The sequence below is a fragment of the Fistularia commersonii genome, chromosome 11 (assembly GCF_037954325.1).
Source record: "Fistularia commersonii isolate RoL2024-O1a breed Wild chromosome 11, RoL_Fcom_v1.0, whole genome shotgun sequence".
Lineage (NCBI taxonomy): Eukaryota > Metazoa > Chordata > Actinopteri > Syngnathiformes > Fistulariidae > Fistularia > Fistularia commersonii.
The window spans coordinates 3,664,135-3,736,223 of NC_141294.1; the positions used below are offsets into that span (position 1 = coordinate 3,664,135).

General features: G+C 39.9%; 1 protein-coding gene across 2 annotated transcripts; it reads left to right on the forward strand.

Annotated features, from left to right (window-relative positions):
- Positions 1-23,252: 23,252 nt before the first annotated feature.
- LOC147229233 (catenin beta-1) lies at positions 23,253-37,506 on the forward strand. 2 transcript variants are annotated; one of them, XM_086154536.1, is made up of 17 exons: positions 23,253-23,393; positions 30,205-30,255; positions 30,594-30,821; positions 30,921-31,174; positions 31,249-31,487; positions 31,834-32,035; positions 32,366-32,510; positions 32,634-32,737; positions 32,976-33,110; positions 33,255-33,458; positions 33,866-34,024; positions 34,501-34,620; positions 34,942-35,092; positions 35,309-35,430; positions 35,536-35,596; positions 36,247-36,497; positions 36,711-37,506. In XM_086154536.1, the coding sequence occupies exons 2-16, from the start codon at positions 30,243-30,245 to the stop codon at positions 36,459-36,461; spliced, it is 2,352 nt and encodes a 783-aa protein (XP_086010662.1). In that variant the 5' UTR covers positions 23,253-23,393; positions 30,205-30,242; the 3' UTR covers positions 36,462-36,497; positions 36,711-37,506. The 2 variants fall into 2 exon arrangements, with proteins under 2 accessions (XP_086010662.1, XP_086010663.1); XM_086154537.1 differs by lacking the exon at positions 36,247-36,497 and having other exon boundaries at positions 36,711-36,891.
- The last annotated feature ends 34,583 nt before the right edge of the window (positions 37,507-72,089 follow it).

Sequence of the window (72,089 nt, forward strand, 5' to 3'; positions counted from 1 at the left end):
TTGACTATATTAGATGTCATTCACTGCAGTTACATTTTCGGTTTGTCTGTTCGTCAAAAACAGCATGATGAGCTTATGCCCAGGAATTTTGCTTTTTTTCTATGAGCTGTTAGTCAGTTTCAAGGTTTTACCATCCAGTAAAATATACTTTTTTGTGTGTGTGTGTGTGTGTGTTTTCCTTGGGATTTGATTTTATTCATGCCAGCTACTTAAGTTTCTCCTGTAGTGGAGCATTTAAAAAAAAAAAAAAGGTATAAAATAACCCCCCACAACATACATTTTGAATTGATTATAATGTGAAGGGAATTACGGGAGTATAGTTATAACCAAGATGTGGATATATGTTTTCATTTTGTTTTAAGGTGGCATGAAACATCCTGTTAAAATGTGATTCTCCATAATACACAGTTTATATATAGATATATACAGTATATCTATATATAAACAGTAGATATATAAAGTGGTTGTGTCACCATTTTTTTTCACCAAATCTCCATAATACACAACTTCTCAGGGGTTTCCAGCTTAACACACTTTACCTTCATGGGATGACACATTATTAGGACTCCTTTCTATTGGTGGTCACAGTGGAGGGGGGCAGGGATCTGAGTCTTTCCCTGCATGCATTGAGCAGAAGACAGGAAAACTCTCTAAGCAGGTCGCCTTAGCGGATTCAGACTGACAAACACTCACACTCAGGGGCAATTTAGATGCGCCGATCCCACCGACCTGAGTGTGATTGAGCAGTGGGGGGAGAAACCCATGTAGATAAGGGGGGGGTCCATCCAAAGTCCACACAGGAACTAACTAACTAAACTACCAGTTGGTTTTTGAGCTTCTCCGGCATCATTATGAGCCCCACCCCGATTCCCTGTCTCACCTTTCCAGAGTGCTGCATCGCAGGAATAATCTGTCTGTCTGCATGTGTGTATGTGTGTGTGTGTGTGTGTGTGTGTGTATCTGTTTGAGACTTCCACAGCGCACTGTGGTTCTCAGCTCTCTGCTGTGCTAATCATATTCCTTCTGGCAAGCTCCAGCCGGAGAGAGGGAGGGAAGATAGGAGACAGGAACGTGTCGGAGAAAAGAGCAGAGACAGAAGGGGGGGTGCATGCACACATGGGAAATACAGAGATAGCGATAGAAAGTGAGAATACTGAGTGCAGTAATTAGTAAGATTTTGCAGCAGTGTATAACTCTGATATGGTGTGGAAGGATACCTGAGTCTACCCCTCCCCCCGTGCACGGCCGCTCCCTCCTCCTCCTCCTCCTCCATCCTCTTCCTTCTACTTTTAAATAATGCAGCGAGAAATGCTTTTTACATTCTGATGAGGTGTCAGTAGACAGTTATGAGAACGCTGTCACTGTTACACCTGCGTAAGACACATCCAGACACTTCAGTCATCTCTCCAATGCAAAATTTTATCACCGCAAATAATTAGACGCCCTTATACACGTTACTGTTCATAGCATCATGACCCAACCCCTTAGAATAAGTGCTAAGGCCAAGAATTCGGAGACAAAACCCCATTGGAAAGCACGTTGAAGATGCTGAAGTATTTAGGATTACTGACGTATTGTATCGATTGTAACTCCAATGCTTTCTAAAAATGATAAAATTAGATGATGCTGGTGATGTAAATACATTTTGAGATAATTTAACCCGATCGAAATTAAGGTATTACTGCAAATGAGTAAACAATAGAAAGAGGTGGGCAGTAAAATCAGTTTACTAATCACTCGAACTATTCAAACTATTTATATATAACTCTGCTTTTCTATTAATTTACATTATAATCTTGTTTGGGTTTAGTTTATTGTTTAGTCGTTGTACTTTGCATCGATTCCAGTGAAAATGTGTTCTTATCCATTTGTGATTATACTTGAGATTTTATTAGGATAAAAAAAGAAATCAGACACTTTGGAAAGATAAAATTCTAACAAAACACCAAAACTAATGCTGCACTTTGTTTGTTTGATCATATTGTTTGTTGAACATATTAATTGTTCTACAAAATGTGAGACAAAGGCAGTTTCCCATTGCCAAGATGATGTTATCATATGTCCACAACAAAAGATACTAAACCTACTGTGAAATAAATGAAAATGGAAAATGTTCACAGGTGACGAGGAAATATGATTGATTGATAAATGTATCGATTAACCTATGTATTGCAAAGAGAGCAGCGTTTTTATCATGAGAAATAGTTCCTCGGCTATCACAGGCCGTGGTCTGAGCTTTCAGGATGATGAGTTATTCACCTCATGCAGGGCTTAGTTGGATTTACTGTCAGACTCTCAGGCAACAGTCAGAATGATATTCTGCTCAAGTATTATTATTATTTTTTATTTTTATTTTTTTTTGTGGGGGGGGCTATATGCCATAATTTTAATCAAATTAAAATTAGTAGACAATTACATTTTGTATGTTTTTAGGATTATTTTGAAGACAAATAGGAAGGACTCAAGAGCAGAAATTATGAAATCTATTCTTATGTTCAATCATCATTAGCGTAACATGTCCTTTGCCCTTAGGCTGCATGGAAGAGAAATATTATCGGCCAAAAAATTAATGGGATTTATTTGATTCGATTTCAATATGGCTGAAGGCTGCGATTTAAGGGGCTGCCAATTTTTTTGTGTATTTGGTGTCTATTTTGGTCATTTTAGGAATAAAACAGTTGATCATTTTTGTGAGTGAAGACAAGGGGGAATAATATCCATGTAAAGTCCATTAACACAATACAGACGCTGAACAACAGGGTTCTGGGAAACGCAGGCTTCCTGTAAGAGTCACCCTTGCGTCCACCTGTTTTTTACGACCGCGGCTTGAGATCAGCTGTTTCTCACTTGTTACCTGTTACACAAAAGCAGAGGGTTACGCGCTAAGCCTCCACTCAACCGTGTTTGACCACGCCTTTCACACGGTTTTATGTCCCCCCATGCTTGTAAAGCCTCTTTGGGCCTTTTCTCTTCCTGTTTCCACATTCAGGAAACTCACTTCTCTCCTGTTGTCTTCCCATCAACTCCAGATCTGCTGCTCCCTCGATGCACTCAATGTTAGATTTACATATATATATCTAATAGTAGCCATTCTAGATGCATTCATCTTGCCAGAAAGTTTTTTTTTTTTGTATCCATGCCTTGAATTCTCATTTGATGAAATGGTTGTCTGTAATGTAATTTGCACATTATACATTAAATATTGTATGAAATCTGTATATACTTATTATCACATTCCTCGCAGGAACGTCTGACTAGACCGTAACCTTGAAATAACACTGCCACATTGAACTTTAAAAAAGAGCAACATGAGCAGCATAGAATTACAGTACATCCACGCCACGTGCACAATAAAGAGCGATACTGGAATTTCTTCTGATTAGACATGGAAAAGCATTTTTACCTTAAAAATCAAAATACTCAAACATTTTTTAAAAAGGAATTTCTCGGCCCTGGGTTCGGTTTGAATAGCGGTGTGTATTAAATACATAAAACTTATAAAGTAGAAACCTAAGACGGCAACACAGGAAAGAATAATGTGGTTGAATATATTATTAATACGAAGGGGATATTTCCCATATGATTTAAAGGAGAATATCACCCACACAGCTTTGTACCCACTGTCGAGGCAAGGCTGTCTTAATACATAATTCATATTTCCATAGCGTCATGGTGATCATGTGCAATGAGTGTTTGTTATCACAGCAGGGGAGCTGGTTTGCGGTGGTGGCGCGCGTGCATGTGTGTGTGTGTGTGTGTTGCAGGTGGGCTGTAGGGAGGGTGTGTCAGAGGATGTGGGGAAGGTGTCAGGAGGGACAGAAAACACCCCGAGGAAAGGGGAAAGGAGCAAAAAAAAAAAAAAAAGTGACAGGTAAAAGGAGCAGCTCTGTCTTTGCCGCAGCTCTCCTCCATCTCCCAGCAACCAGTTTTCCGATTTTCCCAACAGTTATTTTTGCACAGCGAATATGTGGAGTCTTCAGTGCAGCTCGTAAATAGTTCGAGATTCTGACTCATACATTTTCAGCTTTTAAACCGCTATCGGCCCCCCAGGAATTTTGGTGAGAGAAATAAACAAACGGCCTCCTGTTGCTTTTTAATGACAGGTTAAATGTTGGAATGACAAACATCTGGTTTATTGAAGAAATCTTTTTTGTTAAGCATTTCTAACTTCAAAAAGGTAAAAGGGTATTACTTGATATCTGCACCGCTTTCGGAAAATTATATTCCAGAACATATTTGTCTTTCAACTTCAAATGATTATTTTTATCATTTATATTTATTTTATGTTTTTGAATATACACCAGCAGAGAAAGCAGATAATGAGAACTGGACAATTAAGCGACAAATATCAACATCACTTTTTGATTGTCATCTGCCAGAAAGTCAATGACCTCCTGTATTTTCCCAATTATACTTTGTCAGATGACATTTCAAATAAAGAAGTAGAATCATGGTGAAATAAAACACAGCTATAAATTGGCCCCTATATTGCTCCTCCTCCGAATGTTAGTCAAAACGGCACCTAAACTGAATTACATATTTAAATGTAACTAATTCTAAGACAAAAAAAAAAAAAAATGTTTTTTTTTTCCCTTTTTTTTCTTTTCAGTAAAGAAAGAGATTCTTGGGCCTTTTTCGGTTTCAGTGTTTTCTCAGATGACGGCTGTAGCTCTGAGTCGATGGAAACAGCTGTTTCATTCCCGATCCAAGACGAGTTGGAAAGGGATGCAGGAGGGGAGAAGCAACATCAACAATCCTTTCTCCAAAAAACTCAGTCAGTTTTCAAGTTTGAGGAGTGAGTTGGGTAAAAATGTTCCCTAATGCATTTCAACAAAAACAGCTGAAATGTTTCGCTAGAGCCAGTCATTAAAATATTAACATCATGAAGAGAAGATGTTTGTTTTTTTTCCTCCCTCCCCTTCCTGGACCTCCTTGAGCAGTACACACACACACACACACACACACACACACACACACAGACATGGCTCCAACACCTACTGCACGCACTCTCACTCCAACTTAATACCACTCTCACCAAGACAAGATGGACTAGAATTAATTAGCTCATTCTGGACACACATAACATGCACACAGACAATACCCTAGAGAAGACACACACTCCCCTTTTATGTTTGTGTGTTTTTATGTGCTTATACTCTGAGGAGTGTGAAGTTGCTCATACTTTGTATTCCCTTGGTGTCTTCTTAGACAGATATTAGGGAGAGAGAGAGAAAGAGAGAGAGAGAGAGAGAGAGAGGGGCCGTGTGTGCGTGTGTGTGTGTGTGTGTGTGTGTGTGTGTGTGTGTGTGTGTGTGTGTGTGCATGTGTGTGCACAAGCGCATGACTAAAGACCAGAATTCAGAATGGTATTGATTAAACACAGCAGGGGGCTAGTGAGTGAGCACTGCAGATAGCTCACTCACCTGCCACTCAGTAGACACACACACACACACACACACACACACACACATACACACACATCAAAATGTCCTGGCTTCATTAGAAAAAGCCTGTCTGACTTTCGATACGATGAATAAAATAAATCAAGGCCTTTAAATTTCTGCTTTGAGGTGTAAAACAGCGCATTTGTATCTAAAAATGTCTAAAAACACATTTTACAAACCATTTGCGCTTTGCACAGACATTTTTGACTATAACTCCAATGTTAGGTTGGCGTAAAAAAATGGGTGTATATTTCATCCATTAACTCCCAAATGGCAAACTGACCTCTAGTGGTAAATTGTAGGACTCAATCAGGACATAAATAAAGGTTATTAGAAAGTTGTTCAGGGATGTTTTGCTTTTATAATGCACTTTATTCTATATATTGTGTTCTAATCACCACATCGGTAGGGCCGAGATGCTTTATTAAATGTGTGGCGATCAAATGAAGCAATTGAGCGTAGATAATTGCAAGTGGCATTGGCCGACACACACACTGAAACGGTCAGGAGCCATTTTTAACTGTTGCTCTTGAAAATACCTTAATTGTTTATATGTTTTTTGATATAGTCTTTTGCAGTACATCGATGCCATGAGAATAAAATAGGTCATTATGACATTAACTCGTGAAATCTTGTATAACGTTCAGAACTTTGACGACGTTTTACAGCATCAGGCTCACCAGCCAAAAAAAGGGGTTTTATTAAAAAAAATATTAAGAATATATTAAAAAAAGCCTTTTCATGAATCAATTCTGGACCTCTGTAATTGGTCATTTTAATCTCTGGACATTCAATATTGGCGGACGTATTACAAAGTCAGCTTCCCGTGTCAGCACACTTTTTCAATTTGTGCAGACATGAGAAGCAGAGCGAACGCCAGGAGCCGCGCGTGGACGGATCCTGTCAGTGGGGAGCTTGAATTAATCATGAATCTTTTTCGGACACGTATGCAGGACATGCAACCTCATCACGAGTTGAGGAAATTCGTTTTTTTTTTTTTTTTTTTTTTTTTACAACATGCCGTCCCATCCTGCTTGAAATCATCAAGCATTTCATCCTGAAAGGTGTTAACCAGCGGTGTGAAGGTGTCAGCAACTTGACATCACTTCATATTTCCGAATCTCGTGTTTGTACACGATGGTCTGGAACATGGAGGCTGCTACGGTCAAGTCATCATGAAAAATCTTCCCCTAAGCATTTATAATGAATTGACGTTATGAGCTTGAAAGCCCACCCGCATCTTTCCTACTGCCAAAGGAAACCAAATAATGTGTCAGAATCACACAGTCCATTGACTGATAAACATGGCTTGCATCAACCGTTTCATACAAACACTGAAATAGCAAAGAAATAGAAAAAGCAAAGAAAAGTCACATGAGTTTGTCTCCGCTCCTCCATGATTTATCTTCTTTCCGTGAGGGGGTTGATTTCTTGTTTGCTTTATTAAATGTTTGGACTCGTGCCTTCACCCTCTTGACATTCTCCCGCCTCCTTTGTCTTTGCGAAGCTTGTTTACTCCGATCAGCACAGGTGGATGGGGTCAGGGGTCAAACGTGGGAGGAGCAAAGGTGACGAAGACCGGAGGGGGAAATATGTCCCGTAAGGTTTTACGGAGCCGAGCCGTCACCCACCATCTCTGTCGCCAGTCACAGAAAAGAGAAAGTTTCAGTGGCATATTCTGAATTCATTTTCACGCCGCGCCATTTACGTCTCCAGCCGTTTGCAGGGTTTACCCTGTAAACTAATCTTGTTTTTATCAAGTATGGCTATCAGTCCGTGGCCTTGGTTCACTTTTTGGAGGAAATGCACTTTGATCGTTATTTTATGGCTTTATCACCCTTATTAAAAACGTCTGGAGGTTTTAGATACGAATACACTTGTTTTTACACACAGCCATTGGGCTTCACACACAAAAATCGCTAAATCCCGTTTCATGATATTGGTTCTATGCGAGCCCATAAACCTCACAACTCCCGTTCTGCGGTTTTAACGGAAAGAGTGCAAACGGAGGAACATATTTGTGTCCGTGTTCAGTGCATCCCTTTACGTCTGAGGATGTCTTTTTCTTTTCCTTCATTCCACCTCCCTCTCTCCCCTGTTCTCTCACCCTCTCTTTCCACACTACTGGGTTTTAATCACTGCTGTAATTGGCAACTCCCTGCTGTGTGTGCATGTGTCTACACACACACACACAAGCACACACACACACTGCCAGGGGGATTTGCAGCAGCAAGGCAGTGTGTGTGTCTGTGTGTGTGTGTGTGTGTGTGTGTGTGTGTGTGTGTGTGTGTTTGTTGTGGGGGCAGAAGAGAGATATGGGGAGATAAGAATAATGAAAGAAGGAGAGTTTCAGAAGTGCAGGCCAACTCACTAACTCAACAATCTGTCTGCTGTGAGGCACAGTGAGGAAGTGGTGCTGTGCAGCCAAATTGTAATTATCTGAAAGAAAAAAAAGACATGGCTAAAGATTTATTACAGAGCACAACATTGTTTTGGAGTTGCTTGAGAATGTGATGTTGCCTTAAGTTGCTCAAATAAATTACGAGTATTTTGCATGCAAACAGTCTTTGCTTTTGTATATAAACTGACATCTATAAGGAGTACCAAAGTAACTAAATTAACCAGTGGTTGGAAAATGGATAATTATCCCTTGATGGCCCATGAACAGTAAGACTGGGCATTACCATCATTCATACTGATGATATGAATATCATTTATTTCATATACAAGGAGCATTAGTTGAGAGGCGGAAAAATGGCGTATGCTATCCGTTTTACAATTGGTGTTTTGTTGTTGTTTTTATTTTTGCTTGTCTTAAATGAAATGTTTATGTATTTATGTTTCATAGTTGGAGACACGTATTCTTTCTTGACTAATAGGATCTGCTACTGCTACAGTGGAGGCTGCACACACACACACACACACACACACACACACACAACACCTGAGCTTTTGGAAGGTCTCACAGCTTAAGTTCCTGGAATATTGATTGTATTTTAAGAGGGAAAAAAATAGATGGTAATGATATTTAGCCAGTTCAGAAATGTCCTCCAGCAAGGGTGTTATTTACGGTTGCTTTAGAAGGGCAAACTATGACTCACCATTAATCCTGAATTCTCCCTGCAGCCAAAAATGTGTTTTTCTTCTAGTTTCTACCACTGGATGGTTGCGCTTTGCTGTGTAGAATGAGAGAAACTTCGATACTAGAGGGCAGCATCCGCATTCATCAAACAAAGTATAGATTTTTCTCTGTAATTACTGAAATTTTGATTTTTATTTGGCGGGCCTTTTGGCATTCGTTGTGGCATCGCAAATATTTTGAATATACTTGAAAACTCAAGTTCCCAAACAAGCACTATTAGTAGATACAATTTAATGTGGTAGTTAAAAAGTATGCACACGAGTACCTATTATGATATTTAGATACATCGCCATATACTTACACAGAACCTTGTTTTGCCTCTATTCCCAATGCCCCTTGTACCGCACTTCAAAATGCTGTTTTATATCATCGTTTTAAGGGGAAAAAAGAAAGATAGTATGATAAATGATGCCTTGGTGTTATTAGTGTTCCTACATCATGCGTTATGATAATTGTTAATTTAAAATCCAGGTGGCCTGCCCACCACAGTCATTGATGTCACACAAATCACTGCACAGAAGAGGGAAGAATCAGCCATGTGTGAACTAGCACAGACGTGCATTTGCTGTTGAACCCAACGCAGTGTATCCACAAGGAAAACTTCCACGTTGAGGTGATAATTCATATTTTATACTTGAGATCTGACAAACTTTGAGGCTGTAGTGTGCTGTGTTTATTCCTTCTTCACATAGTGATGGATCCCTGTGTGGTGAGAATCACTTAAATGAGCCTTTCACGGGAGAGGCATCCCTTGAGTGTGATGGGACTTATGCAATAATAAAGCAAGAAATAAAACAACATACATAAGATGAAAAATGACTGAGCAGGAGGAGTTACTGGATTTTTTTTTTTTTTTTTTTTTTTTTTACACTGAATTTATTGGAGCTTATTGGACCCGCAGTTAGCCACCAAATCCGGCACTGTGAAACCTTGGCGACAATGGCCATGCTAAACCAATGCTAAAGAATCCCGGCTTTATGGTTATCATGGCACATTGGCCGCAAAAAGGAAGTTTCATGCTTGTGTGTGTGCGTGTCTGTGTGTGTGTCTGTGTGTGTGTGTGTGTGTATGTGTGTGTGTGTGTGTGTGTGTGTGCGCGTGAGCTTGTGTGTCTTTTATGTGGGTCACCCCACCATGTCTAATGGCCCCTTGCTGCGTGCAGCGTCCTGCACTGAGCTGCTCCCTGCTGTCACACTCATACACACAACCAAACCCATACTCACAGCGGGGGAGACTTTGGGGTGTCCCTCACCCTAATACCCTCCACAATACAAGACCACTACATCTGTTGCTCCTGTTCCCAAAGTTTAAAGTTGATCAGCAAAGTACCAGCATGTCTGTCATTATCAGCGCCTTCCATCCAATTCCTCTTAAATTTTATCCAACCTAAATAGCGCACCGATTTTTTTTATTATTATTTTTTCAGATTAACAATCATGTGTCATTTTTTTCTTACCTTAAGTTCAACAGCAGGATTTTTAAGGGTTAGCCTTCTCTTATGGATTTGCCATCAGGCCTCCATCACACATTCAATGGTATATCCTACATTAAGCAGGTGAGCGTTTTGCTCTTTTGTTTTGACTATTTAACTATTGTGTAACAAAAAGGTTTTATTGTGTTGTTAGTATGTTGTGACTGGTTTGAAAAAGGTTATTGTTTTAGCACATTGCCTCGAAAATGTGTTATCTGTTACATGTGAAATTGCTAATTCTAAGCGAGTAGACAAAACACGAGTATTTTCTCTGTTTATGTCTTTCGTTGAGGTGGAACGGGCTTGTTTTATTACCATAAACTGTTTAGCTCTATAGATCGTGCTGAATCTCAATATTCAGAGATGGAAGTATACATAAATACAATTTTATATCCCATATTCTTTAGCGCCATGTACTCTGGACTCATTTTTTAAGGCACTTCTGAATGCATCTTTCTACATTTACTTGCATTGTATGTATGTATGTGTGTGTGTGTGTGTGTGTGTGTGTGTGTGTGTGTGTGTGTGTGTGTGTGCGTGTTTCTATCTGTGCACAACAGGAAAATACACATGCATGAGGACTATATATATGTAGGCAGTGGCGTAAGTGCGTTAGAAAAGGACTGTCATTACTATTCAAGCCCTGCAATTTTATTTAAAATGAGAGGAGAGAAGAGGAGATGAGAGGAGAGGTAAGAAGAGGAGAGCAAAAGAGGGGGATGGGTGAGAGTTGGGTTGGGAAGGGGGGAGGAAAGAAGACCGAAAACTGAGATGCTGAGAATTCAGATTGATACAGCAAGTAGCATACCTGCCCAACCCCGCCGCATTCTAGAATCACACATAAACACATCAGCCGAGTGCATTCTGCAAAATGCATATACAATCTGCAGTGTAAAAATACTGTTTGTCTACAAAGTTGCACTATATGAACTACCTGAAGTACCTGTGGACTCACAAAAGATACACGTAAAAATGTAGACTGCAGTTAATGGATACTTTGATCCATAAAACATATGCACATTTTCTCTCTCTCTCTCTCAAACACACACACACACACACACACACACACACACACACGCAAAATCTCAGCCAAAGAGAAGCCAGCTACGTCAGTATATTTTCACACTGCGGTAGTGTCTCTTTGTCTGCCTGTCGAGCACCCAGCTGTAAGATGGAGGGCGAGAAATATGCTTTAAGCGGACGGTTTCACAAGACAGAAGATGCAGCTTTGTCACATTTACATGAAAACATCATTGTCGAAATATTGATTTGTGCCAAAATCCTTTTACTTTCGCTCCTCGGCGTTTGTCTCGTTTTTGTGTCCCGCCGTGTGTTGTCTTACATGCAGACAAATTAGGAGGGTGTGTATGTGTCACAAACAGCTGTGTTTCTCTTCACATTTACACTACCCATGATTTGTGTGTGTGTTTATACTTGTCCACATCGCTGTGTCAATTTCCTCTCCGTCCTGTTTGTCGGTTTGTAAATCTTAATGCTGCCGGTGAAACTGCTAGTGAACAGGAAATGTTGTGCGAACATCCAAAAATTTCTAGATGGTCTGCTTTTTTTATTTTTCCAGTCACACTAGAAGCGTGCGCTACTTCGTCTTCATCCGTAAACAGAAAAGAATGTCACAAATTCACGTACTTTCTCCAAAAACCAACACAAAAAAAAAAAAAAGATATCAGCTAGTTTAAAGATCTTTCCATCACTTTTGAAGGGTTTTTTCGTGACGGGTACGCTCATCCTAAATTGCAGTGATACGCAGAGCCCATGGGAACGAGCCGAAATCTCGGGCACACGAGTCGAGTCGGGGAAAGACACCAAGACGCAGAAAATGATCCAGATGTATAGGAGGCCTCTCTCAGACAACGTTTACCATTGTGTGATAAACACAAACACAGATGCATCCAGTCTTTGATTCCAGGTTGCTTTTCAGTGCTCTCAGTGGGAGCCATCCTGAAGAAACAACCCTCACACACATATACACACACCATGGACCTCACTGATAGGATTAGAGACTGGCACTATAGTCTCTCTCTCTCTCTCACTTGCCTGCCAAGCATTAATTATTCACAGAGATAGTTGCTGATTGCCTGTAACAGTAGCTACCACAGGTTCATTATCTCTCCACCTCTTTCCTTCTCCTCGGCGCTCTCCTTCTCGCCACACTTCTATTTGTTAAATGTCGGTCGGAAGATACATCTCAGCAAAACGAAAAGTGATCTCGAGCGGTCGTTCGTGTAATATTTTTTCCATGAATACCCTCTATCTATCTATCTATCTATCTATCTATCTATCTATCTATCTATCTATCTATCTATCTATCTATCTATCTATCTATCTATCTATCTATCTATCTATCTATCTATCTATCTATCTATCTATCTATCTATCTATCTACTCAAAAAGGAAGGATGTCATGAGAGAAAATTCTCTTATTTTACTTCATGCCCGATGCCCTGTGTTTCTTTCTTTAGATCCATCACACGTCATGTTACGGGTTGTTTTAATTTGAACGTGATATATTTTGATGGAATAAAACGCGCCGTTGTTCACGACCCGCGTGTTTCGCACAATAGTGATGACACTGAATGTGAATGTGCGGCGCAGACTGTCAGTGCAGGAGCAGCAGGCTTCAAAAGGTAGCCGTCGGCCATCCCTCCTCTGTCACAGTGGAGCTGTCTTTTGAAAACATCCACGAGTAAATGGCGAGATGAAAACGCAGCCCAAAATATATTCGCGGCTCAGTCGAAATAATGTTCAAGATGTTTGGCAAAAGTATTTTCGCGTGATAGAAAATCCCTTTGGTGTTTTGAAACCAGCAATTGTTGGTTTGCATTTCATTTCTCGTACGGATGCGAGAGGAGTGTTAGTTTTTCTCTCTGTCTGTGACACAATGTTCCTATTCTGGAGGGTGTTTGCGTTTAGTGTTGACACATGTTAGTGCTGGCTGATTAGTCAACACATAAAGGAACATGCAGCCCCTCCATCACAATTCAGCCATTTTGTGTCTTGGTCTGTGACACCGTTGGATTGAATGTATGGATGCGCCCGCGTGTGTGTGTGTGTGTGTGTGTGTGTGTGAGGCTTTTGTTAAGGTAATGCAGAGGAGAGAGAAAGCGCGAGCGAGAAGACACCATGAAAAATTGACAGAGACCGAATCCAAGACACTGTGACCCTTTTCTTCTCCCCTTTAATCTTTGCATATTGAAATCTAACAACTTCTCTAAATTTACCTTTGGAGCCATCTTTGTGGTAATGGGAATATGCGCAAAATAAAGGACTTTTTAATAAGACATTTTCTGGAACGTTCGGTGCAAGGTAGCGAGCTCCCATAGCAGCCGGCCTGTGTGTCTATTGTGTGTTAAGTGGATTAACAGAGTGGTCAGTGAGACAAACACCCAGAGTGGCAGCCATAGCCCTTGTGTACAAGCCTCTGCCTCCTCTGTCTCCTCAAATTTTCAGAGGAACCAGATTGATTTTTTTTCACTTTCTCACAATAGCGGAGAGGAGATTGTGCAAAAATCGTAGTGTAATCTTTCTTGATAAAAGAAAGAATGTGGGCACAGATGAATTTCTCCTATTTAGAGGAACGTTATATCTTAAATGTCCTTGCAGTAATGCTGCGCCTTTTGAGATGGAAATGTATGTCATATTCAAAGCTGGAATTGCAATTTTTTTTCCTTAATATATGGTTGCAATATGTGGCAATGCAAAGTGAAATTTCAAACTAGATATTCAGTATTTAGCAGACCTTAGTTTCTTGCTGCATTTAAATTTTGTCTTTAAAAATTGTATCGAGCTGCTGCACCTTGAAATCATTTTATCCAAGTCAAACCCTGTACAAATGCCAGAGAAATACAAAAATGTATTTCTTAAAATGCATAATATTTAACGTTTATTAAAGAGATAAACATTCAGATAGTAAAACATTTCATTAATGTATCCCTTTTGTTTTTAACAATCATCAAAAATAAGACAATACAAATTATTTTTTGAGATTGACCTAAACCTAGAAATATTCAAAATTCTGGCAGTCTGATCAGTTCACTTTTCCAAACCTGACTATTCAACTTTTTTATGCAAACAAAATTTTATTTTGTGTGTTCTTGTCTTGCATTTGAGCCTTTCTTGATTATTAAAAATTCTTCATAGTGATTGAAGAGAAAAAATGATCAAATATACCAACATTGTTAACAACGTGGAATCCCCCCAGACCTTCATGTGTCTTAACATATCAAATACATCCCCCTAAATGGATTTAGTTGGCAAGATACATTATTTTTTCTTAAAAAAAAAAAAAAAAAATCTGTACTTTTGGTGTCTCTCAAATCACATGGAGGATTTTGTTTATTTATCTCAATATTTATTCATTCACCTATTGATTTATCTATTTGCGTTTGCTTTTTATTTTTGCAACCCAAACACAAAATGTACTGGATAGAAAAATGTATACTTTATCACAATTATTTATCTCTTAAATAATTGCTCATTAAATTACCACTTTTCATTCATAGATTCGCATAATATATGAAATATAACTAACTGTCCTGCAAAATCAGTCAGACGGAAAACAAAATTATTGTAACGTGAATTGTCAATCACATTATCTCCATTTCTTGGTGAAAACAAATGATCATTTGCTGTGAGAACATCAAGTGTATTCAAATCGAAGGCTTCCACCGGTGAACATCAGTGTAGCTCATGCAAAAGATATTTCAAGTGCACGAGAGCCACGTGTTGATAACAGTTCTGATGAAAAATACATCGTTCGGCTTTTGATCAGACTATTATCGAACGCAAAATTAAAACACGGCAGAAATATCAAAGCTTCTCAGAGATTTATTATCACTGTGCATTTTTTAAAACCTCCTCACATAGTATATTCTCACATCTTTAAGATGCATTATCGCGCTCAGTAATTCTCATCTCTCCAGGCAACATGTCTATATGTATGAACTTAACCTTACCTATAATTGACCTAAATGATAAGATATCTATATACTGGGAATCAGTTCGATGATGAAGCGCTGCATCTTCAAGGCCTTAAATGCGTTTAAAGTCAAACAGGATACGTGGCTTTATTTCAGCGGGCTTGTTCTTATGGTTTCTTTTGAAAATTATTTTTCATTATTTTCACTTGAATTAGCCAAGGTTGTGGCAACGTTTGGAGGGCAGCTATTTCTAAGTGTGTGTCTTTATGTCATCTTTGCATATTTGCGTGGCGTTGTCTAAGCTGCTGCTCAGCTCTTCTGAGTCTACGTTGTAAGTATGTTCTTTTTGTGTCAGAGATAAACTGATTTGAAGATGTTTTTCCATCAAGTAGCTGTATTTATTTTATTAAGGGCTATAAATGTGTCCCATTCATGACCAACGTTTCACTGCTTTGCTGGCTATTGATATAGCTATAGATTGAATTATTTATTTACTTATTTTCAATTTATCGTGCTCATGAAATTGCAAGAAAGCAAACACATATATTTACTGAGCTCTTGTTACATGTCTGGTGGCATTTTATTATTATTTTTTTTTTTACCAGAGTCTTCCGGAATTGAAGGGAAACGGTTTTCTTTGTCCTGCACAGATAGGGCTGTGCAATGCCTGCAATGCATAAAAGCACACAGTCTACAATTGCAAAAAGACAACTGTGAGTGCGTGTTCAGAAAAATGGCCTTTTAACATTTAAAAGGAGCATCTTCTCCTCACCATTGAATCCATCAACTCCATTCACTTCTGTTAGCTTTGATTGAGGCCTCCAGTTGAAGGCTGCTATTCAAGTCCAGCCGTCTATGTAAACAGAAAAGTCTCGTCACCGTTGTGATGGTTGCACCCGTGTGTGTGCGTGTGCGTGTGTGTGTGTGTGTGTGTGTGTGTGGGTGTGCTTGCCGCAGTCTTTTAAACCGAGTATTAGCGTCCACAATACTCCCGCTCTGTTGTCTGTTTCCCCTCTTTCTTTTTCTGAGCGTTTCACGCATTCTCCCTATCGTGAAGTGACACACACACGGCCAGACCTACGGAGGATCAGTCATGCTCGAGGTCGTCTATGGGCCAACTTGACATTGTTGTCCATAAGCTGCTTTAGAGCAAGAGAAGAAATTTAAAGGACAATTCCAAATAGTTGGTACATGAAAAGGCGTTCTCAGTTCACATAGCTTGATGTCAGTGATCCAGATTTTCTATGGAAGGGGGAGGGTATCAATTCATTCTCGGTTCAGCCCATTCCGTATGTGAATACAAAATGCACTTGATTTGCTAATGATAAGAGTATTCATTTATAACAAGACGTGTAACAACCTTGTCCTTCGTAGGATTGGAATACGTGGAGTAAAATTGGCTTCCTAAATTGATTAAACTGAAGGTGAACAGGAGGCAGCCATGCAGGATGTTGTTTTATGCTGCTGAAAGATGATTTGAGATAAATGTGATGCAGTTCTTAATGTCACTTTTATTGCTTGAATTTGATGGGGCTGATCATATTAAAATTGCAGAATTATTATGCAACAAAATAGTGCTTGCAATATATTATTTGTCACAATTCACTGCATGCATTTGACTGTAATTTTTCTTTTCATGTATACTTTTGTCAGCATCTGAAAAGATGTCTATTTTTTGTGAAGAATTCAGCATTGTTAAATCACAAAATTGTTTTTTTGGTTATTTTTAAATATAGGTATCATAATATTTTAATTTGTTTACTCTTGCTTCTCTGATTTGGATCAATTCTTTTTTTCACTGATAATTTGTTCAGCACATGTTTATTACATATTTTTTTTATTTGACAGGTCAGACCAGATTAATATAGGATCTATTTTTCTTCTTTTATAAATAAAGCAACTGCATTGATGGGCATCATTTGTGAATTTCATGATTATTCTTCACGACTTCATCTGCTCAAACTAAATCACATCTGCTACGTTATAAATAATAATTGCAAAGAATGATATCAAATCACATTTCCTCTGATATTTGCAAATCTGAATTTTAGATTATTTTGTTTGCTTGTTACAATAACAATAATAATGATGATGATAATAATAATAACAACAACAACAACAACAACAATAATAATAATAATAACCCATCTTATTATTATTATTATTATTATTATCAATTTTATTATTATTGTTATTAATATTATTATTATTATTATTATTCACAGCTTGGGTCGTGATGTGTTAGTGACAAAAATGGCCCATAAATCCAAATATGACTGGCTGTAATGAGCAGCTGTTGACGATAATCCAGCTGATAAATGACTTTTAGAAGTGTTAAACCCCTCAGCTCCAGTATCGCTCCATGTGGAGTAGAATTTGTGCATGACATCGTAATGAAATATCAGGGTGCCATGTGGTAGCTTAGTGCATAACCACCGAGACATGATGATTGAAATCCAGTGCATGGTCTGCCCCAATACATCTGAGAAATGGTGGATAAAAATACAACTAAAGAGTAAACAACATTTGTGCACCGCAAGAAATCTGCAGATAGATTTGAATAAAGTGCTTTCCTATTACTGTGTTGTTTCTTAATAATACTGATGGATACAATAAGACAAATCACACTGTCCATCCAATACGGTTGTGTAGCTGTGAACCACCGCTATTTCTGGCCCTCACACCTGCCTTTGCCTCGGCCAGAAACAGGCATGAATGTTGCCTCTCTCTGTCTTGAAAGGTAGATGCGGGATGGAGGACTTTTACCATGGCAACCACTAATGCAGTATCAATACAAGGACTGAGCCTTGCTGCTGCTGCAGTAATAATACAGGATTCATATAAGGCAGGTGAAATGTCATCCAGGCTATGGTTTTAAATAAGCAAGTTCTTTTGATGCTGAGTGTGGTCAACACTAAATCCCACTTGGCTCTCCTGTAGAAATTAGGTTATTGTTTCCTGCAGTTGTGCACCACTGCGGCTTCCTTTGTACACGGTTTCCATTCAGCAGTCTGCAGCTGACGAAAGAGTAAGATCTCCTAGAAGGTATTACAGCACCACTTCGAGTTTATATGGTCTCCATGTTTGCTTGTTTCCATTCACATTGTTTTCTATATCGGCTTATTATGTCCAATCCTCATAATCCCTCTATAGGCTGGGTCAAATATCTGGTCCTTGCAGTGTCCTCTCACCTACTTCTGAGACATCCTCTCTGTATACCCCCTCGTCCTATTCTACACACAGTGGATTACAAGTGGGTGACTTTAAAAGTGGAAACCCAAGTGGTTGCCATGGAATTTTGTCTGAAAGACAAGTAAAAAAAAAATGTAGCCCTTCATATTATGTGTTCTATTTGGTGATTTTTGGATGCCTTTGCCATCCATCTGAAGATGCCAAGTAGTAGAAGTCCACAGTGTAGTTAAATGACAGAAAATAAATGAACAAAAATAGCAGCTTGACAGCTAACGTACAGAAAAGATTTTTCAGCCATATTAAATACTATTTTGAAGGTCTTGAATATAACTGGGCCTCACTAACCTCATTCGATATAATATAGCTGCAATGGTTATCCCATTATTTTGGGAAATTGATTTCAAAATTCTCAAACTTTGCAGAAATTGACGCATCGAATCCTCTGTGCTCGGATTTCTTTGAGTATGTCCTTTTCAAGGCTTTCTCATGAAGGCCTCGGCCCTTTTTTTTTTTTTTTTTTTTCTTTTTTTTGACAAAGTCAAACCAAAACAAACATCCCCTCTAAACGCTCCCCTTTACAGCCCTGTCCCAACCTGCCGTCACCCATGGTGCGCGTGTGCACCTGTATTTGTATGCTTGTGTGAACGTGTGTGTGGGGTGGTGGGTGGGGGGGTGTTTGTTTTGTCTGCCCCTATCTATAGTTTAGCCCTGCCCCTTTCTTTCACAGCTAAAGAATGGAACCACACCCCTTAGGCCTTGGCTTAGTGTTAGCGTGTGTGGCGTTTTGCTCTCTTGGGATTTGGGTTTTTTGTCAGCCATCTCGGTTCCGTAGAAAAGCTTTACAACTTCACATACAGTATATAAGCACTTCTCTTGGATACAAGTTAATTGTGAGGTGCAATATACATTCTATTCATTTAATAGACATATATATCATATTAAACTTACTGCCCTTTCTTAAAAACAAAAAAAGAGTGGACTTATGCATTATGCTTGCCCATGGAATCAAGACTGTTTATCAGACACCTTTGCATTGTATCTATACACCTGTGCAAACATACCATGTTGACTTACATCAAGAGCGGGGCTTGAAAGTGACCTTTACTCTCACGTTAAACGCAAACCTTGAATGAGCCTATGATTTCCCTGTGTTTATTTGCAGGAGTGTTATTTGTGTTATCCATAGCTTGAGAACATATGCATACAGACACTTCCATCATGGGGATACCCTGAGTTGCATAAGTGTACACAATAGTTTGCTTGAATGGAATAAGATTAATTGGAGATTGATTTTTCGCTGTCCACCCATCATTAACAGTGTTGTTGATATTGGTGTTATTTTTCCTCTGTAAATTTATGGTTCCCCTGCTCCAAATGCGTTTCACTGTGTTTCGAAGAGCACGACCCAGTCTGGGTTCACCGGTGAAACAATTGTGATAGTTTGTCAAGCTATCAGTGGGATTGTTGCGGTAGGCACCTAGACCTGACCCAGTTGAGAACGCCATGCGTTCAATCCATGTTCTTTTGGTTAATCTCAACAAATTTCCAGAAGCACTCAGATTGCAATTCATGTACACAGTATCCAGGTGGGTTTGTGGGACCGGGAGAGGCGAGATGAGAGGAGGGAGGGCTGAAGAGAAAGGAAGAGAAGGAGAACGAGGGACACGAGCGTTCCGTCAGTGTGAGTTCCACGAAACCGCGAGTTTCACCGACGAGCCCGGAGTTGCAGCAAAGGCGCCTGCCAAATTTAACTTAGCTTCCTCTGTTCAGCTCTTTTTGTAACCGATAAAATGTCTTTGCTTCTCACGTGCTCTAAGAAAGGTCCAGTCTGTACATCGAATTCAGCCTTACTTCAAAGAACAAAGTAAACCAGAGGTGAAGTATCGACTAAAAAGCACCAGAATTGCACAAATTGGTGCAATGATCACCATCAAGGGAGATATTTTACATTGTATATTAACAATTCTGTATGCACATTGTTGGGTAGCAACCAAGATAATAACAGAGTTACTGTAGGTATGAACTTACAAAAGCCTGCAATTTCATAGAAGTCCATGTGTGAACGTGACTTGCCTGTCATTTTTCCAGAGAACAGATATTGATTGTGTTTAATGTATAATTTACAATGTCATATTGCAATTTTTGCATGCATTTACACAAAAAAGTGCCATTACAACAGCAATGCAGGTAATTTTAAAATGAATTTATAATCCTGTATTGATGAACCAATCGCAGGTGTAATTTCTCTCTCTGCAACAGAAGCTGATGTGCCTTCTCCAGCTGAAAGAAAGTACACTGTGGGCTCTGTGAGGTGATGCAGCACCAGGTCATTGAAGAGATACAACATGTTTGGAAAATGAACGATTTGCGTTATTTCAGCACACCCACTTGGATTTCACATGCATTTTGGATTAGTCTTTGGCAGAATCTCGCCAGGATCAAACTAAATTGGATGTTTAACGTCATATGGCCTGGAGCTTAGAGTTCACTTGTGGTAAAGCAGGATAGAGAGGATTGGTTCTGACCTATATAGGTTAAACTTAACATATTTCCCATTTTATTAATTGTCTATTTATAATGGGTGAGAAATTATTCCCATTAAAGTGAGAAAATCATTGACAGTGAATTTTGCACTTCATCAGCTGTACTGTTATATTGAACACATTCCTCGCAACCTATCTCAAGTTTTCAATGTTTCTTTCATGGAATAAAATGAATATGAACAGTAGCGTTGAAGTTTTTGCCTTACACCTATCCGATTAAATTTGTGATCAATCTTGAAAAGGAAAATTAAGAGGGTACATGATTTGAAGTGTCTTCTTTCAGGACTTCTTGATTAAACTTATTGTTCCTATTTTTAAAATTCAAAATCATCGGTTCAAAGCTCAAGTTACTTAGTGTCAGGATGTCACACAAACCCAACTGTACTGTGTAATTGAAAATTAACTTGCAAAATAATCATGCTGTATAATAAACAATATTTGCCTTGAGATTATTTTCTTTCAAATACGTGTGTAATTGAAACTTGACTGCATTTGTATACTAATATGCTTCTGAATTAGTCTTAAGGGAAATCTGTGTTTTGTTTGAACCAGAAAGAAATGCAGAGGTTGGGTTGATTTCATGCGACGGGTCTAACCTAGTTTTGTAAATAACTTTTACACAATTTGAAAAGAAAGGGGTGAAGTGGTTGGAGTGTGAGGCTCAACAAGACAAAAACTTTTTTCCATGTTTTTTAATTGTGCATATACACATAAATATATGTATGTGTATAAATATACATATATATGTATATATGTATATATATATGTATGTATATGTATATATATATGTGTGTGTGTATATATATATATATATATATATAAAGTCTAACTTGATACCACCTTTCCTATAAAGTTGTTTTGAATATGATTAGTTAATCTTCAACAGGCATACCTTTTTCTTCAAGGTGCACAAGATTCCAATTATTTTCTTAGTTTTTCACTATTTTCTTATTTCAACAGCTGCTGGAAACACATAACAACACGGCATGGGCATAAAATTAGGGTTACTCAAAAAGCATATAACAGCTGTCACTGTATTCACTCAATTACTGTTCTATTTTGCACTTTAAAAACAGGGTGAACTCACCGTGGTTATTGGCCTAATATATTATGTATTGAAATTGGCTTGATACATCTCCCTCGGGGACTGCTGAAATGTATGAGTTTGGGTTATCTATTCCACCCACACACTGTAAATAAAGACTAGCAATCATAATATTAATAAAAAGGAAGATGATATCCTGTGGTTACCTGTGACATTGAAGGGAGGCAATCACATGACCAGCTCTTCCCTCTTTAAAACACAGAGAAAGGGCTCAAAAGAAAGACATGATAAGTTCGAACGCACATTAAAATTCTCAGAGTCCTTGCTGGCCTGTCCACTAATTTAGTTATTTTTGAGCCAAATAGAAAGCCATCTGCAAATTAATAGCTACAACTCTGTGATCTCAGAATAAAGGGGTGATCACACTGGTGGACTTAAAGGCTATGCCCATGGATCACTAATAATTCTAATAACAGAATTTGCTCTCTAAGCCAGTCAAGACATGTGATTATTAAACTCTTATTTTCTGCAGAAATACGCATTGCATTGTTTGATCTGCAACTGCTTGAACTCAAGTGTTTTGATTTTTCTTTCTCCAGCGATGAAAACAGTGGGAATGACTTCTTTTAAATATTGTCTTCGCGTGAGGATTTTATTTCTAATACAGATGGGTCTTAATGTCAGCAACAACAAGGAATTTGCTGACTCAAATTCACAGCTGCTTACACAAGATGTTTCCACCTAGACCACCCGTATCATGTCTGGACGTCTAATCGGACTTTTGTTTCGGAATTTCATCGCCATTCAGCCAGATGCTTAATGTGTGCATCTAGGTTTAGATAGCCATTTCAATGGCGACCTGTAGAATGGCTCAGGTGAGATTTTGCATGCATTTGCATGCACGGTATCTTGAAATGGTCAATAAATGATATGTAAAACATCACTCAACAGAGGTTTTCTTTGTTATTGAGATATATCCATATTAAGTGGTAATGGTAATCACATAGACTAATTAATGACAAAGAAGAACTGTTATTCATTACGTGGCTATCTAATTTCTTTTAAAGTGTAGTAATGACAGGCCAAGACTTTTAAATAATCTATTTAAGATTATAACTTTCTTAATGTGAAAAAGGTCATTCGATTCCAGCCATGAGATTTAAGTTGGGAAATGAATCCGATTCTAGTGCGCCGGAACTTGATTCCATTGTGTATTCATACTCCTGGTGTAAACATTTTTTTTTTGTCGTACAACACGTTGCCAAATCCACTAAAAGTTATAAAAAACGCATTTAGACCAGGTTGGGAGTAAATAAAAAAAACTGCGTGTTTTTATTACATGGCATAATTAAACTGTTAAAAATGTTTCTATATTATCCGGGCACTCGGCAGGATATGTGACCACTTCGAGGCGTTCTCCGGTCTATATATAGAGGCCGCCATCTTACATTTTCCAGTTTCTGCCGTTCCAGCCGAGTCAAGATCGACTGACTGCGGAGGGGGTGGACGGAGGCTCCCGCTGACGCTCGCAAGCACATTTTTGGTCGACTTTTCCCCGCATTTCAAATTGGTTTTTACTCCCCAGGACCCGAGTGGACGGATTTGCGGTGTTGACAAGGGTAGGCTACAACATTTAGACGCTGGGCTCTTCAGTTTATTCTTTTCCCCCCCTTTTTTTCTTGTGTCCGCTTCTCACTGAACGCCAACAGGAAAGGAAGCCGGTTGTTGTGTGCGGCCGGGGGGGATGCTGTCGCCGCAGCTAGCGAACCAGCTGCTTGAACGGCACATATTTCGGATATCGCAGCCACCGCCTAGGGTGAAGAACTCACGTTGTATCGGTGCCTTTTTACTTTTATCATTAGACGTTTCCCGTTGACGACGTTTAATAATAACTCGGTCCACTCTATAGATATTAAAATTGCCCTGGAGTATATTACGAAGCCTCTTTTGCAATTTGGGCGAAGGCTGATGTTGGGTTGTCACTTGTTAACCTAATTTGTGTAACCTAGCTAACAGAATAGGAATTAGCTAATGGTGCCGCCGGTCACATTCCAGTATTCTGACTCATGTTTGCTCGACTTTAGTTTCGCCTGTTGTTCGGTTGTTATGTGTTATTAGTCACTTTTTTACAACAGAAAGGTAAAAAGCATTTAGTAAAATAAGCACGCCAACAGGCGGAGTTGGCCAACGTTAGTGCTAAAGAAAGTTTAGAGAGCAGCTCACGCTAAGTCATTTTCAACCGAAGTTCATTCTAAACTTCTTCAAACTGAACGCGTACGTCGTGTCCGACGTTTGATGTTGCGTTCTTGCGACGATACCCCGCCGGATTTGTGTTTTTTTTACTTCGCGTTTAAAGTTTATTTTAATTTCCGAGGCCCGTGAGAAATATTTTCAGTCGTCCTTTTAAACAAAGACCGACAATTCCTCCCAGCCGTTGGTACTTTGGGAGGAAGACGAGGAGGAGCTTGAGTGTGAAATTTGAGTCAGTGGTTTCGGAGCAGGAAAGTCAGGGGAAGCCAGCTGCTGCGGGGAGGAGGGCGGCAGCAGAGTGGGGATGAGGAGGATTATTTGAAGAAGCTTCGTCGTCTCTATGTGTCTCATCGTTTCGAGTGGACCCTTCGCGAAGTCGGGGATTTGCTGCAAAACAAGAGGGGCCACTACCAAAAAAAGTTGGTTATTACGTTGCATTCCGCCATCATCTCCTCTTCAACGGCCACAAGGCGCGATTCTGATTTGGAAGCGCCCCCAAATCCTCCACACATCGTGCTTCTAGTTTACCCGGAAACCTCCATTTGCGAAGTTAATTGTATTCCGGTTTTGCATTTTATACATTTATAAAGCTGTTTCGTCGAGATACAAAAATTAGCAAGTACTTGAAATTGAGTGATCGGTTCATTTCTGTTGAACTGTTTTATGACCGTTAAATATCTTTGTCTTTTTTTGTTGTCGACAAATTAACGAAAATAGTAAATAATCATGAATTTGTAAGCGACATATTCTACTGACGGTTCTTCGTTGTCCCCTTGTCTTTACCGGTTATTTTTGTTTTTCTGAAATGACGGAAGCGTGGGCGTAGGCAACATCCGAGACGGTGGTGCTTTGCTCTGCTTTGCTTTGCTGTAACACTCGCATTCGCTACCTTTGGTAGTTGCGTAAATGTTAACCTGTACTTTAGATTCTCTGGAGTGTTTATGGAAAGGACAGTTACGTGAACTTGATAGTAAGGTTGACATACATTTCCTTGTTAATGTTTTTATTTCCTTTCCTGTTCGAAAATGAATCACTTTGTAAATTTAAGGCCATGTGATGTCTTCTGGAAATGATCCGTCCAAGATTGTAATTTGTGTTTTGCATTCAGTTTATTTTTTTTTTAAATATTTTCACATTTGGGTTGGATGAGGCTGTCCATATATTTGTTGGAGTCAATGTTCTCTACAAGCATTCAATATTTTTTCATTGGAGACACAGGCCAAACACTGCAGCAGCTGCAACCATTGAGCTCATTGTGTAGTTGCTTTGCAGCCAGGGCTGCTGACCAGGCACATTGCATGTCTGACACTGGTGCCCACAGCAGTAAGCTGTATCTCTTGTATCCATAATGATAGCCTTTTGGGGTGATTTACCAATACGATGCATTGAATCTAATATTCTTCATGGTTGAACTTTTGAAATAACCCCCCCCTTTCCCAACACACACACTTCCCCAACATGGGGTATTTTCATACATGTATTTGTTAGCATGAATAAACACTGAGAAAATTATATTGATTATTTATTCGCAAAACAGCAAAGTGTTTTCCAAAAATTTTTTTGCTTCAGTCACCAAACATATAAACTGCCAGGTTCAACTGTTAATGTCTTTATTGTGAGCCAGTTGATATTAGACAGGCAGAATAAAGGTGTTTTTTTCACAGATTTCAAGCACTAACAACTATATTAATGTCAACTTTGCTGTGATTAGCTTACTTAATATTTGGACAAATGTGAGGAAGGAAGGCAAATTATACTAACAGTAGGCATGTCAGTAATTTTTCTGCCAGTTAATGCGCTTCCAATTTATTTTCAACTTGAATGTTTTCACATATTCCCCACACTGCTTAAGAGTTATTCCACACTTAGCTTGCTGCTCATTTTTCAGATAATTGGCATATTAGCCAGTAAAGGTGACATGAAGTCACTTACTTGGTCAAATCTTAAAATGAAGTTCAGAATTAAAAGCAAGCTCCACTCTATGTGGTCTTTGTAAGAAGGCGTGCATGGGAGATCCCGATGATTTATTTATAAATCAATTGCTTCCAAACAAAAATGAGTAATTTGTTGGGTTTATGCTCCATATCTTATATCCGTTCGTTCCTTGAACAGTTTAACCAATGATTTTTTTTGCATTCTCCATTATTTGATGAGGACCAGCTTAATGTGTTGGGGGATCAAGTCTTCTAATCAAACAGATTTTTAATCAGCTATTGTCCTAATTCTTGTTTTTCTTTCAGTCGATAGTTTGTTTGTCATTTTGTCAAATGCACTGTATTCCTCTGAGTTGCTTCCCCCCTTCCAATACATCAAAGGGTAGTCTGACACTCCTCTGGGAAGGCTGTTGTGTGCTGCAACCACAACCTGCCATTTTGCCACTGGTAATTTACCTGATACTGGGTTGGTGTTACTTGCCCTTCACATCTGTGCTTTGTGCTTTGCAAATTTCATCATTTCAGTTGTATATGAATGTTGGTGTATACAAAAAGAAGATATAATGAATAAAAAGCATTTTCTTTGCCCCCTTCTGATTCCATGACTGGGGTCAGTTAATGTACATTGTAGCCACATGACTCTGTTATTAGATGTACTTCTCAAATCTGACTCATATTTTTAATTTTGCCTTCGACTGTAGTTAAAAAAAATTCTCCCTTGTTTGAGCGCTTAAAGGTCAGTCCAGGCTCCATGGCAATGCTGTCAGTAATGTCTCTCAATTGAGGACCAGTCCCTATTTGTTTGCCCATCAAAAATTGTTGCCTCAGTTTTCAAAGCCACATATTTTCTGGCTGTACAAGGGCAATGCTTTGATTTTGTTTAATTGTGCGCAATTTTGTATGGGACATATGGCTCCCATTAGAGTATGGTTAGCATATAGGAGGACCATCTTGCAAAGTTTTGAGGATAGCGTGTGAGCAGTGAATTTGAGTTGGTGCAGTTGCGGAAAGAAATAGCAGTCCAAGAGTCTGACTGAAGATTGAGCTTTAATGACACAGCTGAGCTGGGGTGGTGTGGGTGTGTTAGAAGTAAGTCAGAGCAGCAGTTTAGCTAACCTTGTGTGTTTGCTTATTGACAGCCTTTTAACTTGACACACTCCTACACATTCATATGCTAGCTGTTGCCTGGTTTCTGTGACTTTTGTGCTTTTCCTGTTAAGTTGTTTTGTTTGGATTGATTCTTGATCTTGTCATTTTAATAAAATTTTTGGTTTGGACAACTGCCGTGTTTTCCAATCAGAACTACTTAACAATCTCTGGGTGAAATCGCATATATTACAGGCATTCTGAACGGAGTTTTAACTGTGGATGAAGATGTGTAGGGTGCATATACAATTGCAAAATATGTTACTGTTTTGAAATGTTACTGTCTCACAATTTTGTTATTTTCTAAATACTGGCTCATATGCCATGCTGAGAAACTATTTACACATCACCCAATTCAAGAAGTTGTCCTATTTCTTACCAAATTAGGTGTACATTTCGAATTGCATTGAAATAAACTTGCATCTGACAGTTGGCCTTCTATCAGCAAGTCAACAGAATGAGATGGAGTGTATTTGTAGGCAAAAAATATATATCATACACCTTTAAGTATAAAATTATTTGGTAATAGTCCTATCAGAAAATGTTAAGGAGACTTGTGACGTTCTGTATTTTGTCAAAGAGCCTTCCAAGTTTAATCTCAAATAAATCTTTCACTTCAAAGCGTTGTTTTTGTTGTTAGTAATTTTGGAAAATGTGTCTAGTTGTAGTTGAACTGCTGTCACACCCATGCATTGTAGAACAATAACTCTTGTTTCACACAACTACATTGCTCTTGTGCTTTAGCCCTATACAGCGGTTATTCGTATTTAGATTTACGTTTTATTCTAGTCTGGCTACATAGTTATACTGTGGGAATAGGTATTGATGATGACTGCAATGTAGACTGAGTTAACTGCAATGCTCAAGACTCTTGCCAATGATATTCTCATTTGATAAGGCACCCTGCCATGGCTGACACCTTGAACAAAGTTGTTATTGAAGCTCATGTAAAATGCATATGTGCATCATTGGCTTTACCTAGGTTGCTAATCAAGACTGCTTGGAGCTGTATGGCCATTTTCCTGTTAAAATACATTCAATGAAAAATGTTTCTGGCAAGATAGTGTTTTATCTGAACACTGATCAATTTCTTAATAATTATTCTCCAATGTGATCATTAGAGACATATCAGCTGCTATACTGTTTGTTTAATTTTAGTTTTCTTTATTGGCCATAAACTACCATTACTTGGAATACCTGACAAAATGATTTGTCTCAAGTGTTTTCTAGCCTGGAGTCCATAACAAGGTTTCTGATTGTCCTGGTTTAATGACATTTCAGTTTTAAAAAATCAGTACAGTAGCCATTAGAGAATCTTGGTTTTGCACTTCTCTTGCAAATCTGGGTTCTCTGGGGTTTCCATGCAGCAAATTTAGTCCTACTCCCACATCCTTCTGGCAGTAAGTTGTGGTCTCCATTTCCTTTAGCTATAGATTAATCTTGCTGCCCCTTTGCAGCGTCTGTCTGCTTTTAGAATTAGTCACTGCACAGCAGGCACAAGTGCTGCAAAAGTCCTCCTTTTGGCTGCTACCTAAACTACTTGTCCTGACAGCTGGCAATTTTGTTTTCATTTTTGGAGTGGCTGCTCACTGCTACATGGCAGTTTGTCACAGGAGGTTTAGTGAAAAAAAGAATTGAAAGTACAGTTCCCTGCTGTTTGCATTGTGGACACAATGACATTTTTGTGACAGATTAATCAGGTTTTAAACCACTAACGATAGACTGCCTGCTCACAAGTTTTTGTCTAGCACTGGCAGCTTATTGGAATCACTTTTTGTTAAATACAAGATCTGGGTGATAGAAAATTTCCGTCCTATCTTTTCTGCGATAGTCTCTGCTAACAAGAAAATGTCTTCTACATTTTAGGGGTTATTATTAGGTGTTACAACCTCTTGCATATTACTGTTGGTGTTTACGGTCTGCAAAGTGTGCTTCAAGTGACAACCAAAACAGCCCACCATATTAGTAGTATTCAGATCAATTGACATGTTACACAGTCTGTAAGCATGAAAGTGAAGTAACATTTCGTTTCAAAAACAGAGGTTGTTTTAAACTGTCTCAGTGCCATGGAAATACTTGTTTTGGAGCAGGGTTTTGAGTCCTTCTCAATAGTGCGGTTTCCAACATTCAGCTATCGTGAATCCTGTCAGAAACAAGTGAAACAGCAGAGTGAGTGTGTGTGCAGGAGTGAGTGTGTGTGGAGGTGACAAGAACACACCAATTTCACTTCAAGACATTTCATTTGATTTTTAAGTATCAAGCCTTGGTGAATGGTGTTTGAATTCAACCCTTTCTCCCACTTTTTCTAAAAGATATTTTTTTCCTCTTGGTGAAAATGGAAATGTTTCACTTTCCATATTTTTTTTCAGTAATGAATGAATCTTCTTCATTCCTTTTTTTAGTAGAAAAACAAACTTGCCATCGTAGAGTTGAATTGATGCCAGGCAGGACCAATGATGTACCACTACTGAAGAGGTCTGAAAACTCATTAGACTGTGTATATTGAGCCTCATTTCTGCCCTTCATTTTATGTGGTATTTTCTGCTGTATTCTTGAGTTTTGTGTATTTGTGTTTTACTTTAATAACATTTATGATTTTTTATTGATGGAAAATACCTGTTTGTTTTTCCTGAATTAATGTCCATGCACTCAGTATCTCCAGCTATTTTCGATGTTTACTGCAGTGTGGTTTCAGCTTCAAAGTCAGTGCAGGAATGTGTATGCCCTCCCCCCTCATGGCTCTTTTCTCTCCACCCAGTGCTCCACTTCCCCTGACTTGCTCACCAAGTAGTTGCTACTTGTTATACTTAATGGGGGCTTTGTGAGGTTCTACTGTTTGCATGTCTGGCTTTATCAGAAGAGCAAAACAAAGAAGCAGACAGAAAAAGTAACTGTAAAGTTACCTTTTCTGGCTGAAACCAACCATTTATTTTTCACGGCTGTTATGTATTTAATTGTACCTTGAGATGTTTGCACTGTTAATTCTATGAGGGGTTAGACCGGAAGGAAAGATTGACAAAGAACAGGAAAGAGGGAAGAAATTATTGACGAGAGGAGGTTTCTGACGCACTTTGCCTGACTACTTTCCCTTGTGTTTCAGATAAGGAAGCTGTGTTGGCCACGGATTGAGAAAGGAACATGGCTTCCCAGGGTAGGTCAAAACTTATTCTGCAGTCTTACAGTTTTTTTGTTGTTTATTTTCAATCCTTTGCCTCTCTCGTACATCTGTACATGAAAACCAAGGACATTTCGGAAGAAATTGCAGCAGTCTCAGTTTCTTTTTTTAATTTCGGTTAGGAACATGTTTGAAGAGACAACAAGTCTTTAGACTTAATGGCAAAAAGTAATGTTTCCTTTTCAGACACTGTCAACTGTGAAGAAATTAAAAAAGCTACAATGCCAATTTCTCTGCATTGGATGTTTTTGCAAAACATTAACGGTGTATTCATGAGGAGTTGGTCTTAATAACTTTCAAATTTTGTCTGCCAGCTGATCTAATGGAGCTAGACATGGCCATGGAGCCAGACCGTAAGGCTGCTGTCAGTCACTGGCAGCAACAGTCCTACCTGGATTCAGGCATCCATTCAGGGGCCACAACAACAGCTCCCTCTCTTAGTGGGAAAGGAAACCCAGAAGAGGAGGACATTGACAACAACCAGGTCATGTATGAATGGGAACAGGGGTTCAATCAGAATTTCTCCCAAGACCAAGTACAAGGTGAGGACCAATGCTTTAAGTTACTCTGTAAATTAAGGATAGCATATTTGGATTTAGGATGATGGAAGATTGCTAAATATCCAAATCTGTTTCCTCTAGACCTTGATGGGCAATATGCCATGACACGTGCACAGCGGGTTCGTGCAGCAATGTTTCCAGAAACTCTTGAAGAGGGCATGCAAATCCCATCGACACAGTATGACACAGCGAACCCCACCAATGTCCAGAGGCTGGCAGAGCCTTCACAAATGCTGAAGCATGCTGTTGTAAATCTGATAAACTATCAGGATGATGCTGAGCTGGCAACCAGAGCCATACCAGAACTCACCAAACTACTCAATGATGAGGACCAGGTATTGTAAACGGACAGTTGTGGTCCTGAATGGTTTTGCCACTATTGCTTTCTTAATATCTCTCTCACTTGCAGGTTGTAGTAAACAAAGCTGCAGTAATGGTTCACCAGCTTTCAAAGAAGGAGGCTTCCCGTCATGCCATCATGCGTTCCCCTCAAATGGTTTCTGCTATTGTCAGGACCATGCAGAACACAAATGACGTAGAGACCGCTCGCTGCACGGCAGGCACACTCCACAACCTGTCCCATCATAGAGAGGGTCTTCTGGCGATCTTCAAGTCAGGAGGAATACCAGCTCTAGTTAAAATGCTTGGGTATGTTAGGAAATAAATGTGTACTTCACATTAACAGATTGAAGTTTTAATTTGTTTCAGTTGTAAAATATTTCATTGAAATGCACACCTTTTTGTAATAACTTTGCGTATTGGCAGCATTTGAAAATGATTAAGATTTGCATGGAGGGCACCTTTAATCAAACCCATTGACAGAGCACTCAGTCAGATGTGGTGAATGAAACAAGCTCAATTAATTGGCAGTTTACACCCCTACAGGCAGGGAATGTTGAAAGGAAAGTCTTGAGAAACCTTAATGCGGTACACATGTTCTTGTGGTTATTTTCCCCGTGTTTCTTAATCTAATAATCCTTTTTCTGCTTTGCAGTTCACCAGTAGACTCTGTCCTGTTCTATGCCATTACAACCCTACACAACCTCCTCCTGCACCAGGAAGGAGCAAAGATGGCCGTTCGTTTGGCTGGCGGGCTTCAAAAGATGGTGGCTCTGCTTAACAAGACTAATGTAAAATTCCTAGCCATTACCACAGACTGTCTCCAAATCCTGGCCTATGGAAACCAGGAAAGCAAGGTGGGTTGTTAGTGTGCGGAGACAACAGTCAAAAACAGTTTACACTTGGAAATGTACAAATGCTGGAAATCAAATTTAGATCCGCATGCTCTGGGATCTGGATTTTTGCATTCAACTTACCGTCTTGCTATTGTGCTATTATGGCCAAGGGCGCAAGCAGTAGTAATTTTCATACTGAAAAGTGTCTGTTGGCAGTTGTATATGACTAGTCAATCACCAAATGTGGCTTTTAAGATATTTAAAGAACTGCTGGTTATTAATTATTGTAAAATTTTGATATCACTTTATTCTCCTTTTGAAATCCCAAACATGTTGTCTGTTCCTGTATAGTTGATAATTTTGGCCAGTGGAGGCCCACAGGCACTGGTCAACATCATGAGGACCTATACGTATGAGAAGCTACTGTGGACCACCAGCCGTGTGCTCAAAGTATTGTCAGTCTGCTCCAGTAACAAACCTGCGATTGTAGAGGCTGGTATGTGACCATTTATTGAGTATCGGTGTATTTTTGTTTGTGCAAAATCCATTTCACTTAACTATTCCTACAATTGAGGAACTCAAGTGATTTGAAAAATGCATTTTTTTTTTTTCTGCTCAGGAGGTATGCAGGCTCTGGGACTCCATCTGACAGACCCCAGCCAGAGACTGGTCCAAAATTGTCTCTGGACTCTCAGGAACTTATCAGATGCTGCCACCAAACAGGTGATCAACACCACTACTATTTGTACTGATTTTTTTTTTTTTTTTAATCTACAAGTTGGCTTAATGTGAACTCTTAGTTATATTTTGAGAAGTATTGATCAGCAAGTCACTTGACTTTTGCTTTGAATGTAAATTGAATATGAAGTTGTTTTGGGTCAAAATTGTGACCGAATTTTTCTATGTTGTTGAGACTGTGTACCTTCTTTCAACCTTACCGAACAAGTGTCTGCTTCTCCAGGAGGGAATGGAGGGTCTGCTGGGCACCCTGGTCCAACTTCTTGGCAGTGATGACATAAATGTGGTGACCTGTGCTGCTGGCATCCTTTCAAACCTGACTTGCAACAACTACAAAAACAAGATGATGGTCTGCCAGGTTAGTACCTTTTCCCTCAAAATGAGTAATTTCATCAAGCACCAGGTTGCAGATTTTTCTGACATGTTAAAATTTTAAATAAAGTTGTAAGATGATGTACAAGATAGTGGTTTGATATATTTGTATATATATGCTCTGATGTAGGTTGGTGGTATCGAGGCATTGGTGCGCACAGTCCTTCGGGCTGGAGACAGAGAAGATATCACAGAACCTGCCATCTGTGCCCTGCGTCACCTCACATCACGACACCAGGATGCTGAAATGGCACAGAATGCAGTCAGGCTGCACTATGGCCTACCAGTGGTGGTCAAATTACTGCATCCTCCATCGCACTGGCCACTTATCAAGGTAAAAAACACACATTTGCCAGCTACTGTCTGCTACATGAGCCACCCTTATGCTGAAAATAGAGACTCGTGGGTAAATTACTCAACCACACCTTGAAATCCAAATACCGGCACTGAGCAAAATGTCATTTCATAGACCTAATAGCATTTCTGCAGATGCAACATGTTAGCAGCACATTCCTCTCTTGAGTTCTTAAAGGAAAATATGCTGAAACTTTCACATACCTCGTGATTACACGTCCCTTTTATCTGTGTAGGATAATGACTTGCTTGCAATGCTGTAATATTGTCTTGCTGTGAGGTCCTGAAATTTTGGATGGATATTGTTCTTGATCATCTGAATTTGGGGAATTATCCCACTTTTGTATTTCAGTGTGTATAATTAACTTGTATCTGTCTATTCTTCAGGCAACAGTTGGTCTTATCCGCAACCTGGCCTTGTGCCCTGCCAATCATGCTCCTCTGAGGGAGCAGGGAGCTATCCCCAGACTCGTTCAGCTGCTTGTCAGAGCGCACCAAGACACACAGAGACGCACCAGCATGGGAGGAACACAGCAACAATTTGTGGTGAGCACAAAATGTATACAAAAAAAATTAAAACAGAATGCTGCATTGCATATGCAAGGTGTGGTACAGAGGTATAACACCCATTGAGTTTCAACATATCCTGTTATACTTGGGCTTATTGATGATCTATAATAAGACGTTACTCTGTTTCACCAAGAGTGTGAATTGTAGCCCATTTCCCTTGAACCTATGTTATCCGTTCTCCTTTTTAATGTCTAGTAGGCAGCATGAACACCATTTTGCCAGATCTTATTAAATGTTTGTTAAACGATTCAGGCCTAGTTTATCCCAATATATAAAACTAAACTGGTACCCTGAAAAAGTTTTGTACCTGCCTCTGGGTGGTATTCTAAATGGTGGAATGCTGGAGAAACCATGCAGCACTGATATTCTAAATCAATTACTGCTCAGAGTACTTTTCAGTCTGATTTTTTAGGTACAAAGAGATCTTTACTCATGGTGTCCTGTGTCTGTAGGAGGGAGTTCGTATGGAGGAGATCGTGGAGGGCTGCACAGGAGCTCTTCACATCCTGGCCAGAGATGTCCATAACAGAATAGTAATCAGAGGCCTCAACACTATTCCATTATTTGTACAGGTAAGAAACCTTATTCTGCCGTGAGAGAGCCAAGTAACTGAATGTTAAGCTTGATTAGGGGAAAAAAAGAAGCTTAGATGTGCAGACACATATTTGATTATACTATACTGTAGTATTTATTGGGGATGCGTGATGTGCATGCAGTATTTTGTTTCGAGTTGTTTTCTTTTTAAGACATTGTAAACATCTACAATTGTTTGTAGAATTAAATCAGATATTAGTCAGCTCTATGAAACCAAATGTGCAAGGGAAGATGAATACTTGGACACGTCACCGCTCCTGACAATTTTATCCCAACCCAATTGTTCCGTTTCTTTGTAGCTCTTGTATTCTCCCATCGAGAACATCCAGCGTGTAGCAGCAGGTGTCTTGTGTGAACTGGCCCAGGATAAAGAGGCTGCCGAAGCCATCGAGGCTGAGGGAGCCACTGCCCCACTCACAGAGCTATTGCACAGTCGCAATGAGGGAGTTGGTATGTTTAAGTCCTCCTCTCTACATTATTCTGCCCTGCCAATTGCTCATATGTAGCCAAAACTATGATACGCCAAGATTGCCGCTAACCTGAATGTGAAATGAGGTCTTTGAAATCATCAGTGAGACATGTCGCCTTAGTGTATTGGTTTGTTTATTAATAGAAGTTGATGTGACGGAATGGAAGACTAACTCATGAACTCCCATCTTCTTCCAGCCACATATGCTGCAGCAGTTTTGTTCCGCATGTCAGAAGATAAACCACAAGACTATAAGAAACGTCTCTCTGTAGAACTCACCAGCTCGCTCTTCAGGACGGAACCGATGGCCTGGAATGAAGTAAGACACTTCAAAAATTGGTTTTGTTTGAGTAGAGTTTGTCCTAAATGTAGTGCTTTACTTGAAATGGTTAAGAGATGAATAATAACCGTGGTCTCTTTGTAGACCGGAGAGCTGGGATTGGATATCGGTGCTCAGGGAGAGCCTCTGGGCTACAGACCGGAGGGTAAGCCATCTCCACATTGCTTTGTTTTTCTCAATGCAGGAACCAACTCCACCCCATCCCCCACTAAAATTGAAAAGATGGTCAACATAATGTGTGGTCCGGCCACTGTGGGATGAATGACAAGTTTGGGCATGCTGGCACATAACACTGATATAAGGGTGTAATGCATCCAGGAAACTGCTAAGTAGTGATTTTATTCATGCCGTCAAATCAACCAACCCCAACTTTATTGTGATCAAGGTTGGGTGCCTAAGCATTGCTCGTGTTTGTAACCCTGGACTGTGTATTGATCAATATGCTAAGGGGCCAGAGGTTTGCTGCTAAATCAAATTTGTAATGCTCGTCAGTCCTCCAGCACAAACTGACCGTTGGCCAGCTGCTCGGCGGTTGCTCCCACATGAAAACAAGTTTGAATGGAGCAGTGCGATTGAGAATAGTGCTTCTGCGAGTGGAATTCTATAAATTGAATCAGAAACCTGCAGAAGTCAGTGAAAAGTGTCTGTCTGAGCTGAGCTGGGGGATAGAAAGTTTGCTGTGTTGCTGTGGAAGTTTGATCATACTACTGTGTGACTGCTTGGTTTGTTAACATGCTTCTAACAACTGCTCTGCTTCCCCTGCCTCCTCCCCCCCAACCACCCCCCATTTCCCAGACCCCAGCTACCGTTCTTTCCATTCGGGGGGTTACAGCGGGGACTCGATGGGAATGGAGCCAATGATGGACCATGATCTGGGTGGGGGTCACCACCCTGGCCAGGACTACCCCCCAGTAGAGGGGCTGCCTGACCTGGGACACACCCAGGAACTGATAGATGGCCTGCCGCCCGGTGACTCCAACCAACTGGCCTGGTTTGACACCGACCTGTAAATACTCAGACCAACATTACACTACACTTTCTACTAGGTAAGATGAGCCACGTCCACGCTCGCTGTGTTTTCGTGCGAATAAATCAGGTTGGAGGGGACTGTGTTTGCTCACTGAGGCTGCTGCATGTTGAGACCGCCGCTAACTGCAAATGTTTGTTCTGTGTGTGGGTTTTAACTGAGTGTGCAGAGTCTCTTGGTTTTTCCTTCACTCTTGATTTATTTTCTGTCTTGTCTCCGCCCCCCCCTACAGCTGTATCATGTGATCTGGATGAACCTGCATCGTGATTCGCCCACATGGAGGAGGCAGGGTTTCAGAAAGTGCCTGAAGAGACTCAACAACAGCAAGCAAAGTTTCCTGTCTATGGGAACTCCATAGGGACAAATGAGATTTAAGTGCGGTTCTGGTCTCAGCCGGACAGTGGGTTGACTTAAAATCCTGTCATGACACATGGATTTTGATCTCAAAGGTTGATTTTCAAAAACCCTTTTATGTGTATTATTTTCTATTCCTTTCTGTTGTTTTACATTTTTATTCTGTTCTGCTTTAAGTATGTAATGGTACAACATGTTTCTAGCTTGCTTTTTTCATTATTCTAAATTCCGATACTCATCTCTTGTTTTTTGCAGTCCTTTGTATTTTAAGTCTCTGGTAGTGTTGAGTTTTTTTTTTCTTTGGTTTTTTTTTTTTTTTTTTTTTTTTTTTTTTAGTGGTAATGCTCCATAAAAGTACAGAATCTGATCACATTTTAAGTGGTGTCCAAACACTAAAGTTAACCAGTTGAATTGTATTCTGATGAACAAGTGTAACATTGTGTAGCTTTTGTATAAAACTCGAATTGGAAATCGTGGTCCAAATATCAAGCTATTTTCTTGCTTTAAAGGTGGACACTGAAGTGTCTCTGCTGTTCCAAAGGGGTTTTAGCTGACCTAGATGGATGGGTGAGGCTTTGGAGTGGTCTGCTGTTACTAAGGGGTGGGGGTGCTGGGATGAGCTGGTTGCTGTAGCCTGCTGTGTTCTGAAACAATAAAAATGGACTGTCATTTCAGCTGGATGGCTTGATGTCTAATTCACTTTACCACCATGAAATCAGGAATACCGAGAAACGGTAACACCTATTAGTTCAACACATTCTTAAATTTTCCAGGAATTCCTTTCTCGCACATGGAAGCCTATTATCAGAGACTAAATATAGCTCTGCGTCAGCAGATCTTGTTTCATGAAATGAAAATTAAGTCTCAGAAGTGCTGTTTGTTTGGCCACAAAGGAGAGTGGAATGCACTTGTTTTGAAAAGTTAGTTCCAGTGAAATGTAAAGGTTGGTTCTTAATATTGATAATAAAAAGGGTACCTTATGGGCTCCCAACATTGGGTAAGGTGCCGACAGTACTGTCACAATCCCTCGGCTAGTACTGGATGGATAACTGATTTGTGGCTGGTAACACTGGATAATTTTCTGATGTGGCTGATGTTTCAAAATCAGACAAAAGGAAAGTGTCTGGACGATGAAGTTCACGTCAGTTTTGCATCTTAAAATAGAACCTGAAGCACGCAGCTGTTTAAGTGAGGACGGGTGCTGCAGTTGAAGGGCAGTTGGCAGAAAAAAAAAAAACGATTCATCACCACAATGCATATATCATCTGACATGGATGAAAACCTGTGAAACACAGTCATGTCTTGTGAGCGTTCATTTCCCTGTTTAATGAAGGGCAGCCCTTTGATAAACGACATTTGGGTTTATTTGCTTTGCAGGCAGTTTTGTTTGATATGCTGATGCTTTCAGATGGAAAAATATGGCTGTTTTTGACGTATCACATCTCCTCACAACCTCTTACCCACATAATAGGGGCACCTGCTCTCTTCACACAGTCGATGCAGAGTATATTGGAAAATTTGGATTTTACTGCCAACCATCCATTTTAACTACTGACTACAGTGTACTATTTGTTTATTATTGATTGAATGGCACTTGCTGTACTAGCTCTCAAACCATCCACATTCACAGTGATGGCAGCCGGAGACCACACACACACACACACACACTGCGCAAAAGCAAACAAGATGTTATGAGCAGCTATTTTGTCGTTCATAGTGTCCAGGAAAATCCCAGAGGCTGCGACGGATGACAGTCTGAAACTGCATGCTGTAATCCTGTCTTGATGGAGCAGTCAACATTATTTCACTGACAGTTCCCAAATATTAAGTTCTGTCATTGAGGCACTTAGAGGGATAAGTGGAGGCTCTGCGGTCACGCAGTCACATTTAATAACATCTTTGCTGTCTGTCCCATAAGGCTGTTGGCACATTGCAAAGTAACATCAATAAAATAATAAGAGCATCCAACAAGACATCAGGAAACCTCAACTGATGAACCAATTAGATTATATAACACAAACTCACATGGTTTCTACTTTTTTTTTATCAGGAATCCTCAAGCTTATTATAAAAAAAAAAAAAAAAAAAAGGATTGAGTGTGAATGAGCAGAATATCCAAATAAAAAAAAAGACAATTTATTACAAAACTTTACGATTCAAGCATCTAAAGTCACTGCAGTCATGTAAAAACGGTATACATCATATGGTGATTTTTCCCACATGGAATAAAACCTTGTTTTCTCTACAGTTACAAATACATGTGATGCAAATACTGTGTTCATGAAGAGCTCATTTTTGTCACAAAATTATTAGAATAATACTTTTAGGTCTTTCTGAAATTTTTATTTGCCTTGTCATGTCTTCCTTTTTTTCCAACTCCCGCCCCTCCACCCCATTAAGTCGCAGACTCAAAACCCAATGTAAAATTTCCAGGCAGAGAAACGTTGGACTTATCGCTCAGAAACGCGCCGAAACCCACAAACCTCAACTCTTTGAAATCCTCCGTGCAGCTGTGTCGTTATTATTTGAAGGGAAATGGGCTCCAAAAGTTGCCCTAAAGCAGGGACTAAAAAATCCACTCTTCGATGGCGGGGATTTCCGTCCCGTCAGAACTCCCTCGAGGTAACAATAAATCACATCTAATGCAAACGGCATTAGTTCCAAGGGCGGCAAACATTATCTCTCAAGCAGGTGTGATCACGAAGAGGGGATGTTGATCTTGGAGTCCAGTCGGATCCTCAAATGCTTTTTTTCTTTCTTAAAAAGTCACATAAACAGCCGCCTGACATCATCCGCTGTTTGTTCATTTCTTAATCAATCTCAAGATGTTTGTTACACGCTCTAGACTGTAATACTGAAGCGACTGATAGATTATCCACTCATTGCAAATGATACCACCTGAACATCTCCAACTGGAGTGATAACGGCTCCTCTTCTGCTGATTAAGATTAGGAAGCTCGGTTGCGGCTAATTGAAGGAACCGGTATTGTGTTAGATAGAAAAGCGATGCACAATGCGCATCGTTCTTATTTGGGGGAATTTTATTTTCCCCCAAATAAGGGTGTACGAACAAAAGACCCAGGAGATGTTCTCATATCAAGTCAAGCTGGAGCCATTCCCTCCCCCAGCTTCTTTCCTCCACGCTCTCGACCCACCTCGCTCTTTTCTCGCTCCCAGGTGCCTTTGCGGGGGGAAGCCTCGCAGCAGGGCCGGCAGAGACCTACGCCAACTCCACAGTTAATTAAAACATACATAATTAACCTAATTAACACCGTTCCCCAAGGCTTAAGAAATCCTTGAGAGTTTGCGGATTCAGAGACATGCGCTGGATTCTCGAAAAAGTTTCGGGACAGACTTTTCGAACTCGTTCTCTTATTTAATCCACGCATTTTCAGGCTTCGACGGACGAACGCGGGCCGCACGTGAAGTTAGCGTCGCGTTCCGTGCAAACAGGTGATGATCGCAAAATACAAGTAAACGCTGCTTTGTGAGCGGAAATATGGGATGCAAAATTAGCAGAACAGTGATGTTTAACAAGTTGCTTTGTCAATATTGACCCAGCTTTACAGGGAAGCAGATACTGTATAAGCAGATATGGAATCATCAAGAAACCAATGAATTCCTATGTGATGTTTAACGGCGATTTTGAGTTCGCGGAATTGAATCGCAGCTGTTCTAAAGGCCTTTCAGTTCAGTTGTCCTTTTGAGAGAAGTAAATATATTTTTACCACCGGGCTCAGAATCCCCAGCCTTATGGTTTCAGTTGTTTCCATCTAACCTATTTTACCCAATCATCTGTCATGTAAACACTTCCCGGATATTAAAAAAAGCTCAACTTTATTATTTTTTAATCTTAATCATCACAAAGCCCCTTTGGATGATTTCCTATAACTAACAGTTTGCCATCAGACTGTTCATTATTTCCCCCAAGTTTTGTGACCCTCTACTAATCATAATTCCTACTCTGTTGCAGAATAAATGCAACTGTTTGTCAGTATTATCCGCGGATATTTAGGACGCACTTTTCTCCACTCCACCCTTCCCTCTCTTCCTTTTGTTGTCAAGTGGTTTCACAAGCCACATCACAAACTCTGCCAGATGATTCTTTTATGATGCTTTTAAACTGATGCAGGAGTCGGATACCGACTGCATGTTTGCCTGGATGTATGTGCTCCTGAGGTCATGTGTTGTCCTCATTCCAAATCCTGCATCTCCACAACCTTTATAATTATTAACAACATATCGTCGCCTTCTTGAAATAATTGTCCGAGTCATTTTTTGACATAAACGTTTTTTTTTTGTTTTTTTTTCCTAAATCAACTCCTTATTTTACGGCATGTGTTTTCTGAAAAACTCAAACAAAGGACTCAGGCAATTATTTTAAGAAGGTGGCGATATCCAACATCCTTTCACCATGGTCATTTATTATCTTTTTCTTTTTTTTTTAATCTTTATCAACCGTACCAGAAAGTTACAATTTCGATCTCATGTTGTACAAATCAACATTAACAAGACATACTACATAACATATTAACTAGAACAAATATATTCACACCTCCTACATATTTTTAAAGGTATATTTATCCAGCTACAATATAGGATAATAACAGGATGGAAGTAACAGTAATTGAAAAAAAAAAAACAGATTAGTGAATAAGTAAAGGGACACATATACCAGGGCCTATAGTAAATTAAAGTCTGATATAATTATACAAAACTTTTGGGCTATTGGCTATTTTTAATGTTTTTTTTTTATAGATTTGTGTAATAAAGACATTTAATTTAATTGTGCATTTATATTTGGGCGGGATTTTGCAAAGCCGTGTTTATGTATATCAATCTTTGTTATGATAATTATACTGTTTAGAAGATGATCAACCTTCTTATTTTTTGTCATTGTTCCAAGTTGGATGATTTTGAAAGAAAAATAATGCATTTCTATGTGTTTAGAAGTAAACCAGTTGTGTAAATTTTACAAGAGACTTTGAATTTTGTGACAAGAATTGAAATGTTGTTTCTACCTTTGCGGTGCATTAGTTTTCCACTTTGAATTTTAATCTTTTTTTGATGAATTCATTTGTGGGGTAAATTGTCATTCAATATCTGAAAATGTATTACTTTTTTCAAGAGGTATTGAGAACTTGAGGAATTTTGTTCTCTTAGCAATTTATTGATTTTTTTTCAACATTTTGAAGATTCAGTCTCCGTTTTAGTGACGAATGGAACATTAACTTTCCAAAATATTTATTATCGAATTCATTATCCAAATAACTTCCCAGGAAATCACAGTACTCTATATTGTTGTCCCTCCAAGTCAAGTTTGCTCAGAATTCATGGCTTTTTTTTTGACAGAACACTTAAATCCCTGTTTCATTCTGCACCTTTTTAAAGTGGATTGAATCCGTCCTGCATTTTCTTAATCACATAGTCAGAATTTCCACCCATTTTTTTCCCCTGGGGCCTCAAGGCTTTTCTTGAGGGTGGAGAGCAACCGCCCCCCCCACCCCCACCCCCACCCTTCCACCACAATTGGTCTTCTCAATCATGGCATCTCCCTTACCAGCACCACAATTGGTCCAGCTTGAGGTTTTGAAAGAAAAAAAAAGGCATTCCTCAGGTTGCCATGGTAAAGACTGAATGACATCATGTGGGTTTGGTGTCTGAGCCCAACCTCTTTCCATCTCCCCTCATTCTCTCAATTAAAAAACGCTCCCGCCCGCCCTCCTCGGAAGTCCTCTCATCGTACGTATGCCCTTTCTCCCAGAGCCCCGGCCTCCCGCCGCCCCCTCCTCCTCCAGCCGCTAAACCGCTTGGAGTGTGCCGGTCTCAAACACTTCAAAAGGCCGAGGCTGATCTCCACTTTCATCTGCAGGAGAGGAAGAGGAGAGGAGAGGAGAGGAGAGGAGAGGAGAGGAGGAGGAGAGAGGAAAGAGGAGAGGAGAGGAGAGGAGAGAGGAAAGAGGAGAGGAGAGGAGGAAAAAGAAGGGGAGAGGAGAGGAGAGGAGGAAGAGGGAGAGGAAAGAAGAGGAGAGGAAAAGAGAGGAGAGGATAGGAGGAAAAAGGAGAGGAGAGGAGAGGGGGAGGAAAAAGAAAGGGAGAGGAAAGAGGAAAGAGAAAAGAGGAGAGGAGGAGGAAAAAAGGGGAGAGGAGAGGACAGGAGGAAAAGGGAGGGGAAAGAAGAGGAGAGGAGGAGGAAAAAGGAGAGGAGAGGAGAGGAGAGGAGAGGAGAGGAGAGGAGAGGAGAGGAGAGGAGAGGAGAGGAGAGGAGAGGAGAGAGGAAAGAGAAAAGAGGAGAGGAGGAGGAGGAAAAGGGAGGGGAGAGGAGAGGCAGCGGAGTGGAAATCATAAGGGAAGGAAAGGGAGAACAGATAAAGGGTGAAAGGATAGAAGAAAACAGTGTTGAGGTTAATAAATAGGAAAGAAAAAGGGTGACTGAGAAGAAAAAAGGGGGAGGAAGAAGAAGAAGAGGGGAGAGGAAGAGAGAGACTCTATAGCAGGACAACAATACACCTTTATTATTGATCTGACCGTCTGATTGAGAGACAGTTTGTCTATAGGGGTAAGGGCAAGCTTTTGTGTGTGGGCCTTGTGTGTGTGTGTGTGTGTGTGTGTGTGTGTGTGTGTGTGTGCGGCACGATGCATCAATAGATCAAAAGATAGCCCGGTCGCCGCGGTGACAAAAGGCTCAAAGAATGGATCACACAGTCATCCAGATCCTATAAAAAAACAAAGAAAAGAAAAGAGGGGCGGATGCAGAGATACAGGTGCGGACAAGCACACACACACACACACACACACACACACACACACACACACACACACACACACACACACACACACACACATACACACATACACACGGTTGGTGATTTGAGTAGAAGAAGGTTTACGCTAGAAGCCTACATTTGTTTTTGTCAATAACTGTATAGTTACTGACATTGTTCATATCTACGCTTCAATAAAAGTAGAAATAAATCCTCCCATCATGGGCAAAATGTCATTTTACTCAGTAGAAGGTGGACGGTGCAGTAGAAGTAGTGATAAATAATGTGAATTTAGAATCAGTCGTGTAGATATATCAGAAAATGTAGAAAAATAAGAAATGAACAATATAAACATTACAAAAAAGGTCTGAGATTTCCCCCCAAATTTTTTATTTTTCAATAAATCATCAAAAAGAACAGACTCATAATTAATGTGGTGAAACCCCTTACTCTGTGTTTGGAGTAAAGTATACATTATTCTCATTGAAAGTATATTATATCGTTGTGACAAAAATACCAGCATTGAACAACAACAGAAAATCCATTTCCATAAGCTTATAATGAGTCATGGTGAAAGCTTGGTGGAATCAGTGCAGCTTCACTTCATATGATGTCATTCGAGCATCTTCGTCAGCCAGTGATGTTTTATCCGTGTGGCTTCAGTGAACTGAAAATTAAACAAAATTAACTACATTGCATTCCATTTTCAACATGGACAAATTCTCAAATATATTCATTTTGGTTTGCTTGTTTTCTAATCAAACATTTATTTACCTATCCTTAAAGATATATCAGTTGAATGATCAAATTAAAAAAAAAGATAAGAAGAAGAAAATATACATATATTATATTAATACCAGTCAGACAAAAGTGCAAGTCTCTGTTTCGTCAGTCATTTTGCAACGATTTCTGACCAGCATCACACTCATTCATGCAAATCCTCTCAAATCAAACTGATCAGAGAGGTACTTTGCAATTGCTGTCTCAGAGACATGACTTTTATTTATTATTATTATTATTTTTTTTTTTGTGTGTGTGTAATTTGCTCCCCAGCTCTCCTCTATAATCAAATTGATTCAATTCGTGATACAACCAGATGCTGCTGCTTGACTTGTAAACTACTCCGGAGTGTTGCTGGAAATAATTTAAAAGTCATTTTCCATTCCATTACCAGATTTTCTCCTCCTCTGTGTTTGGTCATGCTTTTGACCCGTCTCTCCATTATTCTGGAGTTTGCACACACTTTAACACCTGACACACGGACTCCGGTGCAAGTGTGAATATGTGCCCGTATTAATATTACAGCTGAGTTACGATCTGGTTTCAGAATCAGGTTATGGGTTCAACTTCTGGATAAAAAAAAAAAAAAAAAAGAAGAAAATCTTGTAAATAATGAACATCGTATTCACCCACCAACTCTTTAAATGTTAATCAAGGTTTGCGTGTGTAAGTGCATTTTTATATATTTGTGCATGCATTTGTGCCCCAGTGTTAGGTGAGTGTGTTCTCTCTGATTTCCAGTGACATCATCACCTCTGTCTCTGCAGCGACACAGCATGGTTGTTGCTAGGCAACGGGGATGAGGCAAAGAGAAAGACGCTTCCCCTCTCAGTCTTACTTTTCTTACAAAGACCCTTTGCCCTCATCATTACACCATGGGGACATTTGTGTACAACTGTCACCCAACAAACACGGAACACACACACACACACACACACACACTCAAGAGCCCTTCACTCTTCTCCATCCACCTTCCCCTGTCCTCCTTTATCTGTCTCTCCACGTCTCCGCCTGACCATCACCCCGTCTCAGTTGCTCACAATACCAAGTCAGATGAGAGGAGGACTGGGACGAACAAAGAGCGCAGCCGTCCTGAGAGGGATCCGATTCAAACAAGCTGCAACGTATCTGACGGTACGAGAGAAACAACAAAAAAAGTGTTTGTCAAACATAGCTTGATAATGTTTGTGAGAGATACTCTATTGCAGAATAAGTAGATATAATTACCTTTGATTGTTGGAGCCACAATGTATTCTGGACTCAGCTTCCCCTTAGACCTGAGCGGCGTTTTACGGCCAAAGGGCTCAAATTTGCTTTTTTATCCGGCCCGCCAAACAATTTTCTTTGAATATTTTAGCACCTATTTTCAGTCAATATCGAATTTAGAAACTCCTTATTTTTTCTTTTTGTTAAATTTTGTATGGATGACTACATACAAAACGATGTTGGTACGTTTATTTTCTAAATAAAATGCCAAAAAATTTTCTTTGAATATTTTAACAAGTATTTTCAATCAATATCGAATTTAGAAACACCTTATTTTTTTCTTTTTGTTAAATTTTGTATGGATGACTACATACAAAATGATGTTGGTCCTTTTATAGCCTAAATAAAATGCCAAAAAATTTTCTTTGAATATTTTAACAAGTATTTTCAATCAATATCAAATTTAGAAACTCCTTATTTTTTTCTTTTTGTTAAATTTTGTATGGATGACTACATACAAAATGATGTTGGTCCTTTTATAGCCTAAATAAAATACCAAAAAATTTTCTTTGAACATTTTAACAAGTATTTTCAATCAATATCGAATTTAGAAACACCTTATTTTTTTCTTTTTGTTAAATTTTGTATGGATGACTACATACAAAATGATGTTGGTACATTTATAGTCTCAATATAATGCCAAAAAAATTAATTTTCATTTTGTTTAATTTACATGATACCTAGTTGGCCAATACATAAATATTAAATAAGAAATGTCAGCTGCCAACTAAAATAATTGCCCACCCCTGCCCTAGTCCCTACTATTGGAGGTATAATGACACACAAGACTCAGAATGTCATCCAACATATAATACAAACATCCTGCGTGGTATATTGAATGATAAAATAATGAAAAAAAGCTCGATATTTTCATTTTCATTTCTTCTTTTCGTGCATGTGACAGTTTAAGGTAAGTTCGAGGCAGTCTCTTTGTGTTCTCCAGGAAATGAACTTATCGAGCTTCTCCAACATGATCATTTGTTGAGCCAAATCACTTTTTTTAAAGATGTGATAGTTTAGTTTCCATGGATACAACACCCGGGAAAGATTTATTTTTTTTTACGTGACGTTTTCTACCGTTAATCCCCTATGTGAAGTCATAGCTCCGCAGGACTCAGCCCTTCATCAGTCTGCTCACCACAAACGGCCCTCAGAGATTGTTTGTCATAAATTCGCAGCCTTGTCAAGCGAGCAGCCGGCGAAAAGAGGGATTTATGGATAAATAGATTAATAAATACATTTCCGCTCTCCGGCTCATGCATGTAAAAGGTTAACAGTGATTGCACGTGATATTCTCTGACATTTTGGATATGCGTCATGGAGATATTTTGAGAGAACACTGTGAGGTTAGGAAGCGGTGGAGGAAACCGATTGCAACATTTTTACCGGACAAATCCGCGGCTGTCATGTAGTTTACGGACTAAAAACCCTGGATTTTTGCATCTAGATGAAAAGGCCTTCCACTGAAGATCATAAACAGATACCAAACTTTAGAAAACATAACCTGCTTTGAAAAAGAGGAATAAATTAGCGGCAGCCTCGATTCTTCATGAATCCCTTTCTCATTTAATTAGCAGTCGCCTTTAAGGCTTCCCAAGTTGTGATTGAAAAACGACAAGTTTCCCTAATTCAGACTTGATTCATTCTCCCTCTCCCCTCCCCTGCAGTTTGAAGCTATTAGTGGGATCTTTGATTGAGATTAGCCAAGCCTTGAAATCAATGAAAGATAATTAAAAAGCTTTTGTCAAGGGCAAGCACTCGTCTGAGTGTGTAGGTGTGCATTTTGGAGCGAGTGATTCAGTGTGACCGTGGAAGTGTGTACGCTGTAGCCGCATTGTCGGCGCGCTTTATTTCCTGCCTGCTGGGAATAAGATTTCATCACATTCACAAGCCTATCGACGGAAAAAAGTTAAAATGTCAATATTCAATTTCTTACTTTTGCCTTTGTTTTTAGCAGATAAAGTTGAAAACTATCTTTCATTCATTCGTTTTTGATAATGCTCATCTGGCACTCGGGGTCACCCATTTACTGTCGCGCTCACATTGAAACTACTGCGTGTTTTTGGACCGTGGGAGGAATCAGGCAAACCCGGAGGAAGCCGACACAGATCCGAGATGTCATTGGTGGTTCTCAGTCATCCAGGTCATGGCGAATTCTTGTCGAAATCTTCTCGTTTTGGCAACCGGACTTGAATTTCTTCACTTGAAGGCGGAGAGACACCATTTCAGGACAGGACACCACAGTCCACCTACACCTGAAGGACAAAGGCCCATTGCGTACCTGGTCTGTTTGTCTACAGACCAAGTATTTTCAGTTCAGTTTCGTTCAGAGGAATACCGCCAATCCACTGGTTCAGGTACGTAGATAACACATGGGTCAAGATCAAGAAGAATGAGGTAAAAGCGTTCACCACTCACCTCAACACGATCGACAACTACGTCAAATTCACAAGGGAGGACGTCACCAATGACCAATTCCCCTCCTTGGACTTCTTGAACTGGACTTGAATTTCTTTCGGAATTAAAGAAGCCTCTCTGATGATGGGTGAAATGTCTCCAAGTGAAGAAATTCAAGTCCAGTTGCCAAGACAATAAGATTTTGACAAGAATTCACCGTGACCTCCACAGACACTTTCTCGAACTGTTGCGTTCCCATCCAACAGGACAGAAGCCTGGACATCGAGATTCACAGGAAACCAACACACACCGACTAGTATTTACTTTTTGACTCCCACCACCCCCTTGAGCACAAACTGGAGGTAATCAGAACTCTACGCCACCCAGTCAAGAGCATCCCATCAACTGCCGAAGGAAGCAAGACCGAGGTTCAACCCATTCTGAAAGCCTTGGCTGTGGCTACCCTACTTGGGCGTTCGCCACATCAGAAACCACCAGACGCAGGAACATTGAACAGAAGAAAGATAACAACAAACAAAAGAACATCGTCATACCGTATTTTGCCGGTGTTTCTGAGAATCTCCGAAGGGTGTTCAACAAACGCCATATACCGGTACAATTCTGACCCCAGAACAAACCGGTGCACCTTTCGGACAAAACACATAAGATAGAGAATGATGTGTATGCTGTCACTGACACTGAGGATCGTGAGAGACGTCTACATTGGAGAGACAGAACAACCTCTGCACTAACGGATGGCCCAACACAGGAGAGACACCTACATCTAGAGGGCCATTGAAGACGCCAATGTCCGTATTCTGGCCAAAAAAGACAAGTGGTTCAAGAGAGGAGTTAAAGAAGCCATCTTTGTCAAAACAGAAAAACCATGAACAGAAGGGGGGCCTCAGACACAACCTTTAACAAATGTATAATGCCGTACCGGGATCAATAACAAAATGGATTTGCACACATGGCACAGGTCCATCTGCACCCTCCGAACAACCGGGAAACATTCATGTGATCCAACAGGTTTTACTCTTCTTTTTAGCTTTACCTTTTCACATTCCGATCCAGGTAAACTCACAAACTTTACACTTTTGTCCCAACACACAACACCCACATTAGCGTAACAACCCCTTTAGACCGACTTTCTGCCGATCAACACTTACATTTACATAACAGTTATATTCGGAAACTCCCCGCAGATCATTAGAACCAAAGAAGCCTCTTGGATGAGGTTTGAAACGTCTTCAAGTTAAGACATTCAAGTCCAGTTGCCGCAACAAGTTGATTCTGACAAGATGGAAGGCGCAACCTCCACACAAAATCCCCTCAGAAAGGCCCCAAACCCTGAATCTTCTGGTAGTGAGGCAGAAATGCTGGCCACCTCGCTGCCTGGAAATTAGCATCACCTTTTTGATGACATTTTGCATAGTAATTCTGCATAGCTACAATTCAAGGAAGTCAAGAAACTCACCTGCAGGCAGACAAACTCGCAGTCAAAATGCAGTCTTTTATTTAACGCTGACTCAACTACCTGGATCGGATTTCTCAACCCCACAAAATCAAGAAGGCTGTACCAGGTTTTTTTTTTTTTTTTTTTTTTTTGCAAAGTCACCAGGGTAAGGGATAAAAACGGTGCTGACTAATATGGCTGTGTTACAGTGGCCTTGTAAAACAACAAGCCCGGAGTATTCTGGGTGTTGTACATTTTCAACCTTTTTTTTTTTTTTTTTATAAATACGAGGCCCTTCCTCTTTCCTTCCTTCCTTCCTTCCTTCCTTCCCCTGATGCGTGCGCCATTAGTTTAAAAAATATGTGTGTCCTTGTACTGTGTTTTCAGTTTTTTAAGAAAAATAAATATTCCCATTGGTGGACTGCATCGTTTCTTTCTTTAATTATCTAAAAGGTGAAAAGCAGAACATGTAAATGTTGAAATGTAGATGGGCATTTTTCCCAGAAAAACAAATCCTTTGGCTGCTAGAACTGATCTGCACCATGACTCATCTACAAGCAACCAGGAAAGGGCTTGAACAGACTTTTGTGTGCATGTGTGTGTGTGTGTGTGTGTGTGTGTGTGTGTGTGTGTGTGTGTGTGTGTGTGTGTGTGTGTGTGTGTGTGTGTGCTGGCCACAGGGCTGAGCAGGGTGAAGAAACCACACGTACATGATACTGACGCTGTTCCCACTCAAGGTAATAAGGGACTTTACACAAGAAGGGTAGCTTTGTGTGACAGCTCACACACACTCACACACACACACTCACGCACACACTAATACACCAAAATACGCTCATACGCCAAATAAGAGCTACTCTAAGGCATAGCCTAATGTCAGGTCATATGATCTCAGGGTGACACAAAGGACTCTGGTTTGATTCTACAGGGTTCCTTGCTGAGCGGAGTTTGCATGATCTCCTCCTGTCTGTGTTGGTTTCCTCCATGAGTGCAAATGGATTGAAATTGAAATAAATTGGAAAAAATTTCCCGAATGTATGAATGACAGCGTGAATGGTTGTTTGCATAAGAAGCGGTAGATAATGGATGGATGGATGGATGAACACACCGACATCCAAAGATGCAACTGCATTTCACGGTTGGTGCCCAAAAAGTCTAGATTAGCACGGAAACTAAAACAAATAAATATGAAAAAAAATGTAATTAATAAAAGAATTTTTTTTTTAAATGAATTAAACGCCAGAATATAAGAAATTGAACCCAATAAAATTCATCATTTCAAATGTTGACACAGTTCGAAAGAAACCGCTCAGCTTTCAGGCACAACAAAGAAGAGGATCAGAGGAATGAATGAGAGTGGCAAGATTTTCTTTTCTTTTTATATCTCGCCATTTTCAAGTTTCGAATTACATATTTAAGATATTAAGATCTTTAACCCCTTTCAGGATTGTTCACAGTCGCCAGCCAGATCAATCATATCGTCTGAATCGGATCTCATGCCGACGCAAAGAGTCACAACGAAGGATGTGGCATCTTTGAAAAATGACTCCCCAAAGCAGCGAGCGAATCCTCTGCTCCATCGCAGTTAACGATTGTACCGTTTGAGCAACTGTGGGACGTCTGAACAAGTTGATACTGGCCTGCATCGAACCACTGGGATTTCCAAATCTGGGAGGGGGCAGGATGGCATACCTTAAACTTGAATACATTTATTCATGCAGATTTGAAATATAGCACCTGGTACACGCTGCAGGTCTTTGTGATAATTAGTATGTTGCTTTGACAACAGCGCAAACCTCTGATATCCTAATTCTGACCAGGGGCTGGCATAATTTGAGCTTGATACTCACGGTTTAAAAATACATATTTTGAACAACCGGTGCTGTGTAACTGATGATATAGCAATATCATTTGGAAATACAAAAATAAATACTCAAAGGGACTGAGAGGCGAATCCAAGGAACTGCATGTGTTTATTCTATTCAGTTTTAATGGTAGTAGACTCTGGGATTGTACTACATGCTCCTACACAATCCATGTTACCAAATTCCCGCGGGGCAAAAGGGCTATTCCGAAGCTGGGGTAGTTGTGTCAGCAACCCCACACACACACACACACACGCTCCCCCCACACACTGTGTTCGGTGTGTCAACTGTAAGTAAACCTCCATTGTGCCCCTCTGTGACCTTCTTCCCCTCCTACTCTCCTTCACATCACGTGCTCGTCTTCTTCTCACAACACCGGGCCTTTTCTGCATGGATTCTCTCCATCTTTGTTTCCGTCTGCAGCACGTGACTCTCAGCCCACCTCGTATTGCAGTTCGCTTGATGTTTATTTGACTGCTTATGTCTTTTTTTAATCATCCAACGTAGCTGTATACGCTGATCATTATGACTTGCGATCTCAAAGAAATTTGGAAAAAAAAAACGGGTTGCGCCGCAAATGCTTTAGCCACGCTAACAATGCTAGAATCATTATTTTTGTGACGTTTTTGTTAACAAATCTCTCCGAGTCGTCACAGTCAGGCCCAAATTGCCCTTCTGTATTGTTGGGGATGTTTAGCAGTATTTCCTCCGATAAAAACTTTTTTTTTTGTAAAGCTCAAGAATAATTACTGCCAATTATTCCAATAACTTCGGTAAACTAGAGATAACACATTTAACGTGTGGCAGGAAGAACGTTACCTGTTTAAGATATTCCTTTTTCTACTTCTATCAAGCATAGCCAATATGTTTGTTTGGAGTAAGTATCCGGGCTGCATTAAGGGAAGGCAGAAGACACGGTATCAGCAACTTGAAAGTGCATTTTAAGCACTCTATTTTCTCCTTGAAAGTGGGTTTCACTGCTGGCCCACTTTTTTTCACTTGTCATAAGCAGTATACTTAATTTGCCCTGTGTAAGGCAGCTAATTAAAGGAAACTAATGAATAAGTTTGGTGTTGCTGGTTCCTCTGCAGGTTGTGGAATTAACTGATAGTCACCATGAACACAACTTAAGACACTTACAGAGAATATGACTGTTTTCATTGGATTTGAATCTTATTCTAATGATAAACCCACCTCACCTTCATGTATTTATGTATCAACATTTATAAGTATTCTACATTTTGCTGTAGAATTTAGCTTTTGATTCCTGAATAGGATGGGACCCCTTCACAATGTGACTGTTATAGGCATTTACAGTGGAAAAAATGCATGCAAACACACAAATAATTAATGTATGCATGCAAGACATGTACGCGCGCACACACAAACACACACACACACTCACACACACACAAACAGACACACACACACACAAAGCTCTGTGAGTGTTGGTCTCATCATGTGAATGAGGTGTATGCTGAGTTGGCTCCGGGGTTTGTAGGTTTCTGTGCTGCCTCTGTCTACTACTGGACAAGATAGCCTCTGGCTCTACAGACACACACACACACACACACACACGCATACACACACACACACGCACGCACGTGCACACACACTACACTCGTTAAATCATTTATAGAGATTTGACAGTCAATAATGATGGATCCAGAGACCTGCCAAGACACATTCTGACAGACTGAGACAAACAGAGACGGACTGGAAGACTAACAGCGGTTTTTTTTTTGTTTTTTTTTTTTGCAAACATCGTGAAACAAAAGTTACCATACCACAGGTCGACCCATTTTTTTTTTTTTTTGTTAATTATTTGTCAAATGAAGTTATTTAAGTATTCCATTAAAAAACGAATTTTCTTCACCTTTTCTACTCCCTCATTATCAAATCAGTTTGTCCTGTTTCAGTTCATGCCTACAGTGGAACTTCAGGCAAATTAGCAGTTGAACAATTTGATTAATCCTCGTGCATATTTTCTCCTTTTCCACCGAAGTCACTCCTCTGTTGTGCATATAATTTTTTCGACTCGCTCTCCTCACCAGTAGTTTGGGTGGAGTGGTAGTCACGTCCTTCCCCTTATCAGAACTTATTACCCAAATGAATTTGGCACGGGCAGAAGTTTTCTTTATAATGAGCTTTGCAGTTTTTTGCAGAATTGATTTCTGCTACACACTCCGGTTGCTCCCCTTTCCATTTCTGTCACTCAATCCTTTTTCCTTCCCTCCACCCAATCTTTTACCCGTACTCTCCTTTAGTCCCTCCACCCCCTGTCCAAGCATTAATATGTATGTGCTGGGATGGAGTGCACACTGTGGGGAGATGGGGGCTGGTGTGTGTGTGTGTGTGTGTGTGAATCTGTGAGCAAAAGCAAGTGTGTGTGTAAGGAGGCAAGCTGAGGACAAAGCCAGTGGTGATAATGAGGCCGCAGGGACATAGCCAGACAGGCCCCTCTGTGGATGCCGGCGAGTGTGTAGGTGCTGTGTATTTGTATTTATGTTTATGTGTGTTTGTGCGCGTGCGTGTGCACACATGGGTGCAGGCGTGGGTCAGTGTGTGTCGCAGAGAATCGGGACTCGTCCGTTTTCCCTTCGATATCGCTCTTCCGTAAACCCGTGAGCTTCTAGTGCACACATTAATTGACAAACACTCAAAAACACACACAAACACACGCCTTCGGGGACTTGATACAGGGCCAGAACTTTTTGAGGGAACGACTCTATGACTCTGTTAGTGTTATTCTGCTCAATAGAGGAAATTGTACATGGACTGGGAAAACATGGGTCTATAAGGACTTGTAACATGATACAGCAAAACCATGGATGTGTTGATTCAGAAATCTCACTAGAACCTCCCGCATTGACAAACTGGCTTTTACTCAGCTTATTTTCCCAAAATCATACTATTCACAGAAATCACGTGAAACATAAAAGAAAGATGCAAGTCGCCGAAATCATTTCTGCCGAGTTTATTATACCTGCAGTGCAAACTGATTAAGATTAGATGTTACATTACATTACATTGCATTTGTAATGTAGATGTTTTTTTTTTTTTTGTTTTTTGTTTTTTAAGATGTCATTCTGCAGCTCTAAAAAGGCTTGCAAAAACAAGATGGTCGGCATTCTTCCCAGCATGCACCGCTCTTCCCAGACAGACTCCGACTACTGTCAGCAACTTCCACGAGGTATGTGCACTATGACAAACGAGTCACTAAAAAAAAACAACAAACAGAAAATACAAAACAACATCTTAGTAACCATTAAATCCTGCCTCCAATTGCTTGTTGTGGTAGACTTGAGTTTGGTAATACAAATGCTTTCCTACTAAAGGGTGAAAAACAGTTTTTCCTCATCACATAATATATTACCCGTATCAATTAGCCAGGCAATTATATATTTAGTCATTTAAACAGCAGTAAATGGCGCATTGTGAAACAGCCTGACCTCATCAGACCCGGCATTCTCAGTGTTTACTCGCTCCCTCAGTGTCTCTGCTTTCTATTCCTATGTTTGTAAAACATGTTGTAGAGCTGCAAACGTGTGCTAATCCATGAATAAATAGCACTTACTGAAATGCAAGCCCATGTTTTTGTCAATGAATTTAACATGAGACAGGCTATGTGAAACATTTTGCATTTTAATGTGTGCAGCCATTCCAGGCGTTTAACTCTGAAGCGTTCCCTGCACACACTGCCAAGCAAATGCACAGTCCAGTGCATTTACATGTGGACGATACATCAGCGGTATTTCCTATTTTAAAGTGATATTTATTCAAAATGTAGCAATTTGAGTGCATTTTCAGCGAAGGTACGTAACTTGATTGAGTTGAGTCAGGTTCTGTTGTGTGTGTGTGTGTGTGTGTGTGTGTGTGTGCGCGCATAGAGGTCATAACTCTGGACTGCTGTCTGTAAGATGTATTGTTAGTTTCTCAAACTTCCTCGTAATCATATAAACAAGATGGTCTGCTTTGGACTGTGCTGTCAGACAAAGACCTCTTCTGATGTTAATCTTATCTTGAAGAAGATTTAATGTTTGTGCGGAAAGGAAGTGGCTTTTCCAACCGCAGTGTCCGATTCAAACCCGGCACTTGTTTAAGTCTCTGGAAAAGAAAGAGGAGAAAGTGATATATCGATGTGCCGTTTTAAAAAGAAAAAAAAAACACAAAAACTTGAGACAAATCAAGAATTATTCAGATACAAAACTGTACGCAAACTATGAGTTACCATGACCGAATTTCAAAGATTATAGAGCACGCGTTCAAGCTGTGAAAGCTCTTAGGCATTGAATGGATGCACTGATATACAACAAACTGGATATTTTCATCACGATGAAGAACTGCTCAAGGGGTTCAACCTAAAGTGAGTCGGTCGTAAACGATGCTAAAATGTTATTGCACTGCAGATTTTCAATGCGCAAGTGAGTTTTATCTGTCCTACCGCTCCTTCCAGAGCTCTTGAAATTGAAATCCATTAATAAATAATCCTCCCAAATGTGTTTAATATTAGAGAAAATTGTGAAAATATATAATAATGAACCATTTTAGGCAACTTAGATGCACAACCACACAGTTAAACATAAATCCACAATTCAAAAATCTAAAAAGTGATTGTCTCTGTATATTTAGTTTGAAATATCATAATGCACCACATGAACTTTCTTAAATAAATGTGACAGATATCAACATAAAGTACCACTATATCGTGTGAGTGTTTGAGTGTGTGTGTGTGTGTGTGCGCGCGCACACACGCATGTAGGTGCATTCGGGATATAAATCTGTGTTATCGGGATTAGTGATTCATTTTAAAAATGTCACACATGTCAATTTAAGGCTAAGAATAAAAATGTATTTATTCTGTCTACTTTGAGTTGGGACTGAAAGCAGGTTAAAAATAGATATTCCACAATGCTTTGCAGTGTCTATTTATAAACCATTGTAAAATCAGTCCTGTTGGGAATCAACAAGATGGATGTTAAGAGTGTGCACCAAAGCAAGGCAGAAATCTATCTTGGGAAGAGAAGTGCTGAAAGAAAAGTAAATAAATCATAATTTAGCGCATCATTCAGTTTACATAATTTAGAGAGGTAAATATCCAAATGTGACCCCCTCCAGTTATCCAGGATAGTGTAGATTTTTCTTTTTTTTTTTTGCACCATCAAGGTTAGTCAAGTCACAGAATATTGAATTTGATCACATTCTCAAACCATCCCCGTGTTTGATGTGCTCACCGAGACCGGAGGTAGGAAATCACAGATCCAAATGTTCAAAATGAATGTCACCAATATCTCATATAATTTCCATAACCTACCTTACTGAAAACATAAAAGATTCATTTGATGTCATATAGAATGTCAGGTTTCCGTTGCACGCCGCGCCGCCAGGAAATTTGCACGGGTAATTTCTTGAGACGGGCCGAAAGAACACGCATTTATTTTTAAATTTGACATATTGATTGGCATTAGGAAAATGTTTGTCGGTGCATCTCTTGTGACCTCTCAGGCCAATGCTAATATGACAGCGTAAATATTGAAGGGGAATTTCTTAAGCACAACTTATGCCAGAAGTCTTATTGATTGAAGGACATGTGGTCACATTTTTTTTTTTTTTTTTTTTTCTGTTTGGGGAAATAACCTGGACTCAATTTCGCTGTGATTTTTAAGATGCAAATTCAACAGAAACTAGATAACACAGGCACAGAAGCAATTACCTGAAACAAATCCTCTGAGTCCCTCGCAGAAGGTCGGGGAGGAAAAACACAGATGGGTGGCAGATCAAAACCCGGGGAAGGAACCTCAAACACCTTTAGGTATTTTGAGGATACATTAGCCCCCGAAGCCTGCTTTGATTAAAGCATGAACACCCTGGTTTTCATTAACACTTTATCATCAGTGTGTCAATGTTGACGACATACATATTTATATCATTTCTCAATTGGTCCTCCAGGTCTGTGTGCTTGTGGGTGAATCTAATAATACTACAAAAAAAAAAAAAAAAAGATCCATCAACTCAAATTCTCAAGGCAGGGGATGGGATCATGCCATCCTCTTTGGACTTTTTATATTACATGACCAAAATGTGAAAAATTTACTTTTTTCATTGATTTAATTTAGCTTTCCAGGTCTGTATGCTTGTGGGTGAATCTAATAATACAAAAAAAAAAAAAGATCCATCAACGCAAATTCTCAAGGCAGGGGACGGGATCACAGCATCCTCTTAGGACTTTTTTTATTACATGACCAAAATGTGAAAATTTGACTTTTTTCAATTATTTAATTTAGCATTCCAGGTCTGTATGCTTGTGGGTGAATCTAATACAAAAAGAAAATAAAAAAATGAAAAAAAAAAAGATCCATCAACGCAAATTCTCAAGGCAGGGGGCAGGGAACAGGATCACACCATCCTCTTTGGACTTTTTATATCACACGACCAAAATGTGAAAATTTGACTTTTTTCAATGATTTAATTTAGCATTCCAGGTCTGTGTGCTTGTGGGTGAATCTAATAATCCAAAAAAAAAAAAAAAAAAAAAAAAAAGATCCATCAACTCAAATTCTCAAGGCAGGGGATGGGATCATGCCATCCTCTTTGGACTTTTTATATTACATGACCAAAATGTGAAAAATTTACTTTTTTCATTGATTTAATTTAGCTTTCCAGGTCTGTATGCTTGTGGGTGAATCTAATAATACAAAAAAAAAAAAAAAAGAAAAAAAAAAAGATCCATCAACGCATATTCTCAAGGCAGGGGACGGGATCACACCATCCTCTTTGGACTTTTTTTATCGCATGACCAAAATGTGAAAAATTGACTTTTTTCAAGCATTCAATGTAGCACCGACAGTGTTTAGGAAGTTTCTTTTGCGTCACCGTCTCTTCCCTTCGTCGCCCTCCTTATTGTTCCAACCGTCAGTCGCTCCATCCTCAGATTTCCTCCGCAGTCTTCTCGTCTCATCCCCTCTCCCACTTCTCTCAAACAAATCCGGAGTAAGAGTGTGTCTCGCTCTGTTTTTCATTCTTCCTCTCTGTCACCTCTCTGTAACCCTCTTTACTTTCCATTTTGCTTTTCCTTGCTCTATCATCACTTGCCTCTCTCATGCCCGCCCTCCCTATCTTCATTTGGTTGTTCTGTTCTTCCTCCTTATTTCTGTCTCTCTCTCCCTTCGCTCCTCCTCTCCTCATTCCCCAGGGGGTATTATCTCCGTCGGAGGCAAATCTGCCCAATTATAAACCTCATCTCCTCTCCCTTACGCACACACACACACAGAAAAAAAAAAAAAAAAAAAAAAAACTTGTGGTGGTTGCTCCTGCATCCACTACCAACACACACAGACACACACTCTCACACACACAGTCACATGAGTGCATATACAACTCCGTTCTCTTTCTCTGCTGTCTATTTCAGTGCTCCCTAGTAAATTCACACACACACACACACACATACGTGCACGCACAGACAATCACACAGTACATGCTCACACAACCCCTTCCCCTCCTCTCTCTGTCACACCTTAAAAAGCCAATTATACACGCATCTTCCTTCCTCCTTTTCTCTCCTCCTCCTTCCCCGTTCCCTTCTTTCTTGCCATCGCCATTCGAGAGTGAACCAAAACTGAAAAGAAAGGTAAGATGAGACAAAAGGAGAACCCAAAATAGGGACCGGGGAGAGGACTGGATGGAAACGGCAAAGGGATGTAAAGGCGATGAAGAGTCGCGCCAATTGGAAATGAGGATGGTAGAAAAAGAGGAGATTAATTAGCAGATGATTATAATTGCTGGGTCACTGGTTTCCAATGGAGAGCTGATTGGATAATAATGAGGCGGAGAATCAACCAATGCAGTTTTTGACCAATGGAGACTGAAGAGTAAATGGTGATGGATTTCTTTTCTGGGTGTCAAATAGTAAAAATGGTTGAAAGAGGGAGGTTGACACATTTTATGGACAGTTGTGCTTCTCTGAAGTCACAGACAGAGACGTAGGTTGTCTTACGTCCTACGTAGCAAGGAAGTTGTTTTTTTTTTTTTTTTTTGACCTTTACTGAAAAGGAAAACACAGACTCACACAAGGAATAACTGCCGCCCCCACGTTCATTCATTTAAAACATTTGTTCCCTAATGCTACGTTTAAGCTTTATCCCTAAATCCCAGTAAGGGATTGTGCTTGGTTAAAAAAAAAAAAAAAAAAAAAAACTCCTTTCTTTTAATGAAAGTTCTAATCCCAAACTCGTCCTTCGGTGCCAAAAATGGCCGTAGTTCCAAAACAAATGAAATATCCCCTATAATCACCGGCACCAAACAATGAATTCTAATGTTGTTGTGACCGTCACTGAAGGACATGGAATCTGCTTAATATATATGCAACCATATATTCATGTAAACTCATAAATCAAGATGTCAACAAGTGACATCACAACAAGTGTTTTTAATAAAGCTAATCCTGGTCACAAAAGACAGAGGCTGTGGCTCTCGGACGACACATAGCATAAAACATTTAGCTATTTTGTTAAAGGAGGAGAGACAAAGGCTCCTGGGCGTCTCTGTGCAGGACTCTCGGATGTGTGTTTGTCAGGAAATGAGCAAATGTCAGGTGCAAAGCTCAGGAACGAACACACACACACACACACACACACACACACATCCCTGCAATAAAAACATTCATTAATACTAAGTCACGCCCCTTTCGCTTTGAAACACTTATCTTTAATTTGGTCTGGTCTTCCGTGAGACTGAAAAACAAAATGAAGTGATCAGCTGTCATTCAAAATGTTTTGCTCATGGAGAATTATATGACCAGAAGTTGGATTACCCACTGTTTTCAATTTTTTTTCCCCCCTTTTTATGTGAAAAAGTGCCTGTCCATTTATTTAATTCCTTCAGACAACCGATCAGAAATCTCATGTGTGGCGCAGACATAAATAAATCCGCAGCAACGTCTTTTTCGGGCGCAGAGAAAGTGGGAGCTAACCGGCTTCCGCTTCGTAATCAAAGATGGCTGATGTGGCCAGAGATCGGGCCACGATCTACGATCGGGCCAACAAAATGAATATAAATAAAGTGAAAGCAATTTTCTCACAGAATTGAATAAAACGTGTCAGTTAGCATTTACTGAATCTTCCAACCCGATGATGGAGTAAGGCTAAGCTCTTGTTCATAAACCTACTTGTTTACAACAAAATGCCCGTATTTTTAGGACGGCTTTTCTGCTCGGCGGGGTTTCCGTGGAACGATGGAACGTATAATGAATCATCTGTAACGTGTTTGTGCGCGCACATTTCTCCTTGAGGGTTTTGCCAACTATATACAACCCAAAGCAAACCATTGCTGTCCAAAATCGACAAACTTTGAACATGTTTTGAGAACATAAATCTTTTACACTGGACCGTTAGTGCATCTCATAATTTGATCTACCTTATATCTTATTCTATTTCTATTGGCCGGACTCGGAAAGATTTAAGAAAAACAAATCACATTTGTAGAAAAATCACACGTTCCATCTGAAAAATATAATAAACGACAAACCGTATGATTTACCCGTGAGGCTAATCTCAAATACGCTTTCTCTTTTTCGGTGGATAGCTATTTGTTTTTGTCGAGAAACAAGGAGCAGGGCCAGCGTTCTGATTTCTACCACTCCGAGCTTCTCCTTCCTTCTAATTCTCATCTCTCACGCCTGCCCTCATTTCATTATTTGATCCTCTCTGAGATTCCCCATCTCTGCCTGCCAGGTCTGCGTGCATCGGTATGATCTGTGCCTGCGCCGGCTGCTACTCATCATGCGCAGCCTCGGGCGGAAGACAATTACATGAAGTTGCGCGTTGGACAACAATTGACCAAGCAAATGCATTTGTGCTTTATGGACTTAAAGGCTGCGCAGGACTGGTGTGAATCATGTCGCCCGACCGTGAACCCAACCCAATGTTCTAACTCTGAAGAAACGGTCCCTTCTGAAAGATTCTTACGTGGCCGGGGTTACCTCGGCTTAACTCAGAGGCGTTTTGACGCGTCGGTAATTGCACCGGTGCTGTGTTGCGTGATTTTTAAGGATATTTGACAACCTATTTGGTGGTTCTGGAGCAATCAACCAACTTAGGAACCCTGGTCTGACTGGCTTCCTGAAGCTCTTTTATGTCTGAAGCGGGACTACTTCATCATTGAGACAAATTCAATTAGGTGAGTTTCTCCATGACAAGTGCGATTACCAGTGACAGGCACAATCAATCTAGATCAGAGTGTTTCTGTGAGTAGGTCTCAATCTAAACGTGAACAATACAGATGGCACTAATGGATCCCGACAACAATCAGGAGAAGAGTTAATCAGGCTGCTGGATAACGGTGTTTAGCATTCTGCATCAGTTAGTTGGGGCTCCACAAGCAGCCATGCAGAACACAGATTATTTAGTGAATGTGTGTGTGTGTGTGTGCGCGCTCTAAATTGTTCGCTGGAAGTGTCAGGCAAGCGTGTTGGCGTGGTGTGTAACGCCGTATGTATGCATGAAGGGTCAAGTGAAATAAATTGTTGACTGGAAGCACTGTTATGCCTCGCTGATAACAGACAAGTGGTGTTTGTGTGAGTGAGATCTTAATAGCGGAGTCCATATTTCCACTCTATTAACCCGTCCTACTCTCGGTGGCTGACATGCCAGTCAATTAAAGCGGCCCCCTAATAGGTCAACACCACTCCAAGTGTTTTACATAAATACATCTATAAGGGTCATACAGAGGGAGCGGGAAAGAAAGGAGGAGGGAGACAAACTACTGAGATAAAAAAGAATAGAGCACAAATGTTTTCAACGAATGCGGGCTTCGCTCTGGTAGATTGGTAGACGGTTTAACGGGGGGGCCAATCCGTTTGCTGTACGAGTGACCGGATAAAAAAAGAAATGACGGATGAATTAATTAAGACCGGATTGTTAACGTAATTGGCGTGAGCGATGCGAGAGGGGAAGGGAGAGGCAAAATTGCTAAATGGATAAAAGAGACGGGGAGAGAAATTTGATCGCACACACGATCTAACGCCCGAGTTCATCCACGCTCGTATGTCGAGTATTTTAATCTAAATTTAAGGTTGCACATCCACTAGGGTGACACCTGTGCGGGTGCGAAGGGGTAGAACGTCGAGTCCAGAGAGGAGGATGCTGAGAGAGCAGGTGAGGCAGAGAGAGGAGAGCCAGAAGGGCACGGGGAAAGGAGATTAAGGTAAGCGAAGATTACGTTTTGGTGATGAAGGGGGGTGGGGAGCAGCACGATTAGTGTAGGAGAGCACCGATTTGGGCCGAATAGAGGGAGGAAAAAGAAGTGGGAATGAACAGATGAACGGGGGATGAGGTAGAGAATGCTGGGAAAAGCACGGCGTTGATAAATTCGCAGAGAAAAAAAACAATGGGGTGACTGAGAGAGGGAGAGAAATGAAACGTGCGTGTTAAAAACGACACTGTATACTTACTGATCCGGGCTCTTTTGAATCCCAAATAATTACTCCACGTTTGGAGCGTCTGCGTGTTCAAAAGCTGTGTGTGCGCACAGGTGTGTGTTTGGGTGCGTTCAAGGGTAGGACGGCATTCAGAGTGTAACGGTGACAAAGCAAGCTGAAGTCAGACAGGCGTTCATGCTGAAGGTAACAAAGCTGCGAACTGATTCATTAATTTGTGTTCATTTAAATGATGATTTATAGCCCAACTACCAAGAATCAGACCACTTATTTAAACACAGCAGTGACAAAGCTGTTTCAACGGTGGACTAAATTTTTGGACCTTGTTTACTGACAAAATGTTAGGTTTCTACTTAGAGAAGCATTTGTCTGCTTACACTCTAGCCCTTTACTTTTGTTTTTAATGCATAAATACATTTTTTTTTGTATCCCAATTCATAGTCTCATATTTCAAGATCACTTAGTATCCTTTAGTCATCCTCATATGTGTTGAAAAATGACCCCACAAGCCGCAAATTCTAATCACAAATTCAAAACACAACCGTTACCACATCAGTTATTTCATGTTTTCAACGTGTCTTAGGTTATTTTGGTCCAAGTGTTATTTTCTTGGTTGTCGTTGGCAACAAGATCGGGCCTACCATTGTGTTCTGTCAGATCTGAAATGCTCTTGAATTTAAAATGTTTTCAAGTGCTGCCTGTTCCATCCGGCCAAAATCATTAAGACTTTTTGGATGCTGAATGTTTTTCCTTACTTTTTGTTGTTACACCATTAGTTTTGGTGTATATCTAATATTCCGTGCCGCTGAAGTAGCGGCAGTTACTCCAACTTATTTCAGCGATGATCTTTCTGACTTCAGAGTGAATCCATTTGAGACAACATTCTGAGAGACGGAAAAGGGGTGCACCTTAACTACTCCTAGGTGTGTGTGTGTCTGTGTGTGTGTGTGCATGCGCTGGTGTGTTTTTGCGTGTATGTGGGTCGATGTGATAAATGGCCTCCCATTAAGTAAGTGACAACCTGAGAGATGAGAGGACAGTACAAGCCAACATGACGTGATAAAATGAACCACCTTTATACTTTCAGCCATAAATCAATTGGCTCTACGGACGATGTAGGGACAGACTGGATAACAACAATGCCTCTAATTGAACTAACAACCAAGACGGCCCTGCAATACTTAACAGAATATGGTTTAAAGTACAGAATATAAAATACGAGATTGACCTCGTCTGCGTATTTCCCTTTGGACGCCTCAAAATATTGTTTTGGAAATGATCTAAAATGTACTTGCGAACAAATGAAAATAATGATATATTCCAAATCTTGGAGCATCTTTTTTTTATTTTAAACAAATTATTTGAGATTATAAGGCAGAGGAAAGTTATTACCAAAAAGATAGTAAAATCTTAATTTTAAATTTGAAAATTTAATTTGTTAATTTTTTTCATATCCTTTTAGATTACTTATGTGGGGTAGATGTTTTGGGGTTTTTTCTGCATCATTTTTTTCACCTAACTCCCCCCCTTTTTTTTTCTTACCCCCAATTATTTCATGTCATAACATGACCATCTTATCTCATTGAATGTGATATATGTAACTGTCATGGATGTAGAGAAAAACTAAATAAAAATTGAAAAAAAAAATCAAAAGGGAATAACAGACTGCGGTATGCTGTGATAAATGTTGCTTATTATCACCAAGCAAAGATTGCATTGTGTGTCTTTGACTCCCCGGTTTATTAAAAAAAAAAAAAACAATTTCGATGATCAAAGAAAAAGAAATATGAGATCTTCAGGGTAAACCGGCATAACAACACGTCAAGAAACCTCCCTCTTTTCACTTAACCTATGGAGATGTCACAGTTGCGTTCTTACAAAATCTCCAAAAATAAGTAGCCGTCCTTCGCCACCGCTGCATTGACTGTGTATGATTCCAGGCCGGCGTATACATACGTTTGCCAGATAAGGACAGTGTGCAACGTGTGCGCGCACACACACACACACACACACACACACAGCATGAGGTTCTTTGGCTAAAGGTCATTGTAAATGTAGTTGTTTGAAGGTGTGTCTGGGCTGTGATAATGCAGAGAGAGACAGCAGGCAGCCTTCCCAACGTTAATGTCCCCAATTTACCATCTAATTACTGCTCGGCAGGCTTCATAGCCACACTTATCTAACCAAGGACCAGGCAATTTAATTTCTGATTGTATAACCACAGTGATGGAGGGAGAGTTGTGGAGAGAGGGCACAGAGAAGGAGTGAAATGTGGAGTAATGTTAATAAATTAGAGATGGTGAGAGAGAGAGAGAGAGAGAGAGGACGAAGGAGACGGAGAAAAAAAAAAGTTGAATATTGTTAATAATTTCAGACAAAAAAGAGTCAGGGGAAACGCTGCGGAGAGGAGAGTGCTGACACCAATTTGAGAAGTTCACGTCACTCTTAAGGAAAGAAGGGGGGTGAGGAGAGATGGTAGGAAGAGGAGGATGCAGACGAGAGGGGGTAATATTACTGATAAGGAAAGTGGTGGCGTGTTCAGCATTGAGGGCAAACTATGAACCGTGGGAGGTTGGGATGGATGGATTGAGGGGGAAAAAAAAAGAAGAAGGGATATAAGTGATAAGATTTTTACTGAGTGGATGAAAGTTGGGAGGGAAAATCAAGGCAAAGTTGAAGGTTGCCAGTCATGGTGGTGATAAACTCATGGAGGAAAAACAGTCGGACCGATGATACGTATCAAAATCGGTGAATGAATTCCCATTCCATTTCCATACACAGTATCAATCCATCCATCCATCGTCTGCCACTTATCCTGCGCTCAGGGTCGCGGGGGATGCAGGAGTCTATCCCAGCTGTCATCGGGTGAGAGGCGGTCGCCAGGCCAGGGTGTGCCTTGTCAATCCCAGGGCCTCATATACAGACCGACGAGCCATTCAATCACTCATTCGGGACAATTTTCCCATTATTCTCCTATTAACCTGCTGCATGTTCTTGGACTGTGGGAGGAAGCCAGAGAATCCAGAGGAAACTCATGAGGACACATGGAGAACATGCAAACTCCCCATAGACGTCCCCTTGTTTTTGGACTGTAGGAAGAAATCCATGCAGGCGCGTGGAGATCATGCAAAGTTGGAATCAAACCAGCGTTGTTCATGCTATGAGGACGAAGCGCTAACCACTGCACCACCGTGCCGCCCATTTTTTCCTTTTTTTCAGCTGACGCATGTTGTAGTAGCAGACTAAAACAACTCAATGGAGGTAATACTTGGCTCCAACTTGTATGCTTCAAAGTACACCGAGGATCATGAGCTAGGAGTTTCTCAGATAGATACAGTCCAGCTTCTTCTAGGGACCAAAAAAAAAGTATCACCAGAGTAGATGAGTTCATCAATACTCCGTTTGACTGCTGGTCACTGTCAGGAGTTGTCCAGAAGGTACCCTTGCTAGATGCCCAAGCCACCTCAACTGAATCCATGTTTGACTCTGAATGTTTCTGCTCTCGACCCGGGCTCTAAGGGCAATCCCATCCACCATATGGCAGGAACTCACTTCAGCCCCTTGATTTGTAACCGCGGGTGAAAGTTGGACACTAGAGTTGTGTCATAAATTCCATACATTGGTCTGCAACATTGACAGTTTTGATTTACAGCTCCGGTTTTTCGCCATAACATCAGACTTATTAATCACCAGCATAGCAGCAAAATGACGCACCGATCTGCCGAGCCGGTTGATGTTTCATTCAACCTTCATGAGCAAGGCCCATAAATGAATTTCCCCACTTGGCAACAACTCCCTTCCAAAAGAGAGAGGGTGGATTGTTTACCGATGGACCGATTTCCATTGGAGAACCCTGAATTCTCACTTGAATGTTCTGACCGTCATCCTGAAAGCTGCAAAAAAAGTACAGGGCCTGCAAGAGGTCATGGTGATCTTCATTTAATTTAACAAAATTATCCTGAAAAAGCTAAATACATTGGTACATGTTTTATGCAGTACTGTGAATAAGGACACGCTCAAGGTCAATATGGTGCACTATTCAAGACACTTACCAAAGTCTCCTTTACCTAGTTTTCTTTCAAATAAACATTTCTCTCAAAATGAATGCCTTCATTGAGCTTTTTCTCCATCCACCTTTCTTAATTCCAAGGTCATTTTCTTTGTGCTCTCTCTTCCTGGTGCAGCATTCAAGCCTTTGCTTCCTTTTCACTTTCTCGCTGTCTGTATCCGTCAACAACTGAGAAAAGACAGACGACCAGGGTATCAAGAGTTACCGACGGCTGCTGTCAGAGCACATCCTTCAAACACACAAAGTAACTGCTGAGTAATGTCATGGTCAGACTCAAGAACAGCAGATTGTCCCATTATTTTGATGTTCGGGGGATGTAAAAAGAAGTGCTTTTAGATACCCCGGAGGATCAATAATTTTCGTATTTTACACTGACACAGTTTCATCTTAATGCTTCTTTCTTTTAAAAGCCTTATTCATCCTGACAAAGCTCAACATGAAGAGATATCATGGCCAGGTGAATCGGGGTGTACAGGCCATTACACATCCCGGCAAATCAAACCCAAAGTTATGAACCCAAATTGAATTTCAGTCAACTTACATAGTCTTGTTGAATGCAATTTACCAGGGGCAGCTCTGTTGGGGTTTCTATTTGCTCTGAATGTACACAAAAGAATGTATGAATAAATGATCATTTATATAATTCTTTGTGTGTATTGTGTTTAAGGAGTAGGTGTTTTTGTGGAATCATGCTAATGTGAATAAAAACAGAGAGCAAGTGTTGAACAGGGAGCGGCCGGCCTTGGAATTAAAATCATTACAGCTACAGCTGCAAAATACTTAAAAATAAATGCTCCCAACCCATCTTCTACTCCAGAAGAATGGAGCAAAACGTGAGTTCTCTGTCTCCATGTCTGGAGGGTGTGTTTGTGGCAACATCAAGAGACAAGGCAGTTTGCAGAAATGAAGGATTTGGTGTGTATGTGTGTGTGTGAATGACCGTGCCGTAACATTAAGATGATGATGACGACAGCACATAGTTATGACGGGAAGTGCTTGACGTATTTTGTGTAATATTTCCTGCAGATTTGTATTCTGTGCTTGATGGCCACAGAGATTCACACCACGAAAACATACAGGAGGGCACATTTTGCCTTAAATATTTATCATCTATGTGCCGTTCCTCTCCTATGTAATATTTGACATTAGTAAATACGGTGTACAAAACAGACGATTGCATAGGGGTTAAATGTTATGTATTAAAGCGTGATAAATATTGATTAAATATCTATTGTATCAAAAATAGAGTCATAGAAGATTCACATTAAGGATCAATCGAAGGTCATATTAGGAATTGTTGTATGAAAACATACTATTGTTATATCCTATACATTTCTACAGCTCAAATGATGAACAAAAACAATTAACTATTTTACCGTGCGATTCTAGGTGTTTGTTTGTTTGCTTTTTATGGGGTCATAAACTCAGCAAGATGTCAGCTGGTGGTAAAAAAAGAAAAAATTACCAGTTCCAGTCAATCCGCCAGATGTATTGGGTATAAAAGCGACTTTTCTTCAATGACTAAAGGCCTCAAACACAAATGCTTACCGACCCAAGAACTATTTCTATTGTTGCCATAAACCAGTGAATAAGTTTCTTGATCTTCACCGCAAAGGAATCGAAAAACGATTCAAGAACATCTGTCATCGCTATTTACCGGTATTCCTTACCACATAATTATGGATAACATGGTCTCTAATTAAAAAAATATGAAACTTTTCAAAAGAAGAAGAGAAGGAGTGCTCAGAATGTTGCCCCAAGACCTTTTTGATAATAGATAGCGCATCCTAACGATTATTGATAATGGATTCAATGCCTGCAAACATGAGAATGAGAGAAATATAAATTCTCTGCATGTTGTGATCATTCATACCAGCGTAGCTTTTATTGTGTTTAGACAATATACATCATGTTTTGAGGTGCACTATTACACCAATACAATTTGTTAATGACTGCAACATGTATGATGATTCAAGAAGAAGAAGAAAAAAAAAAAGGCATCAAAACCAGGCTTGTTTATCAATATAACTTTTCAGGGGCAGAGTCTCCCAGTCCTCAAATGTCCTTCAATCCAGGCAAGGTCCCTGCTTTAGAAATCCAAAATTCTGTTGAGACCTTCATGATTTTGGCTGCATGCACCTGGCTGTGGTGGACCCTCCCTCTCCAACGGACAGCCAGATGCAGGTGTTTTCATCCCTCTCAGAGGGAACCGGATCAAACTGGTGTTTGTGACTGATCTGACCACCTCAAGCTGCTGCTGGGTCTGTGGAGAGGTGGACAGTGCATAAATCCCAGCTCAGCCCAGGTACGCTGGCAAGAGACTGGGTAAAACCATTTCTCCTCCACTCCCTTTATCACCGATACTGTTTTACACTTTGCAGGTTATTTGTTTGTTTGTTTTTTTCCCCCCATCTCTTTCAGCTGCACGTGCATAGATAAGAAATGACTAACATTTGTGATTTTGGACGGTCTGCAAAGACAGGATTTGTCCACAGATGGACTCCGCAGCAGAAGGTTCGCGTTCGTGTCCATTTTTTTTCCTGTGGCGTGGCTGCTCTAGTTGATATTCAGGTGTGTTTTGTGGTGAATACTGTAGATGTGGCAGTGCAGGGCTCCTTTTTGGAGCTTTCTTTCTATCCTTGAGTGTCTCTCATACTCAACTGCAAGGGCGGTGTGACATGACCTTCCTATCCTTAGAAGAATAACCGTATTTTCATATTCCAATCAATTAGTTGTGTTTCTGCTAATTTCCTACATTCCTCAAATGTATTGATTTAAATCTCACCTCATCTTGAGGATATAAACAAAAGACATTCAATATCTATCTGTGATGACACATAAACCAATTCCCTATAAGAAAGAGTTGTAATGATACTTTTCTTTATTTTCAGTAATGAAATTCAGGGATGAATTTGTCCAATATATCAAAAGTCAAACTCAAGGCCTGCGGGCCAAATGCGGCCCGCCATGTCATTTAATGTGGCCCGATAGAGCATCTTGAAAGGTCTGATTATAAAATAGATAAGTCAAACGCATTGACCATTATCTGGCCCACCAAACTATTTTCTTTAAATATTCTGAAAAGTCTTAATAAGTGTCAGTCAATACTGAATTGAGAAACTCCTTATTTTTTCCTTTTGCTTAATTTCATGTTGATGATTAGAAACAAAATAATGTTGGTACATTTATATGATCAATTATTTTAAAGTTGAAATAAAATGCCCAAAAATTTAAATATTCAAATTACAATTTTCATTTTGTTCAATTTTCACGATACCTAGTTTGCCCGCACATGAAAATAAAATAAGAAATTTGTCCCGCAAGCCAAAATAATTGCCCGCCCCTGATGTAGATGGAAGGCTGTTTCAAGAAAGATGGGAATGCATTTGTAACATTTAGGATTTGAATGAGCAATGAATTCCGCATTTAACATTTCAATCCCATTTAATATATATATATATATATATATATGTGTGTGTGTGTGTGTGTGTATGTATAAATATACGTATGTATTTGTGTGTGTATATATATATATATATATATATATATATATATATATATATATGCTCTGTACTTCACTGTGACAATTTGGAAAAATGTTATCTGGTATGAGTTCAGTGTGCATTATTTCAGCATAATATATCATTTCTAAATCTGCATTTTTGGACCTTTGTTTCTTCATGATTTTGAGTGTGCCCAAACAGAGGCTACTTTCAGACTCAGACAGAGTCACCACGGGGAAAAGCACTGAAAGTTTTGGTCCAGATGGCAACTTTAACAAAAATGTAAATCCTCCATTCCCAGTGCACATTTGACAAAAAATGGTTGAATTATCGGAACTCGCATTCAAAAAATTGAATATATGGAAATGCATATGGAATACTTAAAACCCAACCCTTGACGTGTCTAAAATAAAAGACTGCTACTCTGAAGTCAGGATATATTTTTCCATCGCACAGAAGCAAAGACACTGTGCGACGTTAATTCCGAAGGCATCAAGCACAATTCTGTCACAAAGGATCAAATTATAATGGAAGTGGATTATTGAGGGAGTTCTTTGATCACGCACACAAATCTGTATTCATGGTTGCTAAAAAACCTTATTTAGGCATGCATCTGTATTATTTGAATTTACATGATTACTAACATTACCACTGAGACAACACTAATGCTGAGTGAATGTGTGTGAGATCATTTTGCTAAAAGCCAGGGACAGACAGCAACAAAGGATGCTGTCCACCACTTAATGGTCTGTGTATTACATGCCCATCAAAGAAATGTGTGTGTGTGTGTATATGTGTGTGTGTGTGTTGCGCAGTGACAGGCAAAATAGATGTGAATTCTCTTCTACTGTCTTTCCTATTGTGTATGGGAGCAATAGTATAAAACATTGGTAGTGTGTAACCATTTTATTATTGCTGAACTAACATTCAAAAGTCTCATGTGCGTTGTTGCTGTGCTGGTAAATCTGCTGTCACTACTATATATCATTATTTCATGTGATATGGGGATCAGTTAGCATTTTGTTCTTCCATAGTGCCATTGCCATAACCTTAAAAATCCCAAGTGTTTGAACTGTCTAAGTGAATCATCCGTACTAGCACATTCTATTTATTTCATTTTTTCTTAATCCTATTTTGGGATTATTTCCCTAATTGTGTAATTTCTTGTCCCCTACTTCCCCCTATACTGTTTCTACATTTTTATCCAGTCAAAATAATTATCCCGCTGCCTCTCTGCCTATCCTGGTACATAGCTGACACTTGCTTTGTCTAGTCATACAAGGAATCAAATGTACTAATTGCACGATAATTATTTTGTGAAGTAGAGTTATCATTTCACCTTTTAAATTGCTATTTTGCCTTCGAATTAACCAGAGAAATAAGACTATACCATTGTCATAAAAAGTGTTCTGTTTAAGACGGTATCAAGATAAGAATGCACTAACAATATGCACGATGACACCCCACTTTTCAAGAAGAGCACCCATAGATACAAGTGGGGAAAAAGTACATTTGCTATTGGGGTGCAAAAACTATGTTTTTGTTCGCAGGAAATGATCAATCACAGCAGAAGAAAAAACAAAAAAGAAGCGGTCAAAGTGGTCCAAAGTGGAAAAGTCAATTCTTATCTGCAATATAAACTATATTTTCTCATAAAGCCTCAAATAAACCAATGGTGAGCCAAAGAAATGCAGGAGTGGAGCCCACTCTTAATAGACACGAGCGA

What these genes read in the sequence shown, in the direction of transcription:
- LOC147229233 (XM_086154536.1), top strand. An exon ending in CAGATGCTGCCACCAAACAG is followed by an intron (nt 32,738 to 32,975) that starts GTGATCAACACC and finishes CTGCTTCTCCAG; the next exon opens with GAGGGAATGGAGGGTCTGCT. An exon ending in CGCACTGGCCACTTATCAAG is followed by an intron (nt 33,459 to 33,865) that starts GTAAAAAACACA and finishes TCTATTCTTCAG; the next exon opens with GCAACAGTTGGTCTTATCCG.